At 32.3% G+C, this 72089-nt stretch overlaps 3 protein-coding genes across 3 annotated transcripts; all 3 read left to right on the top strand.

Annotated features, from left to right (window-relative positions):
- The first annotated feature begins 30428 nt into the window (after window positions 1-30428).
- Window positions 30429-52309, top strand: LOC131845446 (probable cytochrome P450 4p3). Its single transcript, XM_059194510.1, has 7 exons — window positions 30429-30513; window positions 31399-31509; window positions 32209-32394; window positions 46303-46498; window positions 46984-47135; window positions 49112-49291; window positions 52119-52309. The coding sequence occupies exons 1-7, from the start codon at window positions 30429-30431 to the stop codon at window positions 52307-52309; spliced, it is 1101 nt and encodes a 366-aa protein (XP_059050493.1).
- Window positions 52310-55444: 3135 nt separating this feature from the next.
- On the top strand, window positions 55445-60641 carry LOC131845458 (uncharacterized). The gene is made up of 4 exons (XM_059194523.1): window positions 55445-55561; window positions 57109-57180; window positions 57820-57906; window positions 59865-60641. The coding sequence occupies exons 1-4, from the start codon at window positions 55460-55462 to the stop codon at window positions 60045-60047; spliced, it is 444 nt and encodes a 147-aa protein (XP_059050506.1). The 5' UTR covers window positions 55445-55459; the 3' UTR covers window positions 60048-60641.
- A 1821-nt stretch (window positions 60642-62462) lies between these two features.
- Window positions 62463-63626, top strand: LOC131845457 (uncharacterized). The gene is made up of 2 exons (XM_059194522.1): window positions 62463-62546; window positions 62929-63626. The coding sequence occupies exon 2, from the start codon at window positions 62996-62998 to the stop codon at window positions 63473-63475; it is 480 nt and encodes a 159-aa protein (XP_059050505.1). The 5' UTR covers window positions 62463-62546; window positions 62929-62995; the 3' UTR covers window positions 63476-63626.
- Window positions 63627-72089: the final 8463 nt, after the last annotated feature.

The following is a 72089-nucleotide window of genomic DNA, read 5'->3' as shown; positions in this document are numbered from 1 at the left end:
AGTAGGCCTCAGCTTAACAACATATCCTATATATTTATAGGCCACTCATGCATAAACAAAATATTTTCTTTGAAAATTATACACTATAACCTGAGAAGATTAAAACAATGGCTATTAAGAAGATTCTTCAATTCCTAGGTAGCGAAATTTGAAAAAGGACAACCACAATAGATCTGTGTAGGTCACAGTGTTATAGTTTAAACAACTAACAGCACAAAATCCACAATAAAAAAAAAATCATTGGAAAAACGTTTCTGATAAGCCAGTTACAACTATTGATAAAATCATCAATCAGTAATGTACCAACGAAAGGAAACGCAATTGTATTATGAAAAATATAGTTAAAATCACTGCATACTTGATGACTATATCGCGTGATGTACAGACGTAACGCTATGGATTACACAAAAAGAATTTTGTATATGTAAAGTTATATACAAGATTTTAAAAATATAAAATACAATTTTCTTAAATAATACTGTCAGAGAATTGACTAAAATATATGTTCTAATATATAAAACTAGCTACTCGCCCCGTCTTCGCCCGGGTGTACATGTATTATACATACAATCCTTCCTATTGAATAACTCGTATCTATTAAAAAAACTGCTTCTAAATCCGTTCCGTAGTTTTAAAGATTTAAGTTTACATAGGGATGGACAGACGGCGATAGCGACTTTGTTTTATACTATGTAATGATTATGTACCAACATTAGTTGCCATACTTTAACGAAACGACTTACCCGATTTTGATGAAATTTTATATGTACGATTATTTTAGATGTATTATAGTCTAATCTCAGACCTACTCAGGTCTGAGATTAGACTATCTATTGTTTCTTTGCCAAAGTGATAAGGGTGGCCACCTCAGTTTTTTAAAATTTATGGACAACATTTTTTATTTCTAAAATTCTGCAATTTTGTACAAAGAAGAGATGGCTCAGTAAAATCTTCCTTCCAACAAAATCATAATTATCCAAAAGAAATGCTTTGTGAAATAATAATCCCCAGTAGCCAAGACAATATCCGGGGATTAATTAATAGTCTGAATTCAATTAGCACGCAGGAACATTAGGGATTGGAATTTGATTCTCTCCGTTGAGACAGCGGGATTATTCTGGGAGGCTCTAATTTTACGACGTGATCAGTTAACATTGCGTAATTATTATTGAAAACAACGCTAATAATGGAGGAGACAGGTGTTAAATAGTTTAACTCAACTATTTGCAATGTATTGTATTTTACTTACTTATAAACGTTTAAGAATTAGTTAAAAAATACTACGAAAATACTCATTAGATATAGCCTCCAGGCATAAGTATTTTTATACTTAAAAGAAGGCTTAAACAACTATATACAACTTATTTAAAATAGTGTTAGAGTTAAGTTGTAATTGTATTGTTAATATAAATAAACTATATCTTAATATAAATATTATTTTACTTACTTAGTAGAGTAGTAGTAGGTATAGAAATTTAGAATAGGAGTTCATTTTATAACGTCCTAAACATAAAAGGCATTTCAGGCATTCTATGTGAGCGGATCTTACAGAGATTAATTACCTAATCCATACTAATAGTACAAATGCGAAAGTGTGTCCATCTGTTTACATTTTCTAGACTAAACGGCTTAAAGTATATTAGTGTTTTAATATGAAATAGGGCGATACAAATGACACGCTTTTATATCATAAAATCCTCTGGAAGAGCCTGAAATGGTTGATGGAAATTTGTGCAGACGGAGTAGTAGGTAATAGCTAGTATTTTTAAATATTTTTCCGCTACTTTGTTTGGGTTTGGTTTCATAATCAATATGCAATTATTTCTTCAAAGTTTGTGAGGTTGTAAGTAATCTATTTAACCGACTTAGAAAATTCTTTTATTATATTAATAGAAAACCACGATATTTGTAAGTAGATTGTATTGTGCAACATCGATAATTGACAATGCTTCTAACAATTACACGAGTCTGAAATATATTACACAAGTTTTTGCCCGCGGCTTCCCTCGCGTTAATTTATCCCCTTAGGGGTGGAATGTATCAAAATCCATTCTTAGGGGATGCTTACGTCATAGTAGCGGTTTAAAATTGACAAAGTTTCACTTTCATCCCCTATTTTATGCCTTTGGGGGTAGAATTAATCAAAATCCTTTCTTAGCGGATGCCTACGTCATTACATCTACCTGCATGACAAATTTCAGCCCGATCCGTCCAGTGGTTTGGGCTGTACGTTGATAGATCACTATATCAGTCACCTTTGAGTTATATATATTTAGATGTTACATTACATAAGCCCCGAAATATACAGGTTATAAAATAGTATATAGTGATTTTTACATACATTTTGTTGAATATCGGATAAACGCTACAAACTTCTTTTTTGTTTCAATCATACTGCTATTCGTGTTTTATAATCTGAATAGGCTTTTCATATCGAAGGAGAAATTAGAGTTTCATTAGAGCAATGAAATAAATCCTACTATTCATGCTAAGGGAGGTTTTAACCCCTGCGTATACCTATTAATCTTTTATAGCTATAGACGTTAACTAGCGACCCATGCAACCTCGTTGGGTTGTATAACACATATATAAGATGACCTATATCTGAAAGTAACTTTTTTTTTTCATGTCTAATTAGTATCCTCAGGGCAAAGGCCTCCTAATAAAGTCTTCAAACTTGTCTATCCTAAGGTTGATTATAATTTCTTTTAAACTGATAATATCTGGATATATCATAAGAATCTGTAATAGACCTACATTAATAAATATATTTTGAATTTGATATCTTAGTTCTTTGGAATGGAAACACATGAGCAATGACAACGTATCACGAGTATTACATGATAACGTGATGCTTAGTTTTAACATTGAATATAAATAAGGGACAGTTACGACTTACTAGCTGGCCATTAGCTTGTTTGCCATTTTATTTAGCTAAATAAAACTAAAAGTATAATTTAAAAATATCAACTAATTTTTAATTTCTTGAGGAAATGGATACAGAACCCTTTTAATTACTGTGATATATTCTTGACCAGCGTTTTTTACTAAATATAGCGTGACTCAAAAGAATTTTTTTTATCTGATTCGATCTCTCGATAAAACTGTAATAGCGCCTTATTGGGGAAGAAAATTATGTTACCTTTAAAAATAATTCCTATGCCGTGTTGAGGTATGGTTAAAGTGACCAGACGTCCCGTTTTAAACGGGACAGTCCCTTTTTATAAATACGAGTCCTGGTGTCCCAGGAATGAATTCTAGGACGGAAAATTGTCCTGTTTTCGGTAACCGTGCGAAATTTTATAGTAAGTATAAAAAAAACGTGCCAAGAGTTGTTCATTCTTACTTAAAATCTTTTTAAAAAAGCAAATTCGTTTCTCCAAACATATATATAAATATAACTAAACAAATTTTATTATATATATCGGGTATAATTTTTAATTTGTACCTTTCAAGCTAACTTTTTCTGAATAAATAATTTAAGATAAGAGTTTCTTTCATTGACTATCTCTTAATTGATCTAAATACCGATGTCCCGTTTTGATTTGAAGAATAAATGGTCAGGTTAGGTATGGCTAATAAGACATTTATGTTCTGCAGAGGTACTACTTGTGTTTATTGATAGATACAAGTGGCTACGATACAACAATTGAATTAGAGACATGACATGTCATGATATGCTCGTTGAAGCTTCCATGTTCAAATTGTACATATAATGTAGACACGTCTAGTACAGACGTGTTGTGTCGTGTCGAAGTAGCCTGTTGCGGTCAAGTAATATTATCTTAAGAGGTCACTGACCTATATAAACTGCTACATATTACATATACCTATGTTTGTTTAAATTGTTTGTATGTTTAATGAAAATTTTGCAAACTTAGTCAAACTTGTACAGATAGTACTGACACAGATAGTAGATGCTCTACAGACATACATGATTATTTTTATAGATACATAGTCGAACGCTCAGACTAACCCAAATACATACTAATATATTAATAATAAATTATATACTTATATCTTTAAATAGCAAAAAATGAAATCGCTTCCGGTGTCTGTTCGCTTAGATCTTTTAAACTACTCAACGGATTTTAATGCAGTTCTTAGCAATAGATAGACTGATTCAAGAAGCCGTGTAAAGCCGGAGCGAGTAGCTAATCTATACATATAAATAAATTTGGAGTGTTTGTAATATTGAAATAACCGTTTATTACTACATCCATATGAATATAAATACGGTACATACTCTAAAATATCATTTTTTACAATTTTTGTCTGTCTGTCCGTCTGTTTGTTCCGGCTAATCTCTGAAATGGCTGGACCGATTTTAACGGAATTTTTATTGACAGGTAGCTGATGGAATATGGAGTAACTAAGGCTACTCTTATTTTAGAAAAATTGTTTTATTTTAGAAAAATAAAGTTAAATTCCACGCGGACGAAGTCACGAGTACAGCTAGTTAATTAAAAATACAAAACCGCTAGACCACCGATGACGTTAATATTTTCCAGGAATTGAACCAGCGACTATAAATAAGGTAGGATGCTCAATCGTTAGATAACCAAGGTTCGTCAGCTGACATACTAAAAGCATTGTTTACTTTGGTTTTCTACATTTATAACGGTAAATATCATAAAATTTGCATAATTCATTGACTGAATATGTAGATCTGTAATATGTATGAGTTAGGAATAAAATGATACAAATATACCGATATAGACTTAGTATAAACTCGTCTGGGTAGGTATTTCTGTCTTACCTATATCAGCCGCCAAGCACCATGCTTTACAAGCTATGTTTGTTTTTGACAATTCACACAACGCCATCTCAGGTCCCAAGTTAAGGTAGCTGTGTGTAAGGTAGTTGTGTACTATCCATAAGACAAGCTGTCTTATGGATAGTACACAACTGAAAAAATTCATAGAAATATTTTTTCGTAAATACACACATATGCATAGAAAACACCGAAACCGATACAAACAATCATACTCATAAATACAAATGTCTGTTCCGTGCGAGGAATCGAACCCGAGACCATCGAAAGTAAGGCGGTACTAAACCGCTACACCATCGAGGCCGTTTTGGTTGTATAGTGTGAACTTACTGTATGTGGAAGCATTACATCTTAGTTTTTCATAATAGCAACGAATGAGTGGTGCTACAGGTGTCACGTGATATTGTCCGTGTATAGACTGTCACCACTTACCATCATGCAGGCCGTCAGCCTACCATTCCAATTACATAAAAAATGGAAGTTATCTTAGACAGAACGGCTGCACCCAAATGAGTCAGTTGGTCAATGTCGGAATATTTCGCGGAGAAAGTATATAACCGGTTCCATACGAAATGGTATCGAGATTCGACATTTTATATTCGTGAAAGCTGTGATAATCACCTTTCTGGGTATTCACAGGGTATGTAGGGCTGAGACATCAATAATTATTTTTATTTATTGACCAACTAACAGATTATATGCAGCAGCCTAGATTGTACAACATCGTTTGCCTGGATATCTCTGTATCACGTATTTCTGACGCCAAGTATCTTATTACATTTAACTGTGTTTCTGTTCAAAAGGTAACAAAAAATTATAACAATAATATTATCGAGTCTGGAGGCATGATATTTTGATGGCAAGTATCTTGTTACATATAGCTGTGTTTCTCTTCAAACGCTAATAAAAAATTATAACAATGACATTACAGACTGCGGAGACATGATATTTTGATGCCAAGTATCTTGTTACATATAACTGTGTTTCTGTTCAAAAAGTAATAAAAAATTGTAACAATGATATTATAGAGTCCGGAGGCATGATATTCTGATGCCAAGTATCTTGTTACATATAACTGTGTTTCTCTTCAAAAGCTAATAAAAAATTATAACAATGACATTACAGACCGCGGAGACATGATATTTTGATGCCAAGTATCTTGTTACATATAACTGTGTTTCTGTTCAAAAAGTAATAAAAAATTGTAACAATGATATTATAGAGTCCGGAGGCATGATATTCTGATGCCAAGTATCTTGTTACATATAACTGTGTTTCTCTTCAAACGCTAATAAAAAATTATAACAATGACATTACAGACTGCGGAGACATGATATTTTGATACCAAGTATCTTGTTACATATAACTGTGTCTCTGTTCAAAAGGTAATAAAAAAATATAACAATGATATTATGGAGTCCGGAGGTATGATATTCTGACGCCAAGTATCTTGCCCTATATAACTCTGTTTCTGTTCAAAATATAATAAAAAAATATAACAATGATATTACAGATTCCCGAGGAATGATACCTAAATCCTATAGAAGAAAATAGTCCCGTATACCTTTCACGCTTCTAATTCAAAGGCCGACATTCTAACCCTTGGTGGTGCCCTCAGATTAATGTCGTATCCATCATTCATCTGTCCGACAAGAGTTCGTCATCAGCTGTTCCGCAGGTTTAAAGAGCCATCTGCACTCACCTCCAGTCTGGTGAAGCTGTGATAGCCAGTTTCAGCCTTAAAATAGTTAGACAAAAAATAAACCGTGTACCATACGCAGGTTGGTTTTGATACTTGGCATGAGAACCACAGGTGTCAATGATTTGTCCTTCGTAGTACTGGTTAACAGCAATGGTTATCAGTTTGCATTCTAGTTACAAATAAAACACACAAAATAGAAATAACACAAACAATATTTAGTCTAGGTAACTTTACTTTCCGTATACTATCGTTTTGTCAAATCTCTATAAGCTGTATCTTCTATTTGATCTTTCCCTTTGATTATTGGTTACGTATGCCCTTTCACTTTAATTTTATGACTCCCTATCGATAATATATTGAAATAGAAAATGTTGTGTTATAATCTCTCAAGCTAAATATTCTCGTTTATAATAGAGTTTCGCTAAAGTGTTAGTCATAGTGAGGATTCTGAACAAATAATATAAACAAGTTTTTATTTTCTGAATATGATAATCTTTACATAGTATAAAATTATGTTTCCGTTATCTTTTTCGTTTAGATCTTTTAAATTAGAAACGGATTTTAATGCAGATTTTATGATAGCAATACATAGAGTGATCGAAGTATGTATTCGCTTCGCACGTGCGAAGCAGGGGTTGATAGCTAGTATAAAGATAATTAGCTTTATTCATTATTGTGTTTCAAGATATACCGAGTCAACAGTATGAAAAACTATTGTATGTAACGGAATTATTACTTACTTTACATACAATAGTAATGCTACGAGAAATAGAAGAAATATGATTTTTTAACATCCTTCAAAATTTTATATCAACTTGAAGGAACAAACAAATTCCTAAGACACAATCACGAGAGAAATCTCTTATTTTTATACGAGATTTCTCTATTGCACTCGGGAACACACTTTAATGCATATTTTTTTATACGAGTAATTCGTTTCATTTAAACTTAAGATTATAGGTAGCAATTCTCAAGATCTCATTTATTTTTCGCATGGTATCCTGACAGTTCTCACAGATATCCGCCAATAGGGGTAATGGGAATTCAATCAATTTCAATGTCCCGCCGGAACATTGGAATTGATGAAACAGAGATGAAAATATTGGTTCTAATTCTAATTGATACCCTATTACCTACACAAATAATTCTAAATTTGGTAGAGATGATGGTGAAAAAGACACTCCTACAAATACAAAAAGATACATTTCACTCTATTTAACAGACTAGTAAAAGAGGAATATTGTAGTTTTATATAATGACTTTAAAGATTCACTCGAACGGTGCGTGTGACTACATAATTTCACAAGCGAAAGTCTTTGCTTATTATTTCGTTTTAGTTTTTGAACGATAGACACAAATACGTATAACAATCAGTCACGATATAGGGACATTGGCTTCTGTTAGAACATCACATTGATATACAATATTCAACCATAATATATTGTGAAACGTTGGATATTCCAGTTTACGAAACGCAAAGATAATATTGTTTGTCGATAGAAACAAATAAACAACGCTGTTAAAAAAACTAAAAATAAATCTTATGTCTTTTATTTTAGAGTTTATAAAAGCTTTATATTTTCTAACGTATATTAGTAGTAATGGTACCAAATAACGATAGATGATAAGTAACGTATTATAAGAAAGTGAAAACTTGATTTAGATTGAATCACAAAGCGACAAATTATCCAGTACTTTAAGAACTTTAAAAACCCTCAAAAATATTTGTTTTGTTTTATATAGTTTATAAATAGTAAAATTAACAAAAGTGAATAAAATTAGATTAGATTAGAAAATTATATTGGAAAAATGCTAACCTAACCTTAAGTATTTACAAATATTCATAATGTTAATAAAAAATTTCATTTTCATTTTCAAAACTATTAAACAAAGCAAGTTAAAAAAAAAAAAAACTTTGTTTCATATTGACATTTATAACAACTTTACTGCATAAGGGTAATGTCAATCAACCATATGGCTCAGTTGATGGTGATTAGATACCATAGGCTATAGCGATTTGTGACGCTAAATATGTCACATGCAAATGATTGATCCTGAACAAAAGTTAAACTTTCCTTTTCCAGAACTTGTACCTATTTCGTTAAGTTTCGTAGGAAGTTTTGGTATGCTTTTAGTTTTTTTTCATGAATTGAAGTTTGACCCACATAATGCAATGTGATCACCGTTACCTATAGATAAAGTATACCACAGATAGAATAAGGATCTTTCGGTCTTCTACTGTCCAGTTCGTATAGATACTTCAGTTGAAACAAACTGGCAAGAAACTTAATTGGTACATTTTTTATGTTATTGTTTATCTAAACTCAACGATGTTATGAATAAGATATTATATAATGGGGTTATAATAAGCTAACATCATTTCCATTTCCGTTAGTCCATTATCTGTTGTCGGTGCAGTATACCTAGACTTCGTCCGTCTATTAATCCCAATCAACTATCACATCATTCAAAGAGAGCCTCAATTGTTTAGCAGTTTAAGTTATCATCTTAGTTCATATGATCGCAAGTTTGATTCATCAATATCAATCATCGATCAATAAACAATTATACTTATGAATAGTATAATTGTTTATTGATCTTGATATTTTTATATATTTACAAAAATATGCGTATACATGTATTTTTAAATACCTATATACAATAATATAGGTACAGTACAAATTCTGATTACTTTGAGACTAAATATACATAATTATTAATTTAAATTAAGATTAAATTCATTATCTTGGGTAAGAAAAAGACATCTAATGAGTTCTGAATAAGTAATAATTTTTGAGTTTTGTTATCTATCGGATATACAATAAAGATTTTTCAAGCAAACAAACAAAAAAGCAAATCATCGGTTCGGTTACAAGCTTTTATAACTTCCTTTATTCAAACATTGTTTTGTTTGGTGATTGATCAATTTTGTGTGTTTTTAGGTGTCGAATTTGTGTTCTATTTTTTATGAAATAGCTGACGGTATTGTGTTTTTTTTTAATTTACTAATTAAGTAAAAGATAATAAGATTAAATTTATATTTATTAGAATTGATAAGATCTCTCTGTTTGTTAATTAAACTGTATATTCTAATATTCTAATTGATAAAGAATAGAAAATCTCTCTGTATATAAACTTTTTAAGAACTGTTTAATAGTCATAACAATTTGTTTTTTATCTACCACTCATTCGGAAAACTGTCTCATCACAAGAAGAACAAGCAAGAAACTTGTGTGTTGCTCTTTTAAATAATCCTTGTAAGTTTACATTTACAAGTCAAACGTGTGAATACAAACTACCAACAGGCACTAATTTTTGGGACAAATATAATCATGCAATAAGATTAAATCAGTCGTAGTGATAAGAGCAGACCAGTCAAGCAGCAACGTTCACAAGTATGACGGATGAAGCCATCACGTATTCATTGACCCGGCCCACCACGCCGCCACATGTCTGGACATTTTAGTGAGCATGACTACTCATTCCAGATAGAAAGTAGTTTCACAGATGGAACTTTTTAATGAAACTATCTTTTATCCATTAACAATGAAAAGGGATTGTTTGTGATTACAAACGTCAAGGGAAACAGTTAGTATTATGTAATTACGTATTCATACTTTCCATCTCTCTATACTGGAATTTTTTTAATATCACCATTAACATGAGGCTTGTTTGTGTTTAGGTACATGGTGCACGTGTGATAAACAACGTCTTTCTCATCTCTCTATACAGACTTTCCATATTATTCCAATTTTTATATAATTGGAATCGTAATGCATGGGAAAAGAACAACATATTACGCTGACCCTAAATTAATGGGATAAGGAAGTAGCAGATGACGATGGAATGGCAAACAAGCCGATCGCACACCTGATGGTAAATGGTAACAGTCGTATACTGAACAGTACTGCGATATTACGTTATCATATAACTGTGATACCAATCATGCATTGCTATTCTGGAGGACTAAGACTAAATTCCTTACGCCTGTTAATTTATCGTTGGCTTATTTTCAGTATTCAATCGAAACACAAGTTACAAAGCAAGCTGTATGGCGGCTGAAATAATAATAATTAAAAGGCTCACACACACAAGTACATACACACACGCACTCATACACGCACATACACACACATACACACTGCATTTCTTTGGTTTTAGCCCGTAATTGTGTATACGCCACAGAGCGTAAAAACCTAGAAAAAGCTGGGAAAACAAAACATATACCAATAATAATAATAACCCCACACAAAAGGTGGGAAGGAGATTGTTAGTAATGTGGACTCATGAACCCATTACTATCAATGTATGGTACATTGATAGTAATCAGGTTGACCTCCACGCGGTTCCCCCTGGAAACCATCGTTATAAATTCCTGGTGAATTTGTCACGATGGGCTAACTGACCTGACCACATGCTCATCTTATCATCCTCCACTGGTGCCCCGCCAGCGTAAGCCGTTAGCGCAGACGGGAACACCATCCCATTATCATCTATAAAAAAAAAAAACCACACAAAAAAAGGTAACGAGAGACTGGCATGGCCAGTCCTTTGTTGTACTATAGTCATCAGCTTCAAAAGCTGTGACATGAGGTAGTTAATAATAATGATCTCAAGACAATACACAGCGCCATCTAGACCCAAGTTAAGCTAGTTAAAGCTTGTGTTATGTGCAGTCGTACATAGATATATGTATATTTTTATTCGGGAATACATATATATTATACATAGAAGACACCCAGCCTGATATTAACAATCATCCTCATGAATACAAAATTTTGTGCCGAGCGAGGAATTGAACCCGCGACTATCGGAAGTAAGGCGGCGTGCAACACCACCAGATCACCGAGCCCGTCGAAATAGATGAGACACAGGTACCCACGCAGACGGCTTTTTAACAAAGTCTATCTCATTGAAACATTCTTCATTATCATTACATAGTATAAAACAAAGTCGCTGTCGCTGTCTGTCCGTCCCTATGTATGCTTAAATCTTAAAAGCTACGCAACGGTTTTTTTAATTGATAGAGTGATTCAAGAGGTTTATATGTATAATACATTTACACCCGGGCGAAGCCGGGGCGAAGCCGGGGCGAGTAACTAGTTGAGTATAAATGACACTGATTAGTCATCAGTTTTAGATTATCCAAAATCGATGACTAATCATGAAGAGTTTAAATAAGGAAAGTATGTCAGTATAGAAACGCTGCGTGTATTTCATGGTCTCGACATACACCGGAACTAGGAGTTTATCATAATGCCTAATTGAAATTTAATTTATCTGTAATTACGTGATTGTAACAATCAAGTAACATATCAATTTGGTAACTATCAAAATTATTTAAAACGAATATACTAATTTATAAATAATTTAATGCAATATCGTTGATCACGCACATGTACGTATATCTGCTGACATCTTATAAAGCACGCAAACGATTTTAATACTATTATCTATATTATTTCGGTAATTTGTTCCCGAAGGTTCATCTTATAATACATACACATCGCATGTAAATATAGGTCTACTAGCTACCTCCGCAAATATTGTTTTGCTATATAAATTAAAATCGCTATTAAAAATAGAGGTTGGTGATAGAAGGCTGCATGTATTTTAATGCCACATAAAAAAAGTTGATGATAATTTAAAAAAAAAATTTAGGGTGTGCCACTCTTTACACTTAGGGGTATAAAAATTAATTATAAACCTATTCTCAGATCTACTGAATATACATATAAAATTTCATCAAAATCGATCAAGCTGTTTCGGAGGAGATAAATACGAAACCCGTGAGAATTTTATACATTAAATATATTATATCTCTAATAATCAGATGTAGAAAGCAAAAAGTTGTCTGCGTGGGTGCCTCAGTGTCTCATATAAATAAATAAATAATCCTGGACTATTAATACAGCGCCTTCTAGTCCCATGGTAACACCTTTGTCTCACCATGATAATAAGTCTGTCTGTCTATCCACGCAAAACCATTAAACCAATTAAGTAAATATGTCATATAATTTTCCTTACTATTATTTATTTATATTAATAATAAATTACTAGCTTATCCTTCTTTCGATTAACCAACATTGGCCAGGGTAGGACGTAGAATGTGTTTATTATCCTTATATAAACTATTTTTTCGTTACATTTCAATAAGATCAGTTCAGCCCTATAGTTGTCAATCTGTAACAAACTCAGACAGACACACCTTTGTAACTATAATAGTGTGGATGTGTTTAACTGGGTTATATAGATAAATAGTTTAAAGATAAATGTGCGAACACCGCACTTAAACATAATAATTAGCAGTAGGGCGGCCCGGACAATGATGGAGTATCTATAAAATAACCCACGTTTTCTTTATCTATATTTAAATGAATTATGTTTTATCTACGCCCATCTATTATGGGTTTTGTCTATTAAGTCTACGGTATCTAGAATATGTGAAATTATAAACAGTTGACAAATTGGATCAATTTTAAAATATCCCTCTGTTGGATAATGGAAGGAATAGGATAGTAATGTGGACTAACGATGCCATTGCTAGCAATGTGCCATGTCAAGTTTAAGTTCAAACTATCGTTATAAATTCCCGGTGAATTTGTCACAATGGGCCAACTGATTTGTCCCGAGCCCATTTTAATATCCTCCACTGGTGCTCCACTGGTGTTCAGTTGTTCTATATATATAGCAAATAAAATTAACTCTGTCCTCTAGTTGTTAGGTGAATGAATAACACCCATTTATCCATTCTCATAAATTTTACGTATATATAGAAGTAAATAGAAGTAGGACATTATTTTAATTTAAGACATATTTTTTTTATTTTACACTTGTGCATCATAACTAGACTATATACAAAATGAGTATGGGTATTTCTGTCTCATCTAATTCAGCTGAATCAATTTATTTACATGCTTAAATTTATTGAATGAGAAAAAATATACTTATTCATTTTTACCAAGGAATTGTCAGGATGTATATAGACGTGCTTGGCTTATCGATATTTGGTTATTTTTATAAGCAAAATCTTCTAAGCGTATGAATTTTGATGAGTTCAGCGATCATTGAATCAAACAAATAACAGAAAATAATTGGTTCACGTATATAAATAAGCTCTTCAGTTGATCTGATACGTGTTAAGAATTCTGTGGTGCTTAATATATTAATTGAAACATAGAGTAAAGAGCAGAAATGTCACTTCTATCAGACTGTATTAATATTCTAATATTTTACCTACAATATACCACTTTGTATAAAGGCATCTCTATCTGCCTTAACTATTTCAACTGCCAAGCAGTTTGCTTTGTAAGCAATTTTTTTATATTTCAAGTTTATTTGAGATAAGGCAGTGAAACTACAGAATTAAGGTATAGTTGCAGGACGATATAGTTTTCCCAAATAGTAGTGTATGGCAGTACGGATATCATATTGACTATTACCGCTTATTATCAGCTTGTTTTCTATTTCAGTTACATAAGAAAAGGTACTTAAAACAAAACCTGTATCCACAACCAACAAATCCAATCACAAAATGCCGCGGTGGTCTAGTGTTTTAGCAAACCGACTTACTACCGAAGGAAGCGGTTTCGACTCCTAGTACAGTACAAAAATTTATATTCATGGGTATAAATCTGTTTGTTTATTTATAAAACTGTATCTATGTCTATGTCAGTTGTCTAGTAGCCATTATACAAGCTCTACTTAGCTTAAAACTAGATGGTGCTATGTGAAATGAACGGAGATATATTATTGTTATTATAAAGTAATATATAATATCTTAGCAATCGATTTGACTGTAGAATTAAATATTTTACTTCTATAAAAAACTCTGCAGATTTTTTATGCATTTAATTTTACCAGGGATAGACTCACATCAATTAGCTAAGCAGTTTGTTTAGTACGCTGTGTTTGTGTTGTAGGGTGCAGATTAGGCATTAAAATTACAGGATAAAAGGCATAATAGTCTACCTATATATATAATAATAAGGTTTTGAAAGGAAACGCAGGAGAGGTATCACGTGTGTCACATGAGAACATAATGTCAATTCATTTTCCGTTCTAATTACATAAACATAGACCGTTTTGTACCCTCTACAGGTTTCTGGTATTTGAAAGTTTATTATTTCGCTATTGGTCATACATGTGGACGGTTATGGAATATAAATAGACAGATAAACCGACAGAACGTAATAGTTCATTATTGTTAAATATTAAGCAATGGAAAAATCAATGGCAGTATTATTTTTTCATTTATACTATATTCGTGGTATGGCATAGAGTATAGCCTAGTCAAGGCTAAATCAAGACGGGGTGACTTACACTCAAAAGATCATAAGATCCAACCGACCATGACCGACACGAAAGAATTGTGTCAATTTATATGTCTCCTTATAATTTATGACTCTCTCATGGTGAATTAAGTAGCAAAAACAAATCCGAGAAATTACGGTAGGTTCGCTCTTTGCCACGTTGGTAACAATATATATAGGTACATACTGTATATATAGTAAGTACTCGTTGATAAAGTAATATTACATAAGTAATAGAGGTTTACGATTCCTAAAGTATTTTTTAAGTTTATAAATATAAACAAACCAACACATTTTTAAGATTCGTAAACTATTTTTTAAGGTTAACAGTTAAAACTAACCTTTATTCTTTATAATGTTTAGTAATATATAGAATTTAGACTCATAGTTTCTTGCTGTATCCTTTTAATGTATTGTGGGAATATATGTATATTTACAATACAATAAAGAGATTTTTTTAATGATTTTTTTGACATATCTCATTATTATCATAAAAATGTATTTTCTCTTATTGATAGACACTTGTTTCTTCACTCCCAAAATAATTTATTAATATAGGAATTTTTGGTCTCATATTTTTACGACTATATCTACCATCCAGTTCGGCTAGTTATTTCGGTTGAGAAGAAGGGGCAAGAAACTCTATTCGAATATTTTCTTTTATGTTATTATTTTTTCATAATAAGTTTTAATCTTTAAATAACACATAATAGTAGGATTTGAAATATAAATCTAGAGTTAAAGTATTCGTTGTAGTGGATTTGAAAATGCGATCATTGCAGATTGAGTGTGAGTATCAAACTGCTCCACCACTCGAATGTTCAAAGCATCCATAATATATTGTCAGGATGGATGCCTCAACTTTGTTATAAAGCAATATCAACTCTAAGTATGATTTATACGGTTTTATCTCAAGGATTTACCCTAAAACAAAATTCCTGTTATGTGTCTCACGCAGATGATAAATAATAGCGTATCTATTATTTTCTATTTAATACGTACTTTTATTAAACGAATTAGAAATAAGTATCATACACATATTTTGTATGAAATTTGAATTATATATATCATTTTTTAACAATGATTGAGTGGTTTTTTCTTCTATATAATTTTTTTATAACTATTTTCATTGGCTGTAGATGGTCTTTGCAGCTTTCAAACGAAATTTCTATTCTTTCGCCTCGTTCTACAGTATTCTCATTGCCATTCCAGATAATTAAAAATGTCAGGCCTCCTGCAGTAAAAAGTTTACTTAAGCCGTAAAAAGTAACGTAATTATACCTATAGCGGCTTTAAAATTTAAAATATAATATAAAATAGGATCACATTTAGACACAATAGATTTAGTAACTGGCTATAACTAGTTCTTGAACTTTCCTTATTCTTTTTTATTTTTTTCTACTCTTTCTACTTCTTGCATTCAGTCTGTACCTACTATGTTTTTACTTAAAGTTTCTTTTTTTTTATTAATAAAATTGAAATGCTATGTTAGAAAATCTGTATAATTTAGAGAATAAAGAAACAAGATTAAATCAAAATTAGGTCATTTCAAAATTAAAACGACTGAAAAATGTAAAACAGAATTTGAAATGAAATCTTTATCGATATAAAATTTAAAAAGTGTTTATAAAAATCTAATATTTTCCTCGGCGATACGAGAGAGAAAATACACGTTTCGATGTTCAATCGAAAATTACTATCTCATATTTTATGCTGGACGTTTGTACGGGAAAATTGAATGTGGCTTTAGACGAGGCTATTGTACTTTGTACCGAAAAATATATCTAAAGCGAATGTTTGTAAAAAATCTATTTGTTAAGTATGATAATATTTTTTCATTTATATTTTTCACCTTTAACCTAGTGGTTTACTTACCCCAAATTAGACACAAAGTTGTGAGTTTTGATTTAGACACTAAAGACCTTAGTGTGTATACTATATTATATATATTTTCGACTGACTTTTCAGTTTTGAAAATACTAAGGTTCATAAATAATCAGCAAAATGTAGGTATGTCCAATTTTGTGTTCATCATTTTTAAGTATTGTTACTGTGTCTCTGTGTACCCCATTTAGGATGACAATAATTGGTATTAAATATTATAAATATTTATTTTCAAGATTACAAAACAAATAAAATATATTATATATAATACATAGAAAATACTTAGCCCAATCCTTTAGATCATTGAGGTCGTTAAATATATAAACGTATTGAATAAATTGGCCGACATTTTACAATAAGTGTCACGTAAGTCTGAAAAACTTCTTCCGTCTGCGAGCAATTTTGGCGTGCGCGGCAAAAACTAAGAGTTTATTTAAAAGTTACAAGAATATTATATAGAAAGTGGTGCTATTCATGTATATAGCCGACGGTTACCACTTACTATCAGGTTGATCGTTAGCTTGTTCCATTTACGAATTTAAAAATTAAAAAGAAAAACTTTACTGAAAGTCATAAATATACCTACTTTTCTATAAAATAAGAAACTAAATATAAAATGATAGAGTTGGACGAATGTACCGATATGCTTCGTTGGTTACATCTGAATTACTATTTGTGTCTCACCAATCATTACCTTCATATGTGACGACGTGTTAGTGACGCGAAAATGTAATATCGATAAAATTATAAAATATTTTTAATTTTTCAATTCCATACTACAGTCTTAATAATATACACTGGTACTGTAATTTTTATATTTTTTCTGTAATACCTAATATTATAATTAATAACAATAATTTATTTATGTACCTATTTCCTTTTTTCAACAAGCTATTTTTATATATGCAGATAAATCAATTCAAATTTGATTAGTAGTTTTTATCAATTAAAATAGTGTAATTAGAAATGGACTGTCCCAATTTATTTAAAATTGAGTATACTTTTTTTTACCGACTTCAATAAACCGAATTTCTCAATTATCTTCCTTTTTATATATTATAGTATAAAAATATAACTTCACATTTATACTGTAGTACAGACTAAGTATATAATCAATCAAATTGAAAATATCGGTACCCATATAGACAACATAATTACAGTAACTTATGATAAGTAAAACCTGCCTGTTTATCGATATTATAGTTATAAAAAAATATCGATACTTTCCAATCACTAAACTCGACAATAATATGACATTAAAAATCCATAGATATATTTAGAAAGTGACCTGATGAACAAAGCTGTATCGTATATGACAAATTTCACTTCAACAAACTAATTCGTGTAATATTGTTGTCAATGATGATCATTAACGTAATATAAGTGGAGCTTGACGATAAGTACTTTAATAATGTTATCAAGCTATCAATCATCATCCGGTTGTAGTTTAGATGCGGCAAGTTTCGCGGACCTCTGCTGAATTAGGACATGATAACATTTAATTTTTTTTTCAATTTCTTATATATGAACAATGTATAAGAAATCCTTTTTAACGTTTTTCTATTAAATATATTAGGAAACAAATTATATATACATAGATATTTGTTGATGAAAGGGTATCAAACACGTTGGATTTGAAAAAGTCCAGTATTAACATACATGATTGTAAAAATTATTTTTTAGACTTTGACTTCCGCAAAATAACACCTAATTCAATAGCATAAATAATATTTAATTTCATATACTTTATATTTATGTTAATATGTTAGACCATTGATATATAAATAAAAAAACGTCATGGAAAATTCATTACAACAATGTTATGTAAGACATTTTAATTCCGTATAGAACCCTCACATAATCCGTAGCAAGGACATACCTTGCAACTTTGTCAACGCTGTTACTTTCCCACATTGAAGTAAAGTAATTGAAGGAAAGAGCTTGCCTGGTTTCAATTAATTTATAATGTTGATTTATGATGAGTTTTGTTCTCCGCGTGATTACGGAAACTTACCACTGAGATGGGAGCATCATCATGGCACTTGATCGGCTTCAAATTATGATGTAGATTTTTTGTTCCTTATATATCTGCAGTCTTTTTTTTTTGTTATGGGTGATAATGAAATGATGCACCGCTTGCACTAACGGTTTATACTCTGCAGTCAGTAAGTAGTGTGTTATAATTTGGTTGACAGACAACAATGCGAGTCTATAGTGCATTTAGTGCACGATTTTTTATTTAATGAGGTCCGCTGGCGTTTTACGAATTAAACACCTGTCTAACTCTTTTATTAGGACAACTATAATGTCATTCACCGCAGTTAATCTTTACGGCTTCACTGGGAGATAGGGGGGCGAGTGCAGATGTCACTTCAAATCCGCGGAAGTACGTATGGAGCAGCTGGCGATCAACTCCTGCCTGACGGATATTTAGTCTGAGGGCACGCTAGGAGTTCGAATCATAGTTCAGGCCGTCGAATTGATCGGAGGAGTAACAGTCCATATACACCTACATGTCCAACTGCACTGCAATATACGGCATCATGTTAACATGTGATATCCGTGATACTACTTATGCGTTGCTATTCCAGAGGATGAAGATGTGACTAACCTGGCTTTATCCAGAAATTTTACTGCCTAATCGCATTCTACAATAGAAAAAGTTTATATTGTTGTATGTAACATTTCTCCCATCACTATCAGATTACTTTACAAGACGTATGCCTTTTTGAAAGGTTGAGATATGCCAGTATAATTGCGGGATATGATGGCTAATAAGGACTCTGTGCTCAACAATGGTAACTATTGAAGTACAACTGACTCATAATATACTTTTAAATTCGAGGTTATATAGGTTATAGGTTCAATAAAATCGGGTAAAATTAAGCATTTTATTACATAGTAATAGTTTTCATGGCCAAGGTAAGCCAAAATCCGTTTTAGTAATAAGCGATTCAATAAATCATTAGTCTTGACTACACCTTACACAAGTGTTACGTAAATGACCTAATTATACATAAATCAATGAGATTGTCGCCGACAACACTTACTTCAAACAATATGTTCAACCTAATTTCAACCTTATTGTAAGGTAGCAAGAATTCAAGTGTACAATCGATTTGTGTTGCTGATTGTACTTGTATTAAACTTTTATCAGATCTAACCAAATTATTATTGCGTGCATTTAAAGGGTTCCGTACCCGAATGTTCGCAGATTACAAAGTTTTACTTCCACGAATGAGTAGGTAATTATCCTCAGTAATACACTTTTTCAACTGTCTATATAAATAGGTATATAACTCTTGTATTTCTGAGCTAGTAAAGAATAGAATAGAATTAAAATATACAAAATATATTTATATATGAAAAAATTCTATACAGTGTAGAAACAAATGAAATTTATTTAAAAAAATAAATATCTGCTCTATATGGTGTACCTACACATGGTAAGTCTTAATTTTCTACGAACGGCAAAAAATATCAACTGTATATGCCTGATTACGAAGAAATTAAGTTTATTTATTCGATTTCGATTCTATTACTCGCACGGTATTATTGTTTGTTTTTGTGTGTTTTATATGTATTTACAAATACATACAATAAATATTTATATCAGTTGTCTACACAAGCTCTGCTTAACTTGGGACTAGATTGTACGGTGTGGATCGTCCTGACTTATTATTATTATTATGATATTTACATTTAAAAAATATTTTTAACATGCTTGTACTTTATATTTATAAAACAATAAAAAAATATATAATTATATATTTTTATTTATTACTCACTAAACGATTACTTGAATTACAACCGTACATGACAATAGTTACTCATGCACGGGATTTTCATTTAATGTTAGACATAGACACCTATATAGTATACAATGTAAATAAACTAGCTTTAGAAAAACAGAATGTCAGTTGAATATCTTACCAGTTCTGAACTGGACGGTTGGGAAAAATATTAATACTTTTTGTATTAATATTTTTGACTTTCATAAGCGGCTAAAATGTCTTAAATTAATAAATGATTTTTATTTGATATATTTTATAGCACGGTTCAAAACTGTATCATGTAGTAAGCAAATAAATAAATTATTATTATTATTAAGATTAAACCATATCATTCGTATTACAGAATCAAGTGGGAAGAATACGCAAGAAACATAGCTGTGGATCTTTCAAAACAATTCCCAGATAAAATGTTTGTTGTTTATGTAAGCGAAGAAAAACCTTATACAATATTAGTTCTATAAAGGTCAAATAAGTTACACGAAATGTTTAATCCCTTGTTTAATCAATAATTAAATCTGAAAGGTCGTGGTATTAAAAAAAATCACGGAATAACGATATTACGAGATTAGCAAGGCTACTGTTATTACTGTTGAATAATATAATGATACCTATTTCTGTGTTCATTTTTTTTCTGCAATCATTCGAAGACCATGAACGGATGTGATGATAGTTACGTCACGAGTAGAGCGTGATTCCCAGCAGAAATATCGTCTCTTTGGGTGGTCCCGATTAGTCATCGGGTTCCTGTAACCTTCGCCTTTTGAGGTGACGTGTTATCGGGGACTATCAGTTGGTTGTATGACTATGATGTTGGTGAACTATATTGTTATCTAATGCACAATTAATTCGCTTACCTTAATTGACATTTATCATTTTATTTCATCCAATTTACATAAGTTGTAGTAGTTGTAGTACAGGTTCGGCTCGTGCTAGGCTTTTGGCCGTGGATACGCATGAGGCCGCCTACTGGCTTCACGCGTACCCTTCGTCAAATACAGGAACATTTCTTGAGCCTGACACGCTCCGAATAGAAACCTGTCCACGGCGTGGGGTTCCGGTCTGCGCTTCTCATAAATGTCCCTGTGGCAGTAATGTCGACAAACTAGGACATCACGGACTGTCATGCCAAAAAAGTGCAGGCCGTTTCTCGAGACATGCCGCATTTAACGATATCAAACACTGATCCCTTGCCACCGTCAACGTGCCAAGTCTACTTGAGCCGACTGGTATTACAAGAGACCGGGTGGTATGAGGGCTGGCCCCATCCTATCTACATGGAACCAACAATAGAGCTGGTGCGGCTTGTGAAGCGGCTGAAAAATCTAAATCATGCGAATACAGGGGTCTAGGCTCCGAATATGATTAAGTCCTATTCGGTGTCGAGGCCCTTGGTCCGTAGGGTCCTAGCGCTATAAGACTTTTCAAGGAAATAACAAAAAGGTTAGTCCACATCACAGAAGACCGAAGAGCTGGCAGCTACCTCGGACAAAGAATTAGTCTAGCCATTCAAAGGGGGAACGCTGCCAGTATCTTCGGAACCTTGCCTAAAGGGACTCTCTTTAATAATATAATTTAGGCATTATATTATATTTTTTAAGGTTTTTAATTTTAGGTTCTTTGTTGTACAATTGTACAATTAAGTCATGTAAATAAAATTGCAAAATTATGTCATTTAAAATAATATATTATAGTATTTAACAAATGTACTTGCTATCTGTCATGTTAAACATTCAGCCGTAAATAAAGAATCAAGTGTCATATTATTTTTTTATTTAAATTATATGTCTATAATTTATAACCTATGTGTTATTCTGATGTATAAGCTGTATATTGTAAAATTTCATGAAAATACGTTCAGTACAGTTTATGAAAGAGTAACAAACATCCATTCTTCCATCCATACTCAGAAACTTTCGCATTTATAATATACAATATCTACTTATACTAATTACTATTTTTAGGGCCATAAAATAACGATAATAGGCATATGTTTTGTAAAAGATAACTTATTATACTAATTACAGCTATGACTTATTTATTATTGAGTCCGTCGTGTAGCATTATCGACTTTTATGATTCGTAAATAAAAAATACATCAAACTATAAATTTTCACCCTTCTACCATCAACCCCTATGTTTTTATAAGCGTTAATAATTTATATCCTTCTACCTTCAACCGCTATAATAATAGTGATAATTATTTATATGGAAAAACAACGTTTGCTGGGTCAGACAGTTAGTCTATATAACTATTTAACATACTAGCTGTACCCGCGACTTCGTCCGCGAGGAATTTAAATTTATTTTTCTAAAAGAAAAGAATTTTTCTAAAATAATAGTAGCCTAAGTTACTCCTTATTACATCAGCTACCTGCCAAAAAAAGTCCTATCATAATTGGTCCAGCCATTTCAGAGAATAGCCGGAACAAACAGACAGACAGACAAAAATTGAAAAAAATGTTACTTTAGTGTATGTACCGTATTTATATTCATATGCATGTAGTAAAAAAACGGTTATTTCAATATTTACAAACAGGCACTGCAATTTTATTTATATGTATAGATTACCGAGATTTTTAAAAGAGAATTGCTGTTACTCGATCCTATTTTTTAGTGAATAATAAATCAATAATAATCTACTACAACAATAAATATGGTAAATAATAAATAAGGAAATTTTGTTTTTGATTTCTATTAATTTATGATTATTTATATAAGTGTATATGACTCAATTATATTTTAATTCGTCGCAATACTTTATTGTTAAGATTTAATAATTAAAAATAAATGCTTACGTATACGGTAAATTTTAATTTTAAGTGGTGAGCTAGGGTTTTTTTTATTGTTATGGTGATGACAACTCTTGGTATAACCACAGATAATATAATATTACGTATAACCATTTAATGATATTTTTTTTCCTTGTCTTATAAATGATAATGTTACTAAAGGATTTTTATGAAACATGCGTGTTCCTGTAGTTTCGTGTTAAACTAGTGTTTTTACAATAAATCGACATAAAACGGATAACGAGTCGTTTCCGTGCTCTCCTGTCAAAGGGAATCCGGCTTAGCGTGTCGTAATGATTATAACAAATGATGTTATGGGAAAACGGCTAATTATAAATGCAGTAGTAATATAGATAGAATATTAAAACGTGGACGCAGTTTTCTTTTATGTGGAGGATAATGGAATGATGCACTCGTCAGCGCTAACAGTTTACGCTGACGGGGCACCAGTGGAAGATGATAAGATGAGCAAGAGGTCAGGTCAGTTAGCCTATCGTGACAAATTCACCTATAATGTATCACGATGTTTACCAGGGGGAACCACGTTTAGCTCAACCTGACACGGTACATTGCTAGCAGTATGATCATCAGTTCACGTTATTGACAATCCCTTTTCCCTCCGGCTAAATGCAGTTAGGCAGAATGGTGGGTGCACCATTCTAATATCGTCCATTAAAAAAATACGCTTGTGTTAGTGGTTTACACTGGCGGGCCAGTGTACAAGCACCAGTCAGACGGGAGTTAGACTTCGGCGCTTCATAAGTCCTTCCGCGGGTTGAAGTGCCATCTGCACTCGTACCCTAAGTGAGGTTGTAAAGGCCAGCTGCGGCGAACAGCATTAGAGTCTTCTTCTTAATCGTTCCCTTACTGCTGAGGATCGCGACTCTACACGATCTTGTCGACCAGCTGTCGCTATAGTTTGCCCTCATTTGTTTGGTGTTGTACGGCGCTGACAGTTATATTCAGCTATATCTGGTTTGACCATCGAATGGGACTTCAGTCTAAAGGTCTTTTACCCTCTAGCTTCTCTGTTATCATTAGTCTTTCCATATTGTCCATATCCCTCTGCGCGACCTGTCTGAAGAGTAGACCTAAAAATTTTTTTTTAAGCTAATAATCAAACTTGTCGTCAAAAGCATCTACTCATACATTTCACGGCAATAAACTGTACTACGTTTATACGCTCCGATGTTTTACAAAATATCAGTGTTCAAGCTACGCTAGATACGGCACATTAATTATGAAATGTAAACACTCAACAGTTGTCCATAAGTATGGCAGGTCAGTTATGTTTGTGGTTGGTTGACCATGAATCTGAATTTAACGTAAACGATATTACTATAACTGTCTCCCGCGTCTCTGCCCATGTTCAATTCTACATAGATCTTTCGACAAAAAATCATGAAATTCACCAACTGCATCATCATTGGCCTTTCTACATTTCGGGGGAAGTGGGAAGTGGGTCTCTGCCGATCCATGCATCTAGATACCATTATTAAGCCTTCTCATCCAGGTGGCACCCGTCAACCTACGTACTACCTGCCGTCGCTCCAACTAGCTGCTGGGCACCCTACAATACGTTTGCAGACTTGCGGTCTAGAGGGGAACGGGGATTGTTGGTAATGTGGACTGTTGAGCCTATTGTTAGCAATGTACCATGTCAGATTGACCACCGTGCGGTTCTCTCTGGAAACCATCGTGATAAACTCTTGGTGAAAATGTCACGATGGACTAACTGACCTGACCTCATGTTCATTACATTCGTGCTAGTGCCGGACAGCGTAAACCGTTAGCGCAGGCGGGTGCACTATTCCATTGTCATCCATAAGAGAAGACTTGCGGGCACGCGGCATCAAGTACGTATGTATTTATTTATTTAAGTAGTTCTTCTATGAAATATCTACACAGTTTTTGTAATGTCTATTTAATAGTTTTTTGGTACAAATTTTGATCATTCGCTATACCTTTTTAGGGATTGAATTTAAAAAAAATCTTACCTTATTTCTCGGCAAGTTTTTAAAAACAACACCTATAGATTTTTTTCTAGTATGAAGACTTAGGATAGGTGTTGATGAGTGAGTTCAACTTTTTGTTTTTATATATAAGGTTTTCTAGGAAAATAATCTAGTGACAGTTTTCGAAATAATTCTTTGTATATATAATAAATAGATTATGAACTGCGTCAATGGTTATTTATAAATGTTTATGCAATTATAATTACAATATATACAGTAATATATGTGGTGGGTTTTGTTTTTTATTGTTAATATAATACACTTTTCTGTACTTTTAGAATTTATTTCAATTACACACTTAACACTATCTACATGTCGTCGCAAAATAAAAGTAATATTCAACACTTTTTTAGTAACTGACTTTGTGTAGTTCAGTTCTTTGTTATTCCACCTGGATTTTAATCAGGTATACCTACCTCTTATGACACATCCATGGAACAATAGGTCATTAATAAATCTGACCGCAATTAACGAGGATAATTAAGTATCGTTAATAATATAGAATGTTGTATAATTCAATTAATAAATATAACTTGAGTCATCATGTGAAATAAAGATCCATGCAAGTTCTATATGTCAATACAAAATCGTAGGTTCTGATTCATCAATGTACTGCCTAAACCACAGCGATTATAAAATAGTGGCCGTAAAGTTGTGGCAGTTAATGCAATTATTATTATTAGTTTGGAAAATTTCAATACAAGTATGTAATAACCGCTAAGAAAGAATGTTTGGTAATTTCACTTTTGAAAGGATTAATTCGATCATTACCGCGTTGAATGGAAAACTATCGATATCGATTTTAAAATCAAAGGTAGAGAAACACGGTATTTCATATGCAAGATTCTATCTAGTTAGACAGATTCACTAAATTTGTAACAAGGTCCTGGTTACAGATGCATAGATTAAATAAATTTGTTTCTGAGACTTTTTTAATATCTATGCCTGGGGGGTGAAATACGGGTTGCAAAGTTATATGGGAAGCTGCTATTAATATGTTCACGCATGCCAATGGTAGCCTAACCAATATATGTCTATAAAATTGTTTGTCCTGATTCATTAATGCATTGTCTAAACCACAGGGGTTGGATAAATGAAGTTGAGGAATTTGGTGCAATTTATCATTAATTTTCATAATTTCAAGATATAAATACTAGTATATATATGTATGTAAAAACCATTAAAAAAGGATATTTGGTAATTTAACTCCCAAAGCACTCAAATAAATTATTGACGCGTGGTATGGAATACTGTCAACATAGATTTTAAAATCGAAGATAGTGAAGCTAGATATTTCATATACACGTTTCTGGTTACACATAGATAGATTAAATAATTTTGTATTAGGGAGTTATTGAATACCTACCCCCTTAGGGGGAAATATGGGTTGCATGGTTATATGGGGAGTTCGGCTGCATTCACAAATGCTAATGGCAGTCGGATAGACAAATATTCAGTGCGGAAATAGTCTGATCACCACTACTAGAAGCGTTTCTGCATAGAATATTTTCTATCTGATTACACACATGCAAATGGTAGCAGAATTAAGGAAAATAGTATAAATCCATTAATTAATGAAAAGGACTTCCTTTAGCTAATACGATAAATTCAATGATCTTACTTCATTCTCATTCTGCCTTACACTTGTATCTCTCCAGTGTATTCTTATATATAACTTTATTGTGCCATGGCCCACTTAGCATACATACCATAGCCTTACTATATAATATTATGTTATCTGTGGCCTTACAAAAACTCTTATACCCAAAATCTAGCATTGCAAATGGCTAATAGCGAAAGGGTTAAACTCGTGTCAAGTTCATTTTCATATTGCCCCCCTTTAAGACGTGGGTCTTACGTTGGGAAACACTGCTTTAATGCATCACTGGTCATACCCTGATACTGGTATTGTACCGGTATTCCATAATCATGAATTAAGAAATTCCAAACTCATACTTTGTTGTAGGTTAGTCATTAGCCTTGTAAATTTATACGTAACTATCTATGAATATGTAGCGCGGTGGTATCACCTCATCACTGTACCGTTGTGTATGATGTGATGAGGTGATGTCGCTATATAATATACTGTTTATTAGAGTATTATTGTAATATCTGAGGAGTGAGTATACTGGTGAAAGAAGTGTACTATTTATTATAAATTAGTAAGTTCATTTAGTAGTTTGCTACATAGCTTATTAGTAACACGTACGTTCGACGTGGAATAGAGACGTAGACCAATTTTACACTCAACTTAAATATATGTTATCTGAAGAGGTAAACTAATGGAATAGTCTCAAGAATTGACAGAAATATTACAAATGTAGGCACAAATATATTACTAATAAAAGAATAAACAAATACTAATTAATATGTAGCAAAGCATATAATTATCATTTATAGGTACTAATTATTCTGAAAACCTTATCAACAAAATCACAATGTGTATATATATTACAATTACTAGTTGTGTTATAACTGGTTCAAGTAAATAAATGTCTGTATTTATATATCTATATGTACAACTTAATGTATTGTATTGTGTGCTTACTTAGTACACAAAAATTCATACATCTATTGGCGGACGGAAATCTTTAGAAGACTTTGTCTCACGTTAAAATACTATGCAATGCATTAGTACACTTGTTATTTCTCAATGGATAAAATCCCACATACTCCACTTTTACATGCATGCAATCTGTTGGATTACGAATCCATATATAAAATATAAATAAAAATAAAGAGTAGACTGTATTAAAAAAAAAACATGCAAAAGGAAGGAGAAATACGATTATACGATTTCACCCAGGAGAATGTCTTCCACATTCCGAATACTCCAAAGTATGTAAGTAAGGTAACGTAAACTTACTCACCTTTACTCAGGAACGTTCCGGTGTGTAGTACAGTGCAGTGACCACGCACTGTAGTGTATATTTATGTGTATATTTAATAAAAAACAATTATATTGTATTAATTAAATTAAAAATTTTCTTGATTGAAAATATTTAAAATATGGAGGAAAAAGGACGTACGGACTACGTCCTTTTTCTTCCAGTTCTCATTTTCAATTGTTTTTTTCTAAATTTGAAATTTAAGTGGCCACATGTTTTATGTGGCCAGTATTATCAAGCGCCCTTTGCTACGGCAAGCAAGTCAGTAATACAACCTGATTATACTAAGGAAGTATTCCGAATATGGAACACAATCTTTTTATATTTTTTTTACTACGACGTTGGCAAACAAGCATACGGCATACGAGTTTAAAAAAAGGTCATACATACTATGTAATGCACTATTTTCATTGAAGTGTCAAAACCAATTTATGTGAATCTATTACTTATTAATTTAGGATCCTAATTGGCGGTGTTGGGCAATACGATGCGCATTAGCGTGACCACGTCCGTTTTTCAATGTATACTTTTAACATTAGATTCCTACATTCTCATCACTTCTTTACAATGAGCAGGTGCACTTTAATTCTACTATCGATTTTACGTGGAAGTAAAAATGATAAGTTTGTATTTTGTGGTGGTTGTGATAACGGTGTTGGTTTATAGACTGTGGTTGAATAGGAGGTTGATTCGTTTGCACAGACTGATACCGAGCAGCTATCCAGCTTGGCCGTTCATTGGACACTTGTATATGATGATAGGAAATGATAAAGGTATTTTTTTATTTTATTCTTTTCTAACCGTGAACAACCGACCGAGATAACCTCATGGTCATAGTATAGTATGTAGCCTATATTCTTCTCCATCCAAAATAATATTTATATACAAAAATAAACTTTTGTAGGCGATAGGTCGAGCCCTTACAATATTATCAAATAACAACTATGTACATAAACAACCTCAAAATCATATTTATAATTAGTACATCACAAGAGCCAGTAATATTTTATACCAGTAAAAACTTAGAAAAAAGTATTACACAAAATAAAATAATTTCCTATTCCGTGCTATATCTGGCAAAATAATAATCTAAAGATGTCTTCATGTATGTAGTTCAATATTGTACGTGGAGAATAAGCGAAATCATTGATACAGCTACATATCTCCCGAATCGTAAAGATATTTTATACTAACAATAAAACCCACTTGTATATATTTGTGATAAAAGTACCCTCGAAAGCATTTATATAAATGTTTATATATCTAGACGAAAATAAACATCTAAGACGATTTAATATTTTATCCGCACCAATATCGGAAGTTTGAATTACGGTTTCAAAATGTTTTTCCTTTATCGATTTCAGATTAATGTTTATTTCTATCATATTTTCCTAAACTATTTCTGTATATGCATAAATATTTCATTCTTGAGCCTTGTCCCGGCTTCATCCATCCTGCTTCGATATGTGTATCTATTCTTATGTGTATCTATTTTTTATATTTGTTGTTAATATTACAGAGCCTTGTGTGTGTGTGCCTTTAGCGTTAATAAAAAAATTATCTATCTTATATATTCCTTTTTTTGCATGTCACCAGATGTGTGCAAATGCAACAATAGTTTTACAATTATAGCCGTTACTCTATAGGTTGTCTTAAAAATTACTTTCACTAATACAATCGCCTTATTTTGTTTTATATTATATTTTACTTATGCATTGCATTCCATAATGTTACAGAAGGTAGTTGTTAGTTTAAAGTACATTTAGTACATAATTATGGCCCCCTTGGGCACGCAGAAGAGAACAGATCAGTACATGTATGTACATATGATATATTTTACATTGAAATATATTTTTGTTTTGTAGAATGCAAATACAAGCACATTCTATACATATGTATATATCCAACATAGCTGACAAATATCGCCATAACTTTGTGTTTTATCCGATCGATCCCGCCTCCTATTCAAACGGGGATCGGAATTAAAACAGCTTGATCCGATGTTCGAACCTCTAGCGGAGCCCTCAGACTAAAGTCGTATTGGTCAGGCCGGAGTTGGCTTTTAGTCGCTCCATAAGTCCTTCCGCAGGTTTGGAATGCTATCTGCACTCGCCCTCTACGTTCGATGATGCTATAAAGGACATCTACGGCTTTAGAATATTTAGAGAAGCTAAATTAATTAAGATCAGTTCCGTCGTTTACTATCAATATTCATTAGCGATCTTCTAATTCTCCAGTTAAAGTATTGTGTATTTTTCTTTGTAGTAAAAATGAAAGCAATAAAAAAGTTCAGTGATGATGCCCTTAAACAAGGCGGTATAACATCCGTGTGGTTGTTTAGTCGTTTGCAAGTAGGTAAGTACATCATTTCTTACTTTTTTATCAACTTATTTATTTTACTATTCTTGCTTATGAAATAAGTTATTTATTGTTTTTAGTATAGTATTATGAATAAGTACAATTTGACAGTATGGAATCACACAAATTTTAACTTATATATGTAAAGTTGTACAGTACATGATTGCAAGAGCTGCAAAACATATAATTGCTCATTTGTCTTAGGTGAAATTGTATTCTAAATGAGCAACTACATTGTAATTGAATGTGTGTAAAATTTATTTGAATTTGAAAAAAGTTTATTTGAATAAAGAATGATATCAACAACCCTGATAAAATTCAGGTAGCATCATCTATGTAACTCTAAATAATAATTATAAAGTTCCATTCTATTTATTTATTTATTCTGCTCGCTTTAGATATCATCTGTATATGTTTTCTTGATATTCCCTTTTTTCATATAACTGGAATAGTAAACATTGTGGTAGTACACAAGATGATACTAAGTGATACACAGATGATACTAAATATTTTTTATAAACATGATCAGCACCACGGATATCACGTTATCATGTGATACCGTGCTATCATGCTTTGCCATTCTTGAGGACAAAGACGAGCATACCTCCATATCTTGTAACATCACTGCCCTCATCTGCGCATCCTTCAACCGAATAGCTTTCAAAGCAAACTGCTTGGTGTCTCAAATTGGTGAGATTGACTTCTTATTTCAATAGTAAGTTCTTAAACCAGATACTCGTAATATGTGACAGTGCATCACACAGTCTACTTTCAAAAATGATTTTATATTAATACTTGGGTTATTTTAATATTGTTTTAAGGTTATTTTAGAAATGTTGTTCAGAAATAGAGTAATTGTTATGAATATCTAATCTATTTCAGTCATAACGGATCCCATTTTAGCTGAAATTGTACTGAAGAACTGTCTGGAGAAAGACGACTTATTGGAAATTCTCAGAATATTTACCGGCGGTGGAAGTATATTTGCACCAGGTTTGTGATTATATTCTGTTTCTAAATGGGCTATATTTTTGGGTTATAATCTTATAAACCTGTTTCAGCTTAATAGCTAAAAATAAGTGTGTAGAATATTTTAGTTTTTATAAACAAGGATATTGTACCAAATTTCGTTTTCATGGGGAAATCTCTTATCGCGACTTACTTCTGTACGTTCCTGCTCACCGTACGAGCTTTGTTTCAAAATCTTTTACATAACAAGCCATTAATTAAACACTGGAATGTATTACCTCTCGATATTTAATCTAGCGCTTCCAAATAAAAAAAAACATATTTCCTAAAATTTGAGTAATTAGTTTTATTCCAAATTTAAGTATGATTATTCCTCTATAAAACCTCATTTAAGCACCTTTTCCGACTTTTTTATTACATGTAATTAATTCATAATGCACCGCCCACATGAACATCTATTTGCCATATGGTTGACTGGAAGATGACTTATCGACTGGAGAGATTACAGCCACATTTATGTATTTGTGTATTAAAGTTTTAATAAATAAATATATAAAGAGGTTACTACTACTGGAATTACAACGTACTATTATAGGCGTCACATGATTCTGTGATATAGTTGTGTACATGTACATATATAGATGTAAGGATTGTCACTATTTCAGTTACAGAGATTAAGAATACCATACAAATTACCACAATAAATAAAACAGTGTGTTTCAGTAAAAACGTGGAGATCTCGCAGAAGAAAAATCGTAAGGGTGTTTAATATTAAAAACTTGAAGCAATTTATAAAGATAATCGGTCGGCAGAGCAACGTTATGGTAGACCAGCTGCGTTCACTCACAAATTCGGGATCTATCTCAATTGTCAAATATTTAAAAAAAACCTCATTGTGCACTGTATATGGTACGTACTTTTATATTTAATCATTTACTATTTTAATTTAATCACCAAACTATTATTAAAACTTATAAGGGTAATAAGAAGGGAGCATCGTCGCCTAGTGATTTGCTATCGCAATAGTCAATCAATGCCAATTTCTAATTAACTCTTAGGTAATTGAAATACCGATTTAACCAAATCTGAGAGATAGCGATAGGCTAGTTTCCTGTCATGTAGGATTCCAATATAACGGGAGCCGGTGGTTCATTTCATACCATTGAACTGAAATATATGTACCTTCACAGTACAATATCGGCAAATTAGATAAATAGATTGATATATCGTTTATTTGTTTGTTACTAATCACACACAACATGTTCATAAGAATAGACAATACATAATACGACAATTGTGTTATTATGTGTGATCTGTAGCAATACAAAAAGGTAGAAGCTCAGCGTGGAACATTATGCAGGGAACAAGCTCAGCTCAATTAAATGTTCCGTTGGTTGTTGTGTTGGCAATAGTCCTTTAAGTACAAGATTTTAAATTTATTGTTATTCATAAATAATTAGGTAAATAATATTACCAAATTGAATATACAAATAGTGAAATCATTGAATTTCTCGCTAGTTCTACTCAACTGAATCTGTAGATTGAGCTGGCTGGTAGAGAAAAAAATAGTGCAACAAAATTTGCATATGTCAGTAAATGTTCTACATGAATAAACAATTTTTTTTTTATAAAATGTAATTTCTCTCTGACTCTGACTATTCCAAATGGGTTTAATATTATGAAGGTCTAAGTCTTATTTTATGAAAATAAAAGAAAAAGAAGTTACTACCTCAGTTTCACTTATTTCAGCGCTATAGCAGCCTGCTTTATTATCTTTATATCGGTTGAAAGGTGCAGATTACGCAGCAAAAATATAGGATTAGAAGCATAACATCTTAGCATCATGGATATCACATGATAACATGATGTCCGTAGTAGATTTATGAACATAGGCGATGGTTACGTACTTGCCACAAGTTATCGCTTACATATTTTTTGTAAGTCATTAAGAAGAAACATAAATAGAATATGTTGTGTTTTATATTTAAAAATGGCGTATATTTATTTCAGAAACGGCTCTAGGTATTCAAATAAGCACACAAGAGGAGTCAATCATCAAAGCAATTGGAAAATGTATAAGAAAAACCTGCTACTTACTATTTCGACCTCCATTTCAATATGAATTCTTTTACAAAAACCTTCCTATGTGGTCAAAGTTTTTAATGGAGCGAGAAATCATTTATGGTTTTATTAATTCGGTAAATATTTTTTTTTTAATTCAGGCTACATGGCCTATATTGTACATATAGACTACATACATAAGAAATATTAATAAAAGTAAATATATAATAATTGTCTCTATGGTCACGGCTCTGACGACAGCAATCTGCCACGGTTACGCCGATAAATCACCCCCTTAGGCCAGTAGTCCTCCTTCATGAAGGTGGGCAGTATATTGGTGGGGACCCGAGCCACGAACGCTTTGAAGCTCGCGTTGTGACTCGATTCCAGCTGCGTCACCCTCAATGTCAGGTTACTTTTGGTCCGGATATAGTCGAGAATGTCCTGTTTCTTGGTAGCGTAGTGTAGGCGAGACAAATACATTGCCGTGGTAGGTGTTGCGGCTCGCAACAAGAAGTTGGGCGCTGTCGATGCTGTGCCACAATGGATTCGTGACAAAATCATCATCGTCACGGTCAGCAGACTTAGTATATATAGGGATCATTTTAAGAGGCACTTTCGGCTCATGCCGATTTGTCATAAATATGGATGAGGTTTTTTTTATTGGATGAATATGCCTGATTTATTGATTTAGCACAGCGCTTTACTTCTCATGGTCCATCGGTCTAGATATTTTCAATGTAGTACGTATTTATTTACAAAAAAATCTAAGTATTTATATCAGTTGTGTAGTAACCGTACGCAAGCTCTGCTTAGCTTGAGACTAGATGTCGCTGTGTGAATTAATCAGGGTTATTATTATTATGGTTTTTATCTCATTCACTCAGCTTTTGCTGGTTTTTTTACACTTTATGGCATATACCATATTATTATTATTATTATACCCTCCTTTTCAAAGTGTATGCTGGCGATTAGATAGAGGACGGGATATGCCAAGTCTGTCGTTACTTTATTTTTCATTACGATTTTAATTTTATTTTTATTATGATTATTATTATGCACCCATCTGCTGTAATGCTGTAAACGCCGGCGGATGACCACTAGAGGATAATAGGTTAATAATGTAATCAAGTTAGGAAGCTTATCGCGACGAATTTAAATTTGAATTTAATATGTGTTGTAAAGTAAGGTAAGACGGTAAGTAAGTGCCTTTTGTAAGGCATGATATCTCATTCCTCTGGAATTCAACGCAATGGCAACGCATGACTTGTAAGGATGTCATCATCAGCTGGGCAATCACTTCGATTGTTATCCCAATTATCTATACATCTAAATAAAATTGGAGTGTCTGTTTGTAATATTGAAATAATCGTTTTTTATTATATGCATACGAATATAAATACGGTACATACACCAAAATAACATTTTTTCCTTGTTAACATGTATTTTGTCTGTCTATCTATCTTGGAATTTGGAACTCTATTCGACCAATTTTTTTTATTATCTGCGATATAATTGTTTGTTGTTGTTTGTTTTCTGATTTCATATTTATGACAATAGTCCCTGTTCTTCTGTTACTCTATTATTTTTGTTGAAAGTATACAATTATTCTCATATTATCGCAAACTTGTCAATTTAATCTGTTACAATTAATAATAAGTAGGTAATTTCAGTTTGGCGTATGAATAATTATAGTTAGGTTAAAAACTTCGAAGCGAGTATTATTTGAATCCCTTATGAATTACTACTATAATTACATATTATACATTCTATAATTACTAATTAAACAATACAGTTTTTATAAGTCTCTACTCATAAGATTTAATTCAAGTTTTCCTTTTGAATGACAAATACATCAGACATTTGTACTTTGATCCTTCAATGACTTATTGAAACATTACACGCGAATATTAAGAAGTACTAACAAATTCCATTCTTATTCTGTCATCATACTATTAAGTAATATGTGTTCAATAATATTTTAATGCCATTAATTCGTTATAATAATAATAATATTTATATTAAGAAAAACGTTTCACATGAGAATCTACTTTACAAACATAATTTAACTTAAATCTTAACTTAACTTAACCTATGGCAATTAAACAAAGTGATCAGTTGTATTTATTTACAACGGTCTTTGCACTAAGCGTAGCTTGTATCGTACAAAGCAAAGCAAATATCGATACGCTCTTGCTTCGTACTGGTGTATAATGTATTTGACTATGTAATATTATGTTATCTGTGATTTGACGGAGATATAATTTTATACTAGCTGTTCCCGCGACTTCGTCCGCGTGGAATTTAACTTTATTTTTCTAAAATAAAAGTAGCCTACGTTACTCCTTATTACTTCAGTTATCTGCCAAAAAAAGTCCCGTCTAAATCGGTCTAGCCATAGAGATTAGCTGGAACAAATAGACAGATAGACAGAGAAAAATTGTAAAAAAAAATATTTTGGTGTATGTGCCGTATTTATATTTATATGTATGTAGTAAAAAATGTTATTTCAATATTACAAACAGACACTTTAATTTTACTTATATATATATATATATATATATATATAAATATCCCCTTGGGCACTTTGTGGCTCAGACGTGCCGTATAGGTAGTTTTTGTTGATCCTTTTTCACTTGTTGATCCGGAGGCCTTTTGTTGATCTAATGCCAGATGACCATATATAAATGTTGATCCGTTTTGAGCCACAACTGTCACGACGAGTAATAATAATAATTAAGCGATTTATACACGATTTTATACAAATCCACCTTTTTGGCATACGAGCAGTTCTTGATCCAATTCAAACGGGCCAATCAGGGTGCAGCATTTGCCAAGGGCTTCCTCATTGGCACGTTTTGGCTACTACATTATGGCTACAGTAACTTAATAATGTCTAGCTAGTATTTCAAAAATAATAGTCTACCTAATCTAAATATTTATAGAAATCAGTCTGGAGTAACGTGACTCCAGATCAAACCTCAATACTTGTTATTTTTTGGACGGGAATTTTTCCTTTTGTAACAACGTTACTGAGCGAATGAAGAGAAGACGTAACGGCGGATCCAGGGGGAGCGTCATGGAGGTCTTGGGAGTCATGGGGGTCATGACTCTCCCCCCCTTAGCCCAGGACTTAGGTAGACCACTAATTGAACTAAAAAATAATGAAACAGCTAAATTTTTTGCACGATCGGAGTGTTGGTGCAGTAGTATTAATTATAATTAAACATTGTTACTTAAAACATAACAGTTAAAGTACTATAACACTAAAAGCAAAATAGGTATTTTCAAAATACTTTTTCAAAATAAATTACCCTTTGAGTTTTTGTTCAAACCTCAGATATTATATTTATTTTAGGTATATCAATCAATACATAGTATAGCATAGTACAGTCTGTCTGTCTGTCTGTTTGTTGCGGCTAATCTCTGAAATAGCTGGACCGATTTTGACGGGACTTTTTTTGGCAAGTAGCTGATGTAATAAGGAGTAACTTACGCTACTGTTATTTTAGAAAAATAAAATAAAATTTCACGCGGACGAAGTCGCTGGGGCCAGCTAGTCTATAGATATACCGAGATTTAATGTTTAAGTTGCTATTATGTTATTGACAAAATTTTACTGTAATGTTACTATTACGTTATCCTACACAATTTGTATTATTTTGGATGAATAAATAAATAAATAATAATCTATACATCTATACATTTAATAAAAATTGGAGTGTCTGTTTGTAATATTGAAAAAACCGTTTTTTACTACATGCATATGAATATATATAAGGTACATATACCAAAATAACTATTTTTATAATTTTAGTCTGTCTGTCTGTCTGTCTGTTTGTTCCGGCTAATCTCTGAAATGGCTGGACCGATTTTGACGGTACTTTTTTTTTGCAGGTAGCTGATTTATAAGGAGTAACTTAGGTTACTTTTATTTTAGAAAAATAAAGTTAAATTCCACGCGGACGAAGTCGCGGGAACACCTTGTTTTTAATAAAAACATCTTTTTTGTGGTACTTGAGAATGTTGAAGCCTGTTGTTTGTAATATTGAAATAACCGTTTTTTACTACTTGCATATGAATATAAATACGGTACATACACCAAAATAACATATTTTACAATTTTTGTCTGTCTGTCTGTTTGTTCCGGCTAATCTCTGAAATGGCTGGACCGATTTTGACGGGACTTTTTTTGGCAGGTAGCTGATGTAATAAGGAGTAACTTAGGCTACTTTTATTTTAGAAAAATAAAGTTAAAAACCACGTGGACGAAGTCGCGGGAACAGCTAGTGTATAATATATTAGAGATACCTACGTGTTTTTTTATTGATGACTAGCTGTACACGGGATTTCGTCCGTGTTGAATTTAACTTTATTTTTCTAAAATATAAGAAGTTAAATTCCACGCGGACGAAGTCGCGTGTACAGCTAGTTGTCGGTAGTCTAGCGATTTAGCTAGCACACTGCTTTGATTCCTGCTTGGTGGTCGAGGGTTCGATTCCTCGCACGCTGCAAACATTTGTATTCATGAGTATGATTGTTTGTAACGGTCTGGGTGTTTTCTATGTATAGATAATATATATGTATTTACGAAAAAAAATCTTTGTATTTATATCAGTACCCATAACATAATCTTCAGCTAGCTTAACTTTGGTCTAGATGAAGCTGTGTGAATTGTCCTGAGATTACTATTATTACTATAATAAATCTTTTCAAATCAGCCGATGTTTATTTTTGCCATAATACGTGCTGTTACCATGTGATAATATTACGTACGTACTTATTAAACTATTAACTTATTATTAAATTATTAACTATTTATACTGTTTTAAATGTGATGCGTTCATTATTTATATTTCCTTTGAATTAAAGACAAATGTATATATATATATATATATATTTATATACACTTGCACACTTAGTTGATCCAGCCACGATCCGTAGATATTGCTGATCCACTGTCTCTCTCTTTCTATCACTATCTTTGTATTCTAATATGCGATGTTGCCGTTCCGGCCGAGACCATGCGTTGTTGCCAAATGTATTCGTCGATAGTAGTAGATACTTATACTCGATATATATTTTTTCAACAATTTCCTGCAATAGTGAATCCGTATCGGCATTTTTTTTAAATGCACAAAGATTTTTTGGCTCTGAATATATTTAAAAATCATTTACTTGTGTGTTGATGAATTTATATACTAGTACATGAAGTACCTAATACTTGTTTTGATTTGAATAGGTAGCGATATTATGAATTTATTATACGTAATCTAAAGATTTTGACGAAATAAAAGTAATTAGTTATCTGTTAACCTTGACTTCATGCTGGCACCAGTATTATCAGATGATGAACATACTCTTCGAAAACTTACAGCAGAAATATCGTGTTTGGACTCATTAGATAGGTCTCGATGAATAGAGTTTAAAAAACTTAAAATAAATGGTACATTAGAAATAATGTATAAAAACCCCTTACGTAAAATTCAACCACTTTAAACTTAATAATAATAATAATTAGGAAAAGAGAAAAGCTATACATGCACTGAAAGTAATTGATGCCTTCCACACAATATTTTCAGTATTAAACAACTCTGTTTGTTCAGTAAAAGTGTAAATACACTGGTAACCTTTAATCATATTTTATATGCAAACATTACATATACAAACACTAAAGTTTTATTTCAGAATAGCCAGTAGTTTTCAAGAAATAAGTCTTTGAAATTGTACGTGTAACTTATATATATACCTACTAGTTTTTTCACCATAACAAACAACACCAATATGGCCTAGTTAGTAGTTTACCTGTGTACCAATTAATAATAATAGTAATCTCAGGACAATTCATACAGCTTCATCTAGACCCAAGTTAAGCTAGCTGAAGATTATGTTATGGGTACTGATATAAATACAAAGATTTTTTTCGTAAATACATATATATTATCTATACATAGAAAACACCCAGACCGTTACAAACAATTTAATAATAAGTTAATAGTTTAATAAGTACGTACGTAATATTATCACATGGTAACAGCACGTATTATGGCAAAAATAAACATCGGCTGATTTGAAAAGATTTATTATAGTAATAATAGTAATCTCAGGACAATTCACACAGCTTCATCTAGACCAAAGTTAAGCTAGCTGAAGATTATGTTATGGGTACTGATATAAAATACAAAGATTTTTTTTCGTAAATACATATATATTATCTATACATAGAAAACACCCAGACCGTTACAAACAATCATACTCATGAATACAAATGTTTGCAGCGTGCGAGGAATCGAACCCTCGACCACCAAGCAGGAATCAAAGCAGTGTGCTAGCTAAATCGCTAGACTACCGACAACTAGCTGTACACGCGACTTCGTCCGCGTGGAATTTAACTTCTTATATTTTAGAAAAATAAAGTTAAATTCAACACGGACGAAATCCCGTGTACAGCTAGTCATCAATAAAAAAACACGTAGGTATCTCTAATATATTATACACTAGCTGTTCCCGCGACTTCGTCCACGTGGTTTTTAACTTTATTTTTCTAAAATAAAAGTAGCCTAAGTTACTCCTTATTACATCAGCTACCTGCCAAAAAAAGTCCCGTCAAAATCGGTCCAGCCATTTCAGAGATTAGCCGGAACAAACAGACAGACAGACAAAAATTGTAAAATATGTTATTTTGGTGTATGTACCGTATTTATATTCATATGCAAGTAGTAAAAAACGGTTATTTCAATATTACAAACAACAGGCTTCAACATTCTCAAGTACCACAAAAAAGATGTTTTTTTATCAAATAAACAGTTTTTATTAAAAACAAGCTGTCCCCGCGACTTCGACCGCGTGGAATTAACTTTATTTTTCTAAAATAAAAGTAGCCTAAGTTACTCCTTATAAATCAGCTACCTGCCAAAAAAAGTACCGTCAAAATCGGTCCAGCCATTTCAGAGATTAGCCGGAACAAACAGACCGACAGACAGACAGACAAAAATTATAAAAATTGTTATTTTGGTATATGTACCTTATATATATTCATATGCATGTAGTAAAAAACGGTTTTTTCTATATTACAAACAGACACTCCAATTTTTATTAAATGTATAGATGTATAGATTATTATTTATTTATTTATTTATTCATCCAAAATAATACAAATTGTGTAGGATAACGTAATAGTAACATTACAGTAAAATTTTGTCAACAACATAATAGCAACTTAAACATTAAATCTCGGTATATCTATAGACTAGCTGGCCCCAGCGACTTCGTCCGCGTGAAATTTTATTTTATTTTTCTAAAATAACAGTAGCGTAAGTTACTCCTTATTACATCAGCTACTTGCCAAAAAAAGTCCCGTCAAAATCGGTCCAGCTATTTCAGAGATTAGCCGGAACAAACAGACAGACAGACAGACAAAACTTGTAAAATATGTTATTTTGGTGTATGTACCGTATTTATATTCATATGCAAGTAGTAAAAAACGGTTATTTCAATATTACAAACAGACACTCCAATTTTATTTACATGTATAGATGTATAGATTAAAGAAAAAAAAGTAACAGTCATAAGGCTAGTCGTATGCCTAATATATATAATAATGTAATAAATTCATTTAAACAGAAATTGCGGGAACATTATTTAAATTTGTAACTTTTTTACTGTCCTTCTCCTTTTTTCACATCTTTCTGTTATATCCATATAGTTCTCTCTATATTTTCTGATTTTCTTACTTTCAATTTGAGACTGTACTTATAATTTGATTATCGGATCATTATGTATTTACTTATATATAATATTTATACATTTATGGGTTATATTTAGATATATATTTATGTATGTATATTGTTATTTTTTTATAGAAATGTATATTTTGCTTATCTTTATTATCTTTATAAATCTTTTTTTGACATTTCTTATTTATATTAGTGCACCGCCAATAATCTTTCGCTGCACCACTCATGGTTGCCTGGTAAATAACGCGGCAAAATATTAAGTCCGCCACATGTACAAATTTTTTTGTGCATTAAAGTTAAAGAAATAAAAAAATACAATACTGTTTAATGAAAATGCGTGTTGTCTAGTGCTTTGAGATGTATCAAAATAAGGTCAACAAAAAAGTCCGTGATAGTATATGTCTATCTCTTAAGGATAACCAACAATAACCATTTTTTATCTTTTACATTTTACGGGATTTTTTTTTATCGTATGTTTCCCTTAAAATCATGTAAACTATGTTATTATGTCATAATCTAAAGAAATAATAATATTTTATAGTGACATATCCACTATAAAATACCAAAAAGTAGCAATGTAATTCGTTACGCGCGAATCAGGTGTTATAAGGTCAAAGGTCGGTGCACCCCGCGTATTTGATAAATAGTGCTTCTCTGGATGTCTTTAAGAGAAAATGGCAGTATGTACGTGTATATGTACAAGTCCTTAAGTGTTAAGTTTTTCAAATGTACATACAGTAAAGAATAAATATTTTTAAGTACAGTACTTACGTACATTAATATAATACCTACTTTTTACTTGTATCTATTGTTATCAAAATTAAATTATAAGTTCTTAACTTGACCACGACTATGTGACCCTCTCTTGGCGCCAAAACGAGTGAAAAAATGAACAGCATACGACGACGACGCAGTACCTATAGAGTGGAGCAACTGCTTATTCAGTTTTATTCAACTATTTAGTCCCTCCACCGTTACAATGAATGGAGGCGGATATTACAATGTACGTAGCATTGCGAATATAAAATATCTAGATTAGGTATAATAAATTCATAATTCATAGGCCGTTACGGTATCAGAGCCAAAGTCTTCTTTCTTTGTTTATGTACTGTTAGATGCGACAGCGACTTTGTTTTTATATTACTATGTAATGATTGATATACCTAAAATAAATAAAATATCTGAGGTTTGGACAAAAATTCAAAAGGTACTTAATTTTTAAAAAGTATTTTGAAAATACCTATTTTGCATTTAGTATTTGAAATACAAAACACAAAACTATTTTTGTTTTTAGAGTGACATTTCTATGAATTCACTGTCGATAGCGAGCGGTGCGATGGAAAAAGATAACCGTTTATAAAAATATAATAAATAACCCTGGACAATTAACACAGACTGATACTGAACTGATATAAATAGATATTTTTATTTTGTAAATACATATATAATATACATATAAAACACCCAGACCGATGAAAACAATCGATGACCGATGAGTACAAATGTTTGCATCGTGCGAGAAATCGAACCCGCGACCATCGGATGTAAAGCGGTGTGACCACCGAGGCAGTCGAAATATATAAATAATCTTATGAATTTAATTTATTCTAATTTGTTTGTGTGCGCGGGGTGCGGTGTACGGTGCTCCCCCTGCCTCCACCGTTGCTGGAGCTTGCATGTATGGAGCATTGCGAATATAAAATATCTAGATTAGTAAATTCATAATTGATAGACCGTTACGGTATCTATATATATTCGGATTAAAATAAGTATCGCAGTAAGGACCAGTATATAAAGTGATCAACACAATTAACTGATTTTTGAAATATATATACAGAGCCAAAAAGTCTTTGTGTATTCAAAAAATATCTAATTTGTTTGTGTGCGCGGGGTGCGGTGTACGGTGCAGGGGGGACCCTGCCTCCACCGTTGCTGGAGCTTGCATGTATGGAGCATTGCGAATATAAAATATCTACATTAGTAAATTAATAAAGTCATAATTGATAGACCGTTACGGTATCTATATATATTCGGATGAAAGTAAGTATCGCAGTAAGGACGAGTATATAAAGTGATCAACATAATTAATTGATTTTTGGAATATATTCAGAGCCAAAAAGTCTTTGTGTATACCAAAAATTTAGCCGTTCGGAGCCATTCAGTCACGAATTATTAGTAAAAAAAGTGTCGAGTATATCGTACTATCGACGAATATATATGGCCACATCGCAAAATAGAATGCGACGTTGCCATACCGCCTGAGATATACGCGATAGGAGTCAAGTTATTCAGTGCAAAAGGTGGAATCAGCAAGTGTGTAGGTTGTGGCGTGATCAACAAAGTGCCCAAAGAGGTGTTTATATATATATATATATATATATATATATATTACATGTACACCCGTACGAAGCCAGGCCGAGTAACTAGTTAGTAATAAAGTGAAATGAAAACGGATCTCGCTTCATTTGGTTAGCACGACGTTCAAGCACATTTCAAACAGTTTCGTTGTCATTTTCAAATCCATCATCGCTTTGAGTATATACCGCTTTCATGAAAATACGAGATTCCTTCATTGAGATGTCTGTAACTCCAATTGTCTCGTTGACAAACAACTTTACTTTTGATCTTCAATGTAGATGATATCTTATTCTGTTGACAAAGAACATTTTTTCAAATAACATCAAAAGAATTCGTATGTAAATGAAAAATATTATTAAGATCTTTTGAACTGTGCGTTTGTCTAAGCGTAATAACAATAAAGTAATATAGTTAAATTTCGGGGTTTCAGTCAAGTTGAAAAAGGAGAAGAGGATAAACTAATAAAGACATAAGTGTACTTTAAGCGGAGATATTAAAAAGTTAATATTAGGATATGGGAAATAGCACAAATTAATAAGGTTTTCAATCTGCCTTCGGGAATAATATTATTAGACATTGCGTTACTTTTGGAATCCTTCACAATTATACTTCTAACAAATTCTCTTGTGATAATCAGTGTTAACGAAAATATAATGAAGTAGGTTATTCCTTCCATTTAGTGGAAATTTATTGAATTAAATAAAAATTGTCTTACGTTTTCCAAATATTATGTTGATAAAATTGATAATGATTAAAGTTGTTAAGCAGCCTAGTGGTAACAAAGCACCGTTAGACTGGCGGTGGCCTATCACCGTGATCCTATGACTCCGGCAATTACTGCCTTTAAACATACGCTCATTCATATACACTTTCACGCAGGATAGAATGTGCATGTAAATTTAGACAAAGATAATGAGAGCAATCGCACGCGCCGAAAGCTCGCGCATTCCCGCAATTTTCAAACATGAATGCTTTAGCACCTTTCTTGAATAATTTAATAATTTAATTTGACGACCTCGGTGGTCTATTAGTTTAGCACACCGCTTTACGTCCGATGGTCGCGGGTTTGATTCCTCGCACGGCACAAACATTTGTATTCATGAGTATGATTGTTTGTGTCGGTCAGGGTGTTTTATATGTATGATATAATTGTAGAGTTATTGACAATTAATAAACTTCAAACGTGTGTTTGGAAAAAAGAATTTTCGAAAATAAATGATTTGAATAACACGCAAACACGTACGAAAGTGTGAACAAAAAATCTGTTAAATACCTCACAAATTCGCACGCGTGAAAGAATTTATTCTGTAAATGCAGTTAATAGGCGATTCGTTGGGATACCTTGGAGTTTTTAGTGATTAGGAGTCTCACAGTTCATCTTCACCTTCCTGCTGGGTGAACGGGGCTCCATTGGGGATTTTCTCCGGAAGTAAAAAATTGGGGTAACGAAGCAACACTTAATTTGATATTTATAACAATGGTAAATAAGTACAAAAGTTCCTATTAGTGTATAAAATTATACTTGTATTCGAAATTTCTTTTTTATTTTGACAATTTGCCTATAGTAACTATCTCTAGCCAACTACAAAAAGGGTGGAGGGTCATAAATGCGATTGTTTTTTACTTTTATATACATTCTAAGCACAAATAAGATAATATTTAATGTTCAAAGATATACCAGTTAATTTTGAGTCGATTTTCGCTTTATTCTTTTAATGCTAATACATAATAATAATATTTACCTCTGTGATGAACAGACGGTTAGACAATTACCCACTTAAACAATTATTCATCCATTTCAGACAGTATCATTAAAACAGAAAACAATACAAGAAAACATAATAGCATCTGATTTTGGAACAACCAAAAATTCACAAGGTAAGATAAGGTAATAATTTCTGAGAATCAAGGATGACTGATTCGGAGGAGTTCTTATATAAAATACTAGCTACTCGCCCTGGCTTCGCCCGGGTTTACATGCATTATACATATAAACCTTCCTCTAGAATCACACTATCTAATTAAAAAAACCGCTTCACAAACCGTTGGTTGGGTTTTAAAGATTTAAGCATACATAGGGACGGACAGACAGCGACAGCGACTTTATTTTATACTATGTAATGATTAAGAACTTCTTCGATTACGTCACTCTAAGCTCTTTTGTAACTGTACTGGAAAACTTAATGATATAACCTGATGAAATGAAATTTTTGTAACTATTGCATAATGACATTACAGGTTGTGAAATTACTCTTTATGTTCATGTATATAGGCGATAATAGTTATTTATCAAGAGGATCAAAATGGTTATTTTTTTTAAATGTGACACTGACGTACTTGTTATGCCTTGATATTCCTAAGGACTGTGTTTTTATTTCTCGTAACAACTTTCAAACCATGACACATACAGCAAATCAAGCCACCTACGTCAGAAGTAGGTGATACATTGGTTTACACGCAGTTGACTTTGTTCAAAGTCCAGATATTAATATAGCCCTCGTACAATTGTTTTGTTTATTTATATAACTAATGAGTTTTATTTACGAACTAAATATGTTACTATAGATATTTTATTGTAAGTAAAATATAAATTATTTAATCATTTTCCTGTTATATTTACATATCAAAGCTACTGAAATTTACTTTGCTTAGTTTATTTCAGATTTACCGGAAAAGCTTCCGACTGTTTTGGATATACTCATGAAACCAAATAACGCGGGAACATTGAGTGACGTAGAACTTTGCGAGGAGATTCTGGTTATGATATTCGCCGGGACTGAGACAATGAGTGTTGCTTTATCGCTCGTTTGCGTTATGCTGTCAAAACATCCTGACGAACAGGAGAAAGTTTATCAAGAGTATGTATTATGACAGTAAAAATGTCTGTCTTATCAATGTGTAATGGAATTAATATATTTTTTTTATAGAATTAGTTGCAATTTTGTGGAAGTCGGGTTATGTGGTGGATAATATTTTATGTATTATGTTTGTATGTCGATTATTTATGTGCAGAAAACTATTGCATCTACTCTGTAATGTAAAATAAATCGATGCAATATTTCATTACATAATAGAAATATATTTACTATATTATTCCTGTATGTTCCTTATTCACAACTCCTGTCACAAAATTAAACACGTATCAATGCGGTTGTAATGAAATATTTTTTCAAGGCACCTCTCCTTGAATAATGTAGGTTTCAGTACAACTAACTTATTATAATTTTTATCATATGTATTACACAATTTTTTAATCTATTTTAAACGTTTTATAATGTTAATTTCGCAATCGTACTAAGCTTATATCTATTCTAGTAGCTGTGAGTAAATAATTTTTTTGCAGATTGAAAGATGTTTTCGGTGATGAAACTAAACAATCTACAATGGATGAATTGTTGCGTCTTAAATATTTGGAGGCAGTAATAAAAGAGACGTTACGAATGTACCCACCGGGACCAATAATCATGAGGAAAGCCGACAAGGATGTAATGTTACGTAAGATTTGACTGACATTTCGTTACATAACTAGCTACCCAGCCGGACTTCGTACGGGTGTACATATATTATACATATAAACCTTCCTCTTGGATCACTCTATCTATTAAAAAAAACCGCCTCAAAATCCGTTGCGTAATTTTAAAGATTTAAGTATACATAGGGACGGAGAGACAGCAAGAGCGACTTTGTTTTATTTGTTTTATAAAATAAAATAATAATAATAATGATATTTATTATATTACATATATTGCATATGACTAATACTATCTGCATATTATACACGGTGTAATTTTGCGGTGATTTCAAAAAATACTAAGGATTTACATGTGGTTTTTATATACCAGCTACTGACTAATTCATGAGATAGGCATATATAGTATATATGTACGTATAATATGTATATAAATTATTATTACTTTTATTACTAATAAATTATATATATATAAATGTTATGAAATCTGACCGCGATTGACCATCATCACACATATTGTTAAGTTAAAATTAAGCAGTTTCGAATAGTCATTTGTTTTATTCTAGAAATCAAAGAAAGAACAATATTGTTCTGCATTACAATGCGATTGATTATCACGTTTAGGTTTATAGTCGTGATATTATGTTTTAAAATTGTTTAAAAGCATATAATACAAAAGATCGTCATATATTCTGTGGTAAAGCTTAGTAAAACATTTTGACGGAATTTACAATTGTAATTCCGTCCAAATGTGTACAGTTGAACTCTGTAATATCTCACAGACTAAAACGATACAATGTTTATGAATCCGAGAAGATTTACGATTAGGATATCACTGACGAAAGCTATTACATCTTCAAATAAAAGCTGACAAGGAGAAATGAAATATTACATAGCGTTAATTCCAGAGGGTCTAAACACGTGATGTTATAATTTCTATTTCATATTAAATTTATTATTTACGAAGTACACTTCTTAAAAAGTCGTCTATGTGTTTACCTCAGTCTTACCTGCTTCGCTGCTGTTTGTTTGTAGCTGCGTTTAGATTCGATATAAGATTATTGGAATTGGAAACTACTGGATGCGAGGCATCACATTTTAGTCCTCCAGTATAGCAATGTATGAGTTGTTTTACTGGGTAATATGGCAAAGTGATGTCCGTAGTGCTGTTGAAGTATATAGGTAACTGTTTCCACTGTCTAAACGGACCCCTCCGATCGATCCCCCGTCCAATTCAGACGGGGATCGATATTAAGACGGCCTGAGCCGAGATTCGAACCCCTAGTGGTGCCCTCAGACTAAAGTCGTATCCGTTACGTGCCATCTGCACTCGCCCCCTAACGTCCGGCCAACAGCATTAGAGTAGTCGGAAAAAAAAGGGCCAGCTTGTCATTCCTGATATCTTAACAATACCATTAACTTCCCGCTCTGGTTTCCCTTTGGTGCATTTAGTGTGTATGTATTAAAAACTAAATTCAAATCTTTCCGATTTGTAATTGACTTCGCATGGATAGATTTACTTTTAAATATTTAGGGGTAAAGTTTAGGTTTAGGTAGTTTTTTCGTTTTTTGTTCCATCATCAGTCTCTGCAGATACGAAACAAATCTTACAGCTTATGTAGTTTCCACTATTAAAGTTTCAATAGGGAACCCTACTTTTGTCAAGTAATAAACATATAATTATACTGCGTTATGGATAATGTAGCGTTTTCGATTTTATTAGTTGCAAAAATATATATTTACTGTTTATAATATTAGAGCGAAAAGTTTAAGTTTTAAATCGATATCGATTATTTGGCTCTATAGAGTATTTAATAAGAAAACATATATTCACTTATTTCAATAAAACTATATGTATTTTACTAATTTGTTATGACAACTAAATTATTCTAAATAAATACCATACTTATTGACATTTCTTTAGATCTAAATATCAATAATACAACGTCGTCTAGACACCCAGATTGTTAAAGTACAGTTTCATGTTTGCTATTTATTGCAGCATCGGGAATCACGCTAGTAAAAGGCTGCGGCATTGTAGTCAGCACCTGGGGAATACACAGGAATCCAGCTTATTGGGGTTCGGATGTGGAGAAATTTAGACCGGATAGGTTTCTGAACGATCCACCAACGCATCCAGTGTCTTTCCTGCCTTTCAGTTATGGACCAAGAAATTGCGTTGGTAAGACTTTCTTTTCATACGACGATGGTGGCAAATATGCATATAGCCTAACTGGAGATAAACGGGTACCGTAGATTATAGCTGCATAAAACACTTTTTAAGATGAATTTTCTAAAGGCGTGTTCAAGTTACTGGTGACTTGTGAGCTAGGATCATTTTTGGTAAATTAGTGAGTCGATTCAATTATTGTACCCATTGTAGAGGATGGTTAGATAGTTGAATCTCACCAGTCAGGCATTGTTGTCCAGGAGTCGGCGTGCAGAGGCTATTACAGAGGCTGTATGCCTAGATAAGAGGATCCTTCAATGGGAAGCGTTGAATCATCATAAACCATTGACTCAACATTGGTCTTGAGCGAAAGCGAAAACATTTCCATGACCTCGATTATATATTTGAGGAGGTATGGCCGCAACGTCAGATTTTTAGCTCATGGGACTCGCTCTCGATTCTTCACCTATACCCAGCGTAAAATGGGATATTACTTGCATTTACTTGACAGTGGAGCAATGGTCTAATTTTGATATTTTATCTGATTTTTAATATCAATATATTGTTTAATTATTAATTGTATTGTATGGAATATTTGTACATACCATCAAAATCTTTATTACTGGTAACCAATTGATAACATTAAATAAAGCATCCACTTCATTAATGACCTAAAAATTAGTAATAATACTAATAGAGGTGTTTTGAAATATATACACAAAATATATATTTCACCGTTATGGCTTTACCTTGGACCTTCTACGTCTAAATGACTGAAGGCTCTTAAAGAAATACGTAAAGACATAATGGTAATAATAACTATGGACAATTTACACGGGGCCATGTCATCTGTTATGAATACAAAACAACTGATACGGATACATATATTGTTTTATTCACTAGGATCATCTGCAACCATCGGAAGTATGGCGGTGTGCTATACTGCTTGACCATCGTGATCGTTGGTCGTTAAATTATCAAATTATTATATAATAATTATATATATTAGATTGCGAATTACCAGGGAACCAGTAAAATGCAATACATACAATGTTCTCAGAAACGCCAAAGGGAAAATATGGCCTACAATTAGGAAAACGGATGGCTTTATATACATTGAACTGACATGCAAACTCGGAATAATTCGCTCATGCATATCTAATGCTTTGCTTCGTTGAATTGCAGTTTATAGAATTTACGTCAATTAGGAAATAATGTTAATTTTAAACTTTCGTATTTAATATATGTTATTTATTAATTGTGTCTTAACATGAATAATTATGGTAAATAAAGGTTTTTATTTACCTGTCTCGATGTTTCGACTACGTTGCACTAGCCGTGGTCACGAGCTGACTGGAATAACAGCGGTGTCAATGTAGATTCCAGCAGTTTTATCTTCTACCGTCATGACGGTATGGTAAGGTTTAGCATATTTTGGCTTTAATATCTTGTACGAACATTTGTATACATAAATATGTTTGTGGTATCAGTTGTCTAGTACCCATGATAAAAGTTTTGCTTAGTTTGGGACTAGATGGCGCTGTGCAAATTATTCTAGGGTATTATTTTTATTAGTATATTCGATTATACAAAATGTTATTAAGGTACAGGTAACAAACAGACTAGACATATAGTTTCGCATTAATAGATTTGATAAAAATTGTATTTACTTGTTGTCCAAACTACAATTAAAAAATAAAGTAGTGTTCTTAAAATTCTTTTCACAATTAGCGGCGAATGAAATCAATTATTTTTTCTCACATTTAGCCTATTATAGAAGCTGACATATCTAGTTTAGAATGAAACTAAATTCCTAACTAACATGTTCAGAATTCAGTTCATTTACAATATCAGTGTTTGTAGATAGAAATTCCTTTAAAATATATTGCGCTGTTGAATTGATGAAACCTGTCGATAAAAAATATTGAGATTATAAGATCGATAATTATGATAGTGTAGAGGTTTAAGACATTATCTTACAATCTCATGACAGCGGGTTTGATTACGTCTGAATACAAATATTTATATTTATGAATAGCAATATGTATGTATTTAAAAATAATATATAATTAAATTATAATAATACAATAAAATTCTTGCAGTAACAATAGAATAAGTTTTACATAGTTTAGTCGAGTGAAACTAGAGTTGTGCTAAACTGGTATGTACTTAATGGATTTACATTATTTTGTTTAATTACGCTACAATTAGCATGTGTGAGATCACAAATATTCAGTACGGAAACTTGACTACCGTTACGATCTTCTCTAATGGTGAAAAAAATGGACCGTTATTGAGTCTAAAACTACAATGCGACACATGTTTCGAGGCATCATCAGGCACTGAATAGAGTTCAGATATAGCTAGAAAGCCTAGTGGTGACTGTTTGGCAAATAAAACCGCGATTAACACCTAGTTCGATTAAATATAAACTGGCCTCTATTAGCAGCCCGTCAGATGAGATTCAAATCGAATCTAACCCAAGTCATGATGGGGAATTGTTAGTAATGTGGATTACCGACTGTCAGGTTATGTTATGTTGACCCCCATGCGGTTTGCCCTGAAATCTTTGTTGAATAGACTCCTGGTAAATTTGTTATGATGTGCTTAGGTACTGACCTCATGCTCATATTATCGTTTTACATTAGTACCTTGCCAGTAAATCGTAAGTGCAGGCGAAAGAATTAAAAAGATGGTAATGGGACGGCCATTACCATCTTTTAAAATAAAATAATGTAACTAAATAGCGTTATATTAAATTTTTAATAATAATGTAATATAGCGTTATTTAGTTATATGGGATAATTTCAATTAATTGACGTAATTTCTTTTCTTACAGGACAGCAGTACTCGTTATTGTCAATGAAGGTAACTCTATCCACGCTTCTAAGATACTATCGAATATTGCCAGAAGGTTCTTCATCCGGGACTGGAAATATAACAAAAGATGACAAACCGTTACGTTGCAAATACAATGTCATACTAAATCATGTTGACAATTATATTGTTGAATTAGTAGCTCGAATATGACATTTAAATCAACGTGGAGCTAAATCAATTACTTCATCTCCCAATAGTGAACATAATTGTAGTAATTTAGGAATTCTATAATTATTAAAATTAAAATTTAGAAACCATTTTATAGGAGATAATAAAAGTTCCAAGCTAGGTGCATTCTGATGTTACGGGACTTCCCCATGTATAACATTTTCGTGCTTACAAAACCGTATTTCCTCAAAATCCCTTTGTAATGTATAAAATATATTTTATATCATCAAAACATATTATTGCTCATACAGACAAATGTTATGTTAATAGAAACCACTAATTAAACTTTATGGGAAAATGATTGTTTTATTTACATTCCTACCGGCGAACTTCGTGACGCCTCATTTTCAATAAATTAAGGCACGTGTATGGAGAAAGAAGAAATATTTTTTTTGTGACTAAAATTAGAAATATAACTGTTAATATATTTGGATTTGTATTGTTAAACCAAACAAAATAGACGGCCTCGGTGGCTCTATGGTCTAGCAGTTTAATTGACCACTTTACTTCTGATGATCGCAAGTTCGATATCTCGCATGGGACAAACCTTTGTATACCTACATGTTTATCAATGTTTTCATCGTCTTGCGTGTTTTTTATTTTTATTATGTATGTATTAAAAAATGTTACTATGTATTTATATCAGTTTTGAGCAAGGGATCTCCTCGATATCAGTGTTGGTAAAGCCACTTCTTTCTAAAAAATGGCTCTAATCAAAAATTACAGGACAGAGTGAAATATGTATAAGAAAATGGTAATCATTTTCTTAAAATAAAATGACATGGTGTGAGAGCAGATGAACAGGGGTTCAAAGGGACATATGGGATAATGGGACTAGATGGGGTGAGTTGTCCTGAGATATTTTTATATTATGAATATTTTCAGTTTAGGATTAGTCATTTTAGCATACGTCTTCCTTGTCACGTCCGCTTCTTGTTCAGAATAGGTATTATAGTTTCTGTGTCTGTACTGAAAAGTATATATAAATTTAAGTCCACAGCTACTAAAAAATTTAATACTTAATTAATAATATTATATTTGTTAAATTAATTTTATTGACTAATAATATGTTACCAAAGTTTGATTTAATGCAAGAAGCATTTTCTATCTCGACAAGTGGTTCATGAATGTAGCTGTACTAGCTAGTATCGTACAATATTTCGCGACGTTAACATTTCATTTTACATATACCTAAATAAGTCCGCATTTAGCAACCAAGAATGCTGCGCTACTCTCTTATCATTAAGCAGTTTAATTATCAGTTTAAATACGGTTTTATTTATAAGAATTTTCTATTATTGTATATCTTTATAGTTTCGTTACATACTGAATTTTGTGAATTTAATTAAATATGGAAGGGATGAAGTGCTTTATACAGCCATACAAGAAGTGGAAGCTTTAGTAAATAGCCGGGCTCTTACGAATGTTCTTATGGACGCCTGTTCATCTGCACTCGTACTATGTTATTTCATCTTGGGTGAATCATCCTCATATCACCCGGATGGGCAGTTTTGGATGAGAGTGGTTTTTCGAAAGAAGTGGGTAAAATCACTTCTTCCAAGCCGGGCTCTTATGAATGTTCTTTTGGACCCCTGTTCATCTGTACTCGTACTATGTCATTTCATTTTGGGCGAATCATCCTCATATCACCCGAATGGGCAGTTTTGGATGAGAGTGGTTTTTCGAAAGAAGTGGGTAAAATCACTTCTTCCAAGCCGGGCTCTTACGAATGTTCTTTTGGACGCCTGTTCATCTGCACTCGTACTATGTCATTTCATTTTGGGCGAATCATCCTCATATCACCCGGACGGGCAGTTTTGGATGAGAGTGGTTTTTCGAAAGAAGTGGGTAAAATCACTTCTTCCAAGCCGGGCTCTTATGAATGTTCATTTGGACCCCTGTTCATCTGCACTCGTACTATGTCATTTCATTTTGGACGAATCATCCTCATTTCAGCCGGACCGGGTAGTTTTGGATAAAATCGATTTTTTTTTATGGAAGTGGGTAAATGTACTTCTCCGACTTCCGACCGGGACCTATGACCGTAGGAGATATGGTTGTTAGCGGTATGATCAGGGGCTTTATTTATATGCCAGCTTTGTTTGTATATAAGAAGTTTATTAAAATAAAAGTAAATTTCGAATATATATAGTAATGAATAACAGTATAAAAAAAATTAGTGATCAGAAATACAATAGTTGAAGAATGTCTGTAGAAGAAGTTATTTTGTAGATAATATTTTCCGCGCAAACGCAACGCGCCACAGATTCACAAATTTTGCACGGCGCGCAGCCGCAGTAGCATGGCGAGCGCATCATGGCAGTATGTGCGATGTTTAAATTACACCGTTAATCTTCCTAAAATAAATAAATAAATATAATATAAATAAATGTTTTATTAATTTCTTAACATTGCATTTATCCATATATGTAAAATATGTTACTATAAATTTTTACTTTTAATTCTAGAATAAGTTTATTTATTTAGTTATCCGCACACAATACAAAATTATATTTTAATATATATTATATGTTATACTTTTTGTACAAATATAAGTACATCCTATTATATTTGCAAAAGACAGTGAATATTAATAGAAACTCTTTATTTGATATATTAGTTACCATACCATTTTCTACCATAAAGAAATCAGACTACGTACCATGAGGTTAATAGTGAGTTTCGATAATAAGTGATACCTGATGGTAAGTGGTATCTCGGCAAAATTTTGGGTTTTCTCATTTACATATGTCACTGTGGACATGACTTTAACTAAAACACAGGTTACAAAAGTGACTAATGTTGCATTGAATTGATATATGAAATATTAATATTAATTTGATATGTAAGTTCCTTTTGATTTATTATACCTATATATGCCATTATCACTATGTTATTATTAAATTATGTAATATAAATCTACTACTACTAGCTCTAGTGTTCATATAATAAGGTTCAAATTCAAAATGACAAGATACTGTAACAACAAGCTATATAAACGCTAACATGTAACAACAGTAATTACATTTATTCAATTATAGCAATTGAATTAACAATTAGCAAAAAATAAATAAAAATATATATTAAACTTAATAAATTTATTCGATTATAATTAAATTTAATAAAAGTAAAATGTCTACAAAGATATATATGTTTTTATTGATTTTTGTAAGCGGTTTAATGGTTTCTGAAGCAACAAGAGGAAGATATAAACAACGTGTGCCACATCTTCCAGTAAGTTTTAGTTTTTTTTAGTTAGTTATTTTATTCATTCTTATGAATTATGAACGCCATAATTATTATTATTTAATCTCTATAATATGTTACGTATAAAAATATGTAATAAACTGCCAGATTCATTAAAATACGAAACAAATTTAAAATATTTGAATCAGAAATTATAAAATACAATTTGTTACTGTATTGTTTTTGAATATATATTGTATAAGTACAGATATTATTATCTAATATCAAGAAAAATATGTATATAGATATGTAATATGCTAATTATATTTATAACATATATTACATATATAACATATTGAAGTCAGTCATCACTACTACACATCTACTAATATTATATACAGTATCATCTACTATAATTGTATAGATGTAAAGTTTGTGAGTTTACTTGTTCAGGGTAACTTCCGATGCTGCTTATCCGATTTATAAATTGTTTTAGTTTTTGATAGCCCATTTATCGAGGAAAGCTATAGTATATGTAAGACAGCTACGGCTAGTGTCAGATGGAACCTAATTTTCAAACCATTCTAATATTCTTGGCCATAGATGGCCTTTACGGCTACATCGGATCAAATTGACTACGTAAATTTTATTGATAAGTTTTAAATATCCTAATTGTATTTAAAACTTACCTTTATTTTTATAATAATATTTTTACAATTCTGTGTAGAAACGAAATGGAAATTTATCTGAGAAATGGTTTTAAACGTTCGTGTTTCTGCTAATATTTCGTTATTACCAAAAATAACGTTTCAGTAAATAAAGAAATTTACCTCTCTCGATGTTTCATCTAGCCTTGCTTTAACAGTGGCCACGTACTCGTATATACATATGTACACGTACGTATCAGGATGACTTCCATGCCCCTCTGGGTCCCTCTTGAAAATATAACGTTAAGTTCCTGGTGAATTTGCTGCGATGAGTTATCATTCATAGAGCTGATCTCATACTAATTCTATCATTCTGCGTATACCGTTAGCGCAAGCGAGTGCACCGTTCCATTATCATCCCTTAAAAAAACGGTGGTTACGAGTTGACTGGAGTACAGTAATATCAATGTCAGTTGGCAGTAAATTTTTACAGTACTGTCACAAATTTATTTATTTATTATTAATTGATTTATTCAGTCAATAAGTGTATGGTTTCCGTAGGTGCTGTGCGTCGCGATCTTTGGATCTTTGAACAAAAGTGACGATAGTAAAAAAATCTTCTGGCACCTTCCAACATTGATATCGCTGTACTCTAGGCAGCACCTGGCCATGCCTAGTGCAACGTCGAAACTTCGAGAGATATAAATATGTTAAATAATAAATATTTATTATCTTAATTTTACCAATTACATAATCTATTACTAATAATCAGTCATATCTTATCAGTAATAGATATAGACGCAATTGGTTAGAAGATGTATTTATGTAAAGTGAGTTAAGTATTGGATTATAGGAGTATAAAGATAAAAAAAATATAACACAGAAATAAGAATGAATTTTATTTTATGCATTTATACACAGGATTTTTATTTTGTTTCTTGCACTCAGGGGGTGTCACACTATCATCGTCCACGAGTTTTTACCAAACATTATGCACCGGTAATGAAGCCTAATATAAATGTAAGTATAAAGTAGATATTATATCTCCATCCCAAGTATCGTTTAGAAAAAGGCAATAGGTCTTTTATGGATATAAAATATTATACTTTTATAGGTATAAAAATTTACAATAATATACAACATCACATACCGGAATTACCCCTAAATAAATTCAAAATAACTGTTAAATCATATTTACTGAGCAAATCCGCACTAAACGATCACTTGAATGAGATCGTGCATGGTAATTGTTGTTCATGCACGGGATTTTTATTTAATGTCATAAAAAAATCTCTTTCAGAAATAGTATCTCGCGTGATCAATTAGTTATATGTAATATGTTACAATGCTAGCGGCCCTTTCTGAGTAACCGAAACCGAAAAGAAATGATAGGACATAAATATACACATATTTTATCTATAAAAACCAATAGAAATAGAAATAGAAATGATGTTTATTCATTAGTTATCTTTAGTCATTTTTTTGTTTTACCACTCATTCGGAACGGTACCTCATGATATAAAGAAAGAGCAAGAAACTTGCGTGTAACTCTTTTAAATAAATGTTCTTCAATTACCTTTTTAAGAATTTTGTATGAATACAAATATAATATAATAAATAAGTAGTTGTTTATATATTAATATATATATTATTTTGTAGAATCCCCCATCTCTGCATGCTTCTGTTGTTCAGAAAGCAGACTATACCAAGCCTGAGGATGTACCTGCAACAAAGCCTGAAACATTAGTAAGTATGAAATGGTAATTTAATTAGTACATTATCATTCAATTTGGCAAAAAGGAGGGTTCTCACACCTTTAGAGGTTTAGCACATGCTTTAATTTCGAAGGTCGTGGGTTCCAGTCCACGCACTGTGCAAACATTTGTAATTATGAATTTCATTGTCTGGATGTTTTCTATGTACATTATTAAAAAAAGTATTTACGTATTATATCATCTGTAGGCACTCGCATATTATATATGCTCTGCTTAACTTGGGACTAGGTGGCGCTGTGTGAATTGTCACACCATTATCGTAGTGATTAAGCGAATTGTTTGTACCATATTTTAGTGCCATATATCACAATATCGAACCGAGGAGACCTTGCAATTTGCTAAGAGGTTCATGTATATGTGACAGAAGTATATTGTTCCCGCTAAACCATATTTCAATTTCTACAACGCCATCTAGTTTCTCAGTGAGATAACGATGGCAACATATTTTTAATTAATTAATATGACTTGTACATAAAAGTAAATATAAATAAAATGTCAAGATTAAATCTAATTGTAATTTAATAAAATGTATCTTTAGAAATTTGATATAATAACGTTTGTTTTTGAGTAAGTATAAGTTCTTAACATTAGACCATAACAGTCTTAGGTATTTTGTGAACAGTCTGTTTCGGTTTCAATAGTGGCAGTGTCTTTACACTATATTAAAAAAAACAACACTATTCTCCTGTTAATACCTTACTGAGATAAACCATGTACGAAGTCATTTGCATGGATTCTCCTGAATGGATATATTTCAGAAACCAGGCTGTCTTATTTAATCTTATATATATATATTTATATATTATAGCTATTCTATATATATTTGTATATATATTGTGATTGATAAAGTCGGATATATATTTACGGATGGTTACCATCAGGTGACCCTGTGGTCATTCTGTTAATGTATGAATGAATAACTTTTTTTTTTTTTTTTAACGTGTGGAAAATCTTCAAAAGACCGTCACCTCGCCGGAGGGATGGCGAGGTGGTGTGTGAGACTTGACTCACTAAAAACCACACGGTGTACCTACGAGATATATACGGCGACGGCCCGCCCTTGTTGTAGGGCAGGCCCCATCTCGTTTTGTGGTTAGGGCGCCCTATTTCGCCCTACTCCATTGTGGAGGCGTGTGGGTACACGCGCACATTTCCTCCGGGGCCTTTGGTTACTCCCGGCCCCAGTGGGGGATAGAGGGGGCGGAGTTGGATACGTCCCCACCTCTAGGCCTGGCTCTTCTGCGGCGGAGGGAAGCGGGACGAGCTGATAGATAACTTCCTCGCAGAAGGAGCTCACCGCCAGCCACGATCTCTCGCTACTGACCATCCTCCAAACTAAATTCGGCAGCGAGAGATCGTCCCCCACTATTCGTGTGAGGACACGGCGCTCACTCTCGAACGCTGGACATTCGTCCAGCGTGTGTTGCGCCGTGTCCTCAACACCTCCGCACTCGTGGCAGCCGGTCGTCGGCTCCTTCCTCGCCATACCGCCCGAAGCAGCCGTGCCCGGACAGTATCTGCGTCATGCGGTACGTCAGTGGCCATCTCCTATTCATCCACCTTTTGAGGATGGGACGGACAGCCTCGACGGTCCTCAGGCCGGCCGATGGACTGGCCAGCCTTTCTCTCCACCTGATCCTGAGGATCCGCCGAAAGTCGGACCTCCGCGCTCCAATCTCATGCCTAACCGCGAATTATAAACCCACGGAGGAGACCCCGCCAGCAGACCCGCCGCTAATGTTTATCATTCCGTGTGGCCTATTTTAACAGAATGAGGCCACACTCTCTACCTAGGGCCCCCAGATGGGGGCCCCGTACAGGGCCATGGACCGCACCACGCCGAGGTATACATACAAAAAAAAAAAAAAACACTACCAATGTGTCTGTCATGAAGGTATTTTTTCTATTATTTTGTAATTTATATTTCAGTCTTGGTTGAACAAATCAAAGGATAAATTAAAATCTGCAACGAATTCTATAAAGGATGTCTACAAAGCCAAAATAGAGGATAAATTTCAACCTGCTATGAGTACTACAAGGTTTGGCTTCAAATCACTGAGAGGTGTAAGCGATACTGTTAGTGCCGTAGACAATATTAACAACTTCGGGTAAATATATTATTTATTTATTAATTAAGCTATTATCAAGGACATGATCAATATTGGCGATATATGTATATATATAATAGTAGGTTTCAAAAAGTAGAGCATGCTGTATAAACACGTGTGATTCTGCAGCACATGGCGTCCCGCTCGCACTGGAAATTCCACTCCCCTTCAGAATGTCGGCATTAAGTCATAACGCATTTCCCATTGTGAGTCAAGTTTCCGGAAATCTATCCTCCTCACTATAGTCTTCGTGACCACCCAGCCCTTGTTAAAGACACACTTCAATTACAATGGTTTTGCGTATTGCTACTCATGGGCGGCGGTAATCACTTTCACTCAGCTATACTGTAAGCTGTTTTGCCCATATACTATGAAAAAAGTGGCTATCTCAAGTCACAATATTCAACTACTCATTAACAATTATCACTCCCGCAATTATCCCCCACCCATAACGTATTCCTAATTCATTTTTGCCTAAACGTCACTTTTATGTTTTTGAGAGTATTATGACCCTAAGTTCAAATCTAAAAGTTTGTGATTCAATTTTTTTTCTCACTCACTTTCCGGTGAATAGAACATGGATCTCAAACAAAAATGAACCGAGTGACCATAGTAATTAAGAAGAAAGATATGATATGTTTCGTATGTTTATTTTTTTTAATTAGGTTTATAGTGATGGGTACTAATACCCATCACAATTTCAAAACAAGGTAAACTAAACCATTCCTAAGAATGGTTTCGTTTACCTTGTTTTGAAATAAATTTACCGTGCAGTTTCTTTCACAAATTCAGAGGTCCGATACTTTTTACTTGTTACAGGAAAATATAATTTCTATGCAGTATCTGAGAAGATAGATAGAGACATTAATGCATTTTTTTAATGGGTACGGTTGCTCTTACCTCGTCTGATGGAAAACGATGGCAAGACCTAGGATGTAGCGTGCTTGCCTAGAAGTTATCTCTCACCATAGACTTGAAGAATGGGTTGTATGTATTTCTTTGGGAAAAAGAAAGCTGGAAGTCTGTTCTACTCTTTGGCAGTGCATATCTATACATATAAAAAAAATTGGAGTAACTGTTTGTAATATCGAAATAACCGTTATTTACTACATGCATATGAATATAAATATGGTACATACATAAATACCAAAATAACATTTTTTCCAATTTTTGTCTGTCTGTCTGTTTGTTTATTCCGGCTAATCTCTGAAATGGCTGAACCGATTTTGTCGGATTTTTTTTGGCAGGTAGCCAATGTAATAAGGAGTCACTTAGACTACTTTTATTTTAGAAAAAATCTTTTATTATTTTTATTTAGTAAAATAAAGTTAAATTCTACCCGGACGAAGTCATTAGTTAGAACAGCTAGTTAGAAAATATACGCTAACCGCTTCGTGCGAATAAGTGGAATTTCCACGACGTGACCTACTGATGAAGTCCTAATAGTTCGGCGATAAAAAGGGGAAGATAATTATGCAACTCCTGTGCGCACTCGGAAAGTGTATCCTATAAAACACCAACAGACTAATAATTTTGTATTTTATGATCAATATTAGTATAATAAAATAAAATAAACTATGTTTTCCTATAGGTACTTGTATGTGTTTCAGATTAAGATTTGGGTGGTGGAATCCACCTAACGGGTATCAACCTTATGGTCAATATCCTCAATGGAATTACAATGGGTATGTTGTTTATTATTTATACATATAGAGTCTTAAAATCACAGTCCTTTTCTTTGTTAGAAATTCACTTACCAATACCTGGAGGTATTATAATGAAACTTTCACAGAATTTGTTATTAATAAAGAAAACGGCTAGATATGATCTCTTGAGAAGGAATAATAAATGATTTAGTTTTATTTTCAATACGCATTCGATAATTGTTAATTAAATAATTGTATTATTCTGTCACTTTAATTATAGTTAATAGTACTACTGGTATTACTACTTCAAATGGACGAAGTCGCGGGCTTTACTAGTTTTACATAACTGTTATTTAAAGCCTTCCCTTTAAGGATTACACAATTTAAAAATAATTATTCGAATTAGATGGATACTTTCCAAAATTAGTAAATATAAAAAGTTTACAGCTGATTTTTTTTCAGGCTTCAATGAAATTAAAACTTAAATGCAAAAATAAATTTTGTTTAGTTATCGTTGATTGTGGTGTAGGATGTAATAAATTTATTCTAATCTAATTGGAAATATTATTTTGTCTTAGAACTAGATAGTGATAGGTAGGACATAAAATTACATAGGACATAAAATACACTTGTTTACTATTCTAATAGATGTAAAGACTAATTTAATTTTTTAACACATTCTGAAATATTATTAAATATTTGATATCAATAATTTATTCCAGTATGCAGAATCAATATTATCCTTATATGTATAGAAATAACATGATATCATCTCAGAACGTTCCTTCTGAACCATCGGATAAAGAAAACGAAAGTATTGAGAATTTAACACGACAAGCTCCAGTAAGTGATCAAAGGTAAGATAGAACTGAATATGTATACAAAATAGCACAATAAACAATATTTAATAAAAATAAAAACAAAACAATATACATATATACTTACCTTCATTAATGTAGATGCCACTAAAATATATATATATACTTAATTTTAATAATTTTATTGGTGGCCGATTGTTATTAAATTTTTCATTGATATTTGAAATGGCAAAACACATGACAGAACAATTAATGTTTAACAAGAGTTTGCCTTCTTTTCGCTATTGAACAACCTTTTAGTAATCATTGTGATTTTTGAGTTTCACTTTCTGAATATTTTTGTAATTTCTGTGTTTATTATTTTAAACCTTTTGAAGGATCTAAGAATGAAAATTAATACTTGTCTGCGTATCCATTTTAGTGATCCAGCACATGTAATACTTCCATTTATTCAGCGAAACCAACAACCACAAGTTTATCCACAATCTATGATGGGCGCATATAATTTACCATTGATACCATACTTTGCACCCACAAGTCCTATGAATTTGCAAAATGATATAAATATGATGCAATATTATAATAATATACCAAGTATGCCAATGTATTCAGGGCTGAACAATAATTATAACATGATGACAAAAGCACATGATTCATTATACCTGAATAATATGCCAATGGATCATAGAACTACAGATACTGTACCAAATAAGGTTTTAGCAGGGAATACAGATGATAAACTTGTGCCGAATAATAATATTAATGTTATGATGATCTCACAGACTCCAGTAGCACCCAATAACATACTATTAGGATATACAGATGAAAATAAATCAGCGCTAACAAATGGTGTAGTTACAGAGAATGATGATGAGGTTGTGGTGAAAAATGAAACAAGTACTGTGAAGTATGACGAAAATGTAGCAACAGCTGATGTAACCAATACACTAAAAATTATTAAAATATAATAATAGTAATAAATCAGTCAAAAATAGCAATATCTGGAGTGATATTCATATTTTCGACAGTAATTTGCTGAAAATCACATAAATAATTAAAATATATCTTAAATTTTTATTATGTTTAAATTATGTATAGTCAACTTGTACATTATATCTATTATATACTGAGTTACAATATCAATTTGAGTTTCTGTAATGGTATTGTCATAATGTTATTGAATTAATAAATTAATGAACCAGTGAAATAAAAGATAGTGTAATTTATTATACGGTAACTAGGACATATGTAATGAATATTCTTTGTATTTTAATGTTTATAAGTGTTTACTTCATATATTAATTCTTTATTATACGTACAAATAACGAAGCAGTAGTTTCAATTACCTCATTATTACCTTTTTCTGCTCGTATACTGTAACTAGAGTATATTATACTTACCTATTATAAACGCAAAAGTTTCTTCAATGTAAGTTGCTGTTTCACGTAACAACTACTAAACGGTTTCTGGTAAAACAGCACAGAAATATAGCTCTTGTTTTATATGAGAATAACACTTAGGTTGTAATTTATAAAGTTACTGTATAAATGTGTAATAAAGCTAAATGTCCAGAAAGTTAAGAACATTTCAAAAACTGTTACAGTTAACGTATGATGAGATTGTTTCTTCTAAATATTTCAATTTTTTTTTATAAAATTAACAATTAATTAGTATAGTAAGCAAGGTCAATACCCTCTTGATGGTAAATGGTAACGGTTCCTATTATTGGGAAGTTTCAGAAATGATATGTCGATGCAGCAGTACTTTTATTTTATTCCTTTTTCAAATTACACTCCACATAAATGGCGTCGCTGTACATTCACGTCTCGTCGTCTCGGTCGCCTCGAACAGAGAGAGAACAGCCCGCTCCCTCCTTGTTCCCGGCCTCTTTCTTCATCTCATTACTATTGGTGGCAGAATAATCATATCATAAGAGTCTGTAATAGACCTACATGAATAAATATAAGATTTTTAGGAGCTTAAATAGTATTAACACAATAAATATCTCGTTGACATAATGTTTCCAAGTGGAAAAAACCGACAAAAAAATTAAAACAGTGTAGTGTTGATGAGAAATACTGTGTAGATATTTATTGTTTTTCTTCAACGTTATTGAAATTTGGTAATCGATTGTTATTTACCCTAGATGACATTATTTCATTATATATTATTTTTGTCTACGTAGTTTTGTGGTATTTTGATAATAAGATAATCTACGTAGTAGACATATATATACATATACATATCGGAACAACAATAATGAGGAAAACCTATATTTCCGTCAATGAAATACGTAAATATGTGTAGTTGACGTAAATTATGTACATTTCAATTACATTCTTTTACGTGGAAATCGCACTAGATAAATATAAAACAATAAATATAAACACTGTATGTTTTGAATAAAATAATGTTTGGATATAAATTTATTGTGACAATTTTTTTTCATATGCACTTTAAAGGTATTGAAACAATATAAACTATAATAACATCTATAATATAAAAATGAATCGCTAAATATGTTGGTAAGCGCTAATCTCGAGAACTACTAAGAATAGATTGATTTCTTGTGGAGAATTGCCTTGCCTTGTAGTCGTTATCCGGCACTGGTAACAGAGAACTTGCTCTGTAATATTTTTGACTTTCTATCTAGAGTGTATTGTAAAAAAATATCGTGTATCATAAAGTACTACAATAAAAATAAATTTAAACTAAATTTCGAATAAGTAAAAATAAAATATAATAAGTCGACACCATAATAAAAAGAAAGTGAAATTGTATTTTTTTATTGACTATTAATATAATTTTAGTTGTTTCATAATTTTCGACCTGACGGCCCAAATAGCAGAATAAGTATTAAATAAACTAAAAAATAAAGAATCGACAGTTAGGCGATACGAAATTCGCCGGGTGAGCTAGTAAATAAATAAATTTGGTTTGGACTGTATATCTTTAAAAACTTAATATTAAATAAAGCAAGCTTCTTCATGCCTAAAGTAGAAAGGTGAAAGTAGACGAGTAGGTATCGACGAAGGTGACTTTGCGTAAAGTTTACCTCGGGAAAAAGGTAATAAATATTAAGTTCTATATGCGAGAGTCCATCGATTGCAAAATCAAATCAATGCAGAATTGGTGAAAACATTGCTGATCATATAAAACACTAATACGAGTACAATTAAGATTATCCTTCTTTTTAGAGTTTGTTCATAATTAGTAATACATAGTATTGCAGTAGTCGTTCTCTACAAGTATGTGCGCACGATTTACCTTTTTTGTACGGTTTTTTTTTCTTGTTTATTAATATATATATAGAAAATATTTTATACAAAAATGTCAGTATTCTTCTTCTATTCTGTAACTATTTTGCCTTATGAATAAAGTTATCTATTTCTTCTGTAAAAGTCTTTCCATGTCTTAACAACAAACTTCTCCTCTACAACTCTATATTAAAATTAATTTGGTCTTACGGCATACAACTATGGGGTTCAGCTGGTAACTTTAACATAAGCATAATAACAAAGGGTTTAAAATAATATCTTGAAACAGTATTTAAATTATTAACCGAGTCTTAACACAAATAAATGCGCCTTGATTTGCAAAAATATCTGAGATTTATGAGTATCTCAATACAAACACAACCAAAGAGATAAAATACTGCTGCTCCAAATACAAGACACGGCTAGTAAATCATCCTAATGTGCTGGCCAACCAACTTTTAGTCTCGACAAAATACGTCACGTTAAAAGGTGTCGGACTACTCTAATGCTGTTGGCCGCAGCTGGCCTTTACAGCTTCACCGGACGTTAGGGGGCGAGTGCAGATAGCACTCCAAACCCGCGTAAGGACTTACGGAGCGGCTGAAGGCCAACTCCTGCTTGACGGATACGACTTTAGTCTGAGGGCACCACTAGGAGTTCGATCTAGATCTTTTACTTTTTTTTTCTTTTGGTTTTTAGTCTGCTCCAGTATAATTCTTTTATTCCTTTGTAATTAAAGTGGTAAACAAGCTAATCACCCAACTAAATGAGTTTATTTTTAGGGTTCTTTGGGCTATTGTTAAGTACTGCGACCTATATACTACTGCAGACTGAGGTACCCACGTCAATAACTTTTTAGAAATGCTACTTCTTTCTGAAATGTTACAGTAAGTCTCTACGACATTAACTAAAGTATTAAAAAATAACATAATATTCTTGCAGTAGTTTTTTCTTAATTTGAAAGAAACTAAAAAGAGATTTCAAAACTTAAACTGTTTTTTTTTGAGATTACTGGAAGATGATTCCACAATGTGGTATTGCGTGGCAAAAAACTTCTGGAATAACGCACAGTGAATGACCACCATTCGTCCGGATGATCAGGGTCGTATTTCAGTTTCAGGGGGTAGTGCGATGTGGTTTCGCTGGTGTTAATCCGACGAATTCCTTAGACTCACTTATTTGTTATTGTAATTACGACCTTAACCACATAATTGTAAACACTAATTTCATATGCTACATTCTGAAATATACTCGGCACAACTGTATCTGATAATAATCATATTTTGCAGGATATAGGATCAACTAATGACAGTTGATCCATATATGTAATCCTAGCTACTCGCCCCGGCTTTGCACGGGTGTACATGTATTATATATATAAACCTTCCTCTATAATTACTCTATGTATCAAAAAAACCGCATCAAAATCCGTTGCATAATTTAAAGATTCAAGCATACATAGTGACAGACAACGATAGCGACTTATTTTATACTACGTAATGATACCATAAGTATCCTACAATAACACTATGATTTACATGTGATAATAATATAAATATTTTAAAGACTAGTAATAAAGTATTGACAAAACCTACAGACATAGCCACAGCTTTCAACAACCATTTTATTGACATAACAAATGGATACAAAGAGGAACATTATAAAATGAACTCTAAACGAACTGTGAGTCACTCAATGTTTCTAAAACCAGTTTCACAGAACGAAGTGAAAAGACAGGTTTTATCATTAAATAATACAAATTCTGAAGGATATGATGAAATATGTACAAAAATAATAAAAGACAGCATCGACGAGATAATAGATGTTTTAACTCACCTAATTAATTTATCTTTCTCAAGCGGAACGTTCCCTGAGCTTTTAAAAGCATCCATAGTAAAACCCCTTTATAAGAAAAGTAATAAAGATGATATGGCAAATTATCGTCCAATCACATTAATACCAATTTTCTCAAAGATCTTTGAAAAATGCATGTTGACGCGATTAATGGATTTCTGTAACAAATATGAAATAATTTCAAAAGACCAATATGGGTTCCAAAAAAATAAGTCGACAACACTTGCCTCATTTTCTCTCATAAAAACAATTTTGACAAATATAAACGACAAAAAATACACTACAGCTGTATTTTTCGATCTTTCAAAAGCTTTCGATTGTGTATCCCACAAAGTATTGTTGAATAAACTGGTAAACGTTGGAATAAGAGGCCTTGTCCTGGATTGGATAGCTTCTTATCTTAACAATAGAAAACAATGTGTAACAATCACAAAATTGGATAAATATAATATTGTCACACCTTATTCTTCTGGATACAGATCAAATAAATATGGAGTTCCACAAGGAAGTATATTGGGGCCCATACTATTCTTACTGTATATTAATGATTTAATTGAAATAACTACAAATAAATGCATTGTCTTTGCAGATGACATTTCTATTATAGTAACTACTGATAAAAAATATAAAACATTGAAAGACCACGAAATTGATATAAATGAAACTATAACCCTAATAATTAAATGGCTTGACATGAATAATTTGACAATAAATGTAAATAAAACTAATTATATTAATTTTAATAAATTGAAAAATGAAATCTGTCATCTTAATGTTAACTACAGAAATATACAAATTGAATCAGTTAATGAAACAAAATTTTTGGGTATAATGATAGATCAACAACTTAATTGGACAAAACAAATCGAAAATATTAGTAACAAAATTAATAAGTTTATATATGCAATGAAGCGTGTTAAAAACATAACGAACAGAAAGACTGCACTTACTGCATATCATGCATACGTGGAATCTGTACTGCGTTATGGACTATTAATATGGGGAAATGGTACAAATATTAATAGGGCATTCATTGCTCAAAAAAAGTGTATTAGAGCATTGTGTGGTCTTGCACCGTACGAGTCATGTCGAACACGTTTCAGAGAACTTGGACTACTGACACTTCCATCGCTTTATATATATGAGGTAGCTGTTTTTGTAAAACAAAATTTAAATTCATTTACGAAAGCAAAGGACATTTATCCAAGAAATACCAGAAATCCTAATAGATTGGTACTTGCTAAAACCCATACAATGACACAGTACACAAAAAACTGTGAAAATATGTGTATAAGAATTTATAATTGCATTCCTGAGACATTAAAGACGAATAAGAAAATATTATTTAAGAAGACATTACGAGAATGGTTAAAAAATAAGGAATTTTACAGTTTAAACAATATTTTTTAACAATGTATAAATACCGACTAGAGAGAACCTATTTAACTATTATTATAATTATTATTATTATTTCTTTCTGTATAGTTAATTATGCATAATTTTAAACAATACTATTTTGCATGCCATTACTATGGCAAAACACATGATACTAAGTTTTAATTACCATCTTTTATACTGTGTTTTTTTAAGCAAATAAATTATTATTATTATTATCCAAAAATTCTCATCTCCCCTCTTAAGGAGAGGAGATGGCAACATACCCCCGGCAGAAGCACAGTCGGCCGGGGTTCAGGGCCCCAGGGACAGAAACCGGCGTACAATGCGGGCAGAATCTAACAGCACCGCTTTCTGCATCCTTCCCGGGAGTGAACCGCCCCGGAATCCCAACCGTCTGAGATGTTGTTCCAGACTGGTTGGGATAAGACCGTTCACCGACATAACGATTGGAATGATTTCGGTGGACATCACCCCCCACATTTCGGTCACCTCGTGAGCCAGGTCGAGGTACTTTCTCTTTTTCTCAGTTTCGGCTTTCACGAGGTTCTCGTCATGCGGTATGGTGATGTTATTATTATTATTATTATTATTATTATTTCCACCGTTTCACAATATAAATATCGGTTGTTTTATAGTGATCACAAGGACGGGCTTATATAACCAAGTCACATGTTCACACAATTGAATCTTTAGACATTGTTTACTGGGCTGTTTAAAAATTTCCTAACTATTGAACACGTATCCAATATAGTGGATTTCTGTAGTTCAATGTAGCTAAATTTCCTTAATTGCAGTTGATGTAATGACGAATGCAATGTTTTTGGGATCACTCCAGTGGATGATAAAATAATAGGGATAATTACAACGGAAGTTTGGTGCCACATGTCTTTAATTTCTTCTGACAGAGGTAAGTATTTTTGTATTTTCTCGTTGTGTTTTTGTTTCAGGTTTTCAGTATTTGGGATGGATATATCTAAGAGGTAAGTTGTTTTTAGATTCTTATATATAAGTGTTATATCAGGTCTATTAGAAATTATTGATTTGTCGGTGATAATATCACGGTTCCAGTACAGCTTAGTGTCTTCATTTTCAAGAACTGCTGTAGGTGTATATTTATAATATGGTGTTTTGGTTGTTATAAGTTTGTTTTTGAGTGCAAGTTCCTGATGAATTAATTTTGCAACGTTGTCATGCCTCTGTACGTACTCTTTATTAGCCAATACGGGACAACCTCCTGTTATATGATTTATTGTTTCTGACCAATTATTACATAATCTACATTTATCACTCTGAACAGTATTATCTTTAATTATATATTTTGCATAGTTACGTGTGTTTATTATCTGATCTTGTATAGCGATCATGAAACCTTCTGTCTCTGGGTATATATTTCCTCGTGTGAGCCATGTATTCGATGCATCCTTATCAATATGGGGTTGATCTAGCTGACAGGGATATTTTCCATGGAGTTGTTTCCTTTTCCAGTTTTCTATTTTCTGTTCTGGTGTTATGATTTTATCTAAGGGTTTAAACTGATCGTTATTAAGTTGTAGTGCAGTTCCAGATGTCGACATAGATATGATTGCCTTATGCAACTTACTGGTGTTGGAATGTTGTTGGAAGTATGTACGTAGATTTTCAACTTGGGAGTAATGTAAATTTTTGATGTCTATAATCCCTCGGCCACCCATTTTTCGGTTTAATGTAAAACGTTCGACCGAAGAGTGTATATGATGTTGGTTATGTTTACGTGATACAGATCTTGTAATTGTGTTAATAGCATCAAGATCCATGTCTGTCCAATTAATTATACCAAATGAATAGGTAAGTACTGGTATTGCATAAGTATTTATGGCCTTTGTTTTATTTCTGGCTGAGAGAAGAGTTCTAAATATTTCGCAGAGACGTTGCTTATATTTCAATATTAAATCAGATTTTACTTGTGTGTGATCTATAGTAGTATGTTGTACATAGCCCAGATATTTATACGTCTCTTTATAATTCATACTGTCTATTATTTCCTGTAGTGACTGTACATAATGTGGTTGTGTCTGTTTATAGTGTCCTTTAACAATTGAATTTATTTTGCATTTTTCAGTACCAAACCTCATTTTAATATCCGTACTAAATAATTCTGTTAATTTGAGAAGATAATCTAATTGTTGTCTATTGGTTGCATATAGTTTTATGTCATCCATATATAATAAATGCGTGATTTTAGTTTTTATTTCCCGGCTTATAGTATATCCATATCCTGTGTTATTTAATATCCTAGATAAGGGATTTATTGCGAGGCAAAACCAGAGTGGGCTCAACGAGTCACCCTGAAAAATACCTCGAGCTATTTTAATTGGAGTAGATTTAATAGTTGAATTTTTTGTAGCTATTTGCAAAATGGTGTTCCATGTGGTCATTGTATATTTCAAAAAGTTTATTATTTGGTCATCAATTTTGTATAATTTTAATATGTATATAAGCCAGGAATGTGGGACACTATCATAGGCCTTCTGGTAATCAATATAAGCGTAGTGTAGATTTCTATGTTTTTGTTTTACTTGAAAATGGATTTCGGTGTCAATTATCAGTTGTTCTTTACAGCCTCTTGAACCTTTACAGGAACCCTTCTGTTCCTCGTGTATAATATTGTTGTGTGTTATATGCCGTCCTATTTTATGTGCGATAATAGATGTTAACAATTTATAGATCGTAGCTAAACATGTAATTGGTCTGTATTTCGACGGATTTAAATGATCTGTATCTTTCGGTTTAAGATATGTTATACCTTGCGTGAGAAACAATGGTGTATTTTCCGGTTCTTTAATTAATCTATCGAATATATTAGCAAGAGTTTGGTGTGTAGATGGTAAGTATTTTAACCAATAATTATGTACTTTATCTGGGCCTGGTGCTTTCCAGTTTAAGGTTCTGTCAATAGCAAGTTTAACATCTTCCAGATTAATCGTAACATTAGGCATTGGTTCCAAGCCTCCTACTTCATTTTCCTCTATAGACATCCAGGGTGTATGTTCATTATGTTGTTATTATTATTATTATTATTATTATTATTATTATT

Source organism: Achroia grisella, unplaced genomic scaffold, assembly GCF_030625045.1.
Source record: "Achroia grisella isolate CSIRO2021 unplaced genomic scaffold, CSIRO_AGI_Agris_v1 utg474, whole genome shotgun sequence".
NCBI classification, from domain to species: domain Eukaryota; kingdom Metazoa; phylum Arthropoda; class Insecta; order Lepidoptera; family Pyralidae; genus Achroia; species Achroia grisella.
The sequence above is the reverse complement of the archived record's forward strand: the minus strand, read 5'-3'. Positions and strand labels throughout refer to the sequence as shown.

Excerpts from the sequence above, each read along its gene's own strand:
- LOC131845446 (XM_059194510.1), top strand. The coding sequence starts at position 30,429 with ATGAAAGCAATAAAAAAGTTCAGTGATGATGCCCTTAAACAAGGCGGT. Across the intron at positions 32,395-46,302 it reads CTCATTGTGCACTGTATATG|ATTTACCGGAAAAGCTTCCG; the intron begins GTACGTACTTTT and ends AGTTTATTTCAG. Across the intron at positions 46,499-46,983 it reads CAGGAGAAAGTTTATCAAGA|ATTGAAAGATGTTTTCGGTG; the intron begins GTATGTATTATG and ends ATTTTTTTGCAG.
- LOC131845458 (XM_059194523.1), top strand. The coding sequence starts at position 55,460 with ATGTCTACAAAGATATATATGTTTTTATTGATTTTTGTAAGCGGTTTA. Across the intron at positions 57,181-57,819 it reads TAATGAAGCCTAATATAAAT|AATCCCCCATCTCTGCATGC; the intron begins GTAAGTATAAAG and ends ATTATTTTGTAG. Across the intron at positions 57,907-59,864 it reads CAACAAAGCCTGAAACATTA|TCTTGGTTGAACAAATCAAA; the intron begins GTAAGTATGAAA and ends TTTATATTTCAG.
- LOC131845457 (XM_059194522.1), top strand. The coding sequence starts at position 62,996 with ATGATGGGCGCATATAATTTACCATTGATACCATACTTTGCACCCACA.